The 71,096-nt window shown below is 47.0% G+C and overlaps 8 protein-coding genes across 8 annotated transcripts; 4 read left to right on the top strand and 4 right to left on the bottom strand.

Annotated features, from left to right (window-relative positions):
* Positions 1 to 3,180: 3,180 nt before the first annotated feature.
* On the top strand, positions 3,181 to 3,663 carry PtA15_3A319 (uncharacterized protein; the record flags this gene model as incomplete). The annotated part of the gene is made up of 1 exon (XM_053167275.1): positions 3,181 to 3,663. The coding sequence occupies one exon, from the start codon at positions 3,181 to 3,183 to the stop codon at positions 3,661 to 3,663; it is 483 nt and encodes a 160-aa protein (XP_053018508.1).
* Positions 3,664 to 11,540: 7,877 nt separating this feature from the next.
* Positions 11,541 to 12,326, bottom strand: PtA15_3A318 (uncharacterized protein; the record flags this gene model as incomplete). Its single annotated transcript, XM_053167274.1, has 3 exons — positions 11,541 to 11,813; positions 12,028 to 12,113; positions 12,194 to 12,326. The coding sequence occupies 3 exons, from the start codon at positions 12,324 to 12,326 to the stop codon at positions 11,541 to 11,543; spliced, it is 492 nt and encodes a 163-aa protein (XP_053018507.1).
* A 21,860-nt stretch (positions 12,327 to 34,186) lies between these two features.
* On the bottom strand, positions 34,187 to 38,443 carry PtA15_3A317 (uncharacterized protein; the record flags this gene model as incomplete). The annotated part of the gene is made up of 7 exons (XM_053167273.1): positions 34,187 to 34,815; positions 35,047 to 36,304; positions 36,366 to 37,172; positions 37,258 to 37,654; positions 37,725 to 37,882; positions 37,969 to 38,181; positions 38,300 to 38,443. 7 exons carry the CDS (start codon positions 38,441 to 38,443, stop codon positions 34,187 to 34,189), a joined length of 3,606 nt encoding a protein of 1,201 aa, XP_053018506.1.
* A 982-nt stretch (positions 38,444 to 39,425) lies between these two features.
* Positions 39,426 to 41,317, bottom strand: PtA15_3A316 (uncharacterized protein; the record flags this gene model as incomplete). Its single annotated transcript, XM_053167272.1, has 3 exons — positions 39,426 to 39,770; positions 39,844 to 40,380; positions 40,451 to 41,317. The coding sequence occupies 3 exons, from the start codon at positions 41,315 to 41,317 to the stop codon at positions 39,426 to 39,428; spliced, it is 1,749 nt and encodes a 582-aa protein (XP_053018505.1).
* Positions 41,318 to 41,695: 378 nt separating this feature from the next.
* On the bottom strand, positions 41,696 to 44,375 carry PtA15_3A315 (uncharacterized protein; the record flags this gene model as incomplete). The annotated part of the gene is made up of 5 exons (XM_053167271.1): positions 41,696 to 42,054; positions 42,122 to 42,973; positions 43,050 to 44,018; positions 44,086 to 44,265; positions 44,336 to 44,375. 5 exons carry the CDS (start codon positions 44,373 to 44,375, stop codon positions 41,696 to 41,698), a joined length of 2,400 nt encoding a protein of 799 aa, XP_053018504.1.
* A 1,471-nt stretch (positions 44,376 to 45,846) lies between these two features.
* PtA15_3A314 (uncharacterized protein) lies at positions 45,847 to 46,589 on the top strand (the record flags this gene model as incomplete). Its single annotated transcript, XM_053167270.1, has 2 exons — positions 45,847 to 46,075; positions 46,384 to 46,589. The coding sequence occupies 2 exons, from the start codon at positions 45,847 to 45,849 to the stop codon at positions 46,587 to 46,589; spliced, it is 435 nt and encodes a 144-aa protein (XP_053018503.1).
* Positions 46,590 to 56,419: 9,830 nt separating this feature from the next.
* On the top strand, positions 56,420 to 57,344 carry PtA15_3A313 (uncharacterized protein; the record flags this gene model as incomplete). Its single annotated transcript, XM_053167269.1, has 3 exons — positions 56,420 to 56,597; positions 56,663 to 56,791; positions 56,857 to 57,344. 3 exons carry the CDS (start codon positions 56,420 to 56,422, stop codon positions 57,342 to 57,344), a joined length of 795 nt encoding a protein of 264 aa, XP_053018502.1.
* A 1,770-nt stretch (positions 57,345 to 59,114) lies between these two features.
* PtA15_3A312 (uncharacterized protein) lies at positions 59,115 to 59,768 on the top strand (the record flags this gene model as incomplete). Its single annotated transcript, XM_053167268.1, has 1 exon — positions 59,115 to 59,768. The coding sequence occupies one exon, from the start codon at positions 59,115 to 59,117 to the stop codon at positions 59,766 to 59,768; it is 654 nt and encodes a 217-aa protein (XP_053018501.1).
* Positions 59,769 to 71,096: the final 11,328 nt, after the last annotated feature.

Raw genomic sequence — 71,096 nt, 5'->3', positions numbered from 1 at the left:
GTCCCTCCTGGTATTGCGGTCGTCGTATGCCGGGTCGTACCGGTTTCCTTTGTACCCCTGGGTGCGAGGGCATCGACCGGAACTTGGGCCGGAGCCGCAGTTATCCGGCGGGGAGTGGCCTCGTTGCTGTCCCTTCCCGGCCTGTTGGTGCTGGCTGGTGGTTGATTTCGCGGCCTGACTGCCTGTTGTCCCTTGTGTCTCCAGTTTCGAGCCGTCAGTGCCTGTGACAGGGTCCCAGGTCTTCTGAGGGCCGCCCTTGATGTATGGGTTCTCCGTGAAATCCGTTTCGTCAAATTTCCTGCAGCGCGCGATCATCTTCTGGGCGATGGTGTCGTTGAAGACGGAAATGTTGCTGATCGAGATGGATTTGTTCGGCATCTCAATCCGGTGGGCGAATGCATTGGTCCTCACGTTGATGTCGTAGCGGAGTCCAGTCATAAATCCGTGCTGCGTGACAAGCCGGTCGCAGTGTCTCTTGTGGAGGAGGAGCCACCCGGCGAATTTGGGGTAGTTCGCGATCTTGATTAAGGCGGCGTAGAAGCCTTGATGGTTTATCGACCATTCCGCGTATGTCTGCGTGTACTCGCAGGGGTAAGGATAGCCCGTGTACCAATCTTTGTCGACGTTGGTTTCGTCCGCTCGACTTCTCTTTTGAGAATAATGCAAGATTGCTTTGTCTTGCCAGACCTTGTTGAAGATGGTCAATGGGAGGGGGGCTCTGAGCTCGATGAGGTTGTTTTTGAAGAACGGTGTGAATCCAACATTGTGGCTCGCCGGCCTCGCGTTGTCGTCAAAAACTACGCCTTTGGGTGTCGCATCAGTTGTTCTTGCTTGACCTTCCTTGCCTGTCAAGTCGAGGGCTGGGGAGATGATCGCGACAGGGTCTCGACTGGCCAACAGCGTGGGGTGTGCATGTGTCGTTTTGACCGCACGTGAGATAGCTGCTGGTGGAATCTTGGGCTTGGTCAACCCCTCGCATATCGTAAAATAACGCTTGGCCAGCGCTGTATTGCCTGCGTCCTCCGCCGCAAAGGCTCGGTCGGTGAGCCGGTCGATCTTCTGCCTGATCGATTCCTCAATGCTGGGGCCCCCAGTGGTAGTGGGGTGCCCCGCTGTGTCGGCGTCAACCGGATTTGCAGCTGTGTAGGGTAAACAACAGCGCAAACTCAGTCTCGCATCATTCCTCTGGATCCTGGTGTCGGCTGGTTTCAATTACCGGTCCCGTCTTTGCGTGGGTCGTCGAACAGATCACTGCAGAGGCTCGCGAGTGCGTTACCTCCGCTCGAATGGGATTCCTCACGATTAGCCAATGGGCCTTCCTTTGGGGTTGGTTGTCCTGTTAGAGGCCTCGATTCGGGAGGGGCTTTCAATGACGACCTTGTCGTACGGTCGGTGGGGGCTGTGACCTTGGCCTTCTTCTGCTTCTGGGATTTCGAGGTCAAGGTCTTGGCGATCTCGCGTTGTATCAGTGGCTCGTCCAGGTCGGGGGTGTCTTCTGCGCTTGTTTGTGCCAGTCGTTTGACGTGGTCGGATGCTTCCTTTATCTGGTCCGTCATAGCGAGAGGTGTGACGAAAAATGGCAAAAAATTTCCTCCGGCTGCTTGACGGCGATCGTCCGGTGTTGAGCTTGAAGCACGGCGATCTGGAAAGCTGCCTGAGTTCCGGCCCGGGCCCTTCTGCCGGTGTATCCCTCCCCTGTGGGTGGGTTTACTGCGGCTGCACCTCTCCGCGCTTTGTGCGCCGCCTCAGCATCACCTCTGCCTCGGAGCGGGTGTTGCTGGTGGCAGGTTGGGAGTCATTGGGCGCGCCGCTCCATGGACTACGCCCCCATCCACTGCGCTCCTGAAAGCAACCATCAAATTGCCTTCTGGATTTCTTTACACATCTTACTTTGTCTTTCAAAATTCTTTCAAAATTTGTATTATACATCCTCAGTCACATTTAACATTTTCTTGTGAATCCTCATCAAATTCCCTGTTGGCTTTCTTTCCATAACTTGCATCATCTCTCAAACCACTTTCTCATTTTGTATTATACATCCTCATTCACATTGTCAATCATATGTGATTTCCGTTGAATTTCCTTTCAAATGACCTTCTCATCTTGCATCAGAGTCTACAAAACAGATTTTTGCCCCCAACAGTCATGGTTGTTCAACCCCTTGTTGGACATGGTTGTCCCAGGATAGGTCGCGGGACAGCGGCCAATCCGAGGTCTTGTTTGACTCGAGTCTGACTGAGTGCCTGGCCCGGAGTTCATGGGCTGGTTCTGGGCGGAACGGTCGCGGGCATGCTTCAAACCAGGCATGCGGGCATGCTTCAAACGAGGCATGGTTGTTCAAAGTTAAAACTGTTGTCGGACATGGTTTTCCGAGGAGAGTTGGGACCGGCGGCCGATCCGAAGTCTGGCCGACTCAGTTCGGAGTGTCTGCTTGCATAAACACACGGTACTGATCAGCGGGCCGAGCCCGGAGTTCATGCGCATGTTCTGGGCGGAAGGGTCGGGGGGCATGCCCTTCGAACCCGAGCAGGTTGTGGACGTATATACAGACTGCAGTATCTATGTACCGCGGCCTGTACTCGGCTTATTTATCTGACACGAGTGTCAGAATTTGTTTTTCGTTTTCGTTTTGGGTGGCACAACCAATGTCGGGCCAGGTCCACCGTATGCTTGTCTCAGCAACCTTCAGTTTCGGGTTTAGCCCGTTGGGTTGTTCTGTACCGGTAGATGTTGAAGCCGTTTGAGGTTGTGGCGAGTGACAGGCTTATATGTATGTAGGAATAATTCCCATGGAGTCGCCAATACCAATCTTCAGGAAACGCTCGGGTTCGAAGCTACGTTTGGTTGTTCCGTACCGCCACCGGTGGGTAGGCAATTTTTTCGGTTTGAAGCTAAGGCCGTTTGGCTGTCCCGGAACGGAGGGTGTACTTGTCTCAGACACCCCAGGGTTTCTCTATTGTTGAGGCTGCATCCCTGTTCTCTTCTCTGTTACTATTCATGGCGGCAGGATATAAAAACACCTGCCTGGGCCGCTGATATCCCTTTCTACATCAGCAAGACACCATCGCACCATCGCACACATCAGCACTCTACATATTTACATAGTACAACCCTTGAAGAAAGAAGAAGTCTTCCCCAGTCCAAAGCTACTCAACGGGCTCAACTTGCAAAATCTGACAGATGAAACTCTCAATTCTTTTCTATGGCCCCTTGATGGCTCTCATCTTATCTACCATGGTCGTCGCCCCGCGCATCCCGTCATGTCCTAATTTCGAAGTGTGTAAGCAAGAAAAGGGCGTTCTTCTAACACCTGAACAGGTCACGGACGAACTCAAGCTCTCAATGAAAGGCGCTTGTGGATACGTTGGACACGGCGGGAAATGTAGTTTTTTGGACAGGGAATTTGCGTATTACGGCTGCCCGATTTGCAAGGGCCTCGGCGGTTTAAACCGCGTGTACCGCCAAAACAAAAAATATAAAGGACAGTGTCACCAGGGCCACAAAATATTTGTCGATGCCGAAATTGACCTACAACCAAAATCTGTCCAAGCCCAAATTGACGTACCACCAAGCTTTGTGAATGCCCAAATTGACGTACCACCACCCGCTTATATAGACTTTTTCGCCTTGGAATCGGAGAAGCAAGCATCATCAAACCGTTAATTAACTGGGACGCATACTACAACGGCCCGCCCCGCAAAATATTTTTGGAATTACTGTTAGTTTGTTGCCAAGTTTTCTTGCGGACGGAACCAGATCTCATTGAACTGATAGCAGCAATGTCCACGCATATCCCCATCCACATTTCCCTTTCTTCAGCCCAATTTCCGACATTTTGAGCAGTCGACAAGCGTAATAGGGATCACTTCTTAGATAATAACACGAACCTCACATGCATTAAAATTTTGATGTTGTCAAAGCTCGCCCTAATTACTACCTAGAAAATTATCACACATTGAAGTAGCCTTAGCATGACCAGACCCGGGTTTTTCTATCCTGACTACTACCATCATTATGCCTTAAGTTCTCATGCTTTTCTTTAGGATTTCAAATGATCCAAAAATCAATCTTGTTGTTCCATCTCCTTTGCTGAAAGTCGTGCATTTATAACTTTCGGCAATCCAAAATCTTCAATGCGTGTAAGCTAAAATAAGAAGATGCGAGTACAATAAAGAAAAAAAATGCACAGAAACGTAATGTATATTATGTATATGTTGGGTATTAGGAACAAATAAGGAGGAAGAAAAGGGAGGGCTAAGACTACGAGTCTGGTAAAGCTTTAACGGTCGTCAATTGGACGGCCAACGCCAACACTAAGCACAAAGAGAGACATTTAATGAGAATCAGTCATTGGATTTGGTGCACGTCTTACTGTAGGATTATGGACCCAGACCCCCACCCGCAGCTACCCGCAAGGAAGCTCGCGCGGTTAACCCCAGACGCGCAGCATTCCGCAAGGAAGCTCGCAACCAGAATAAGCCCAGCTGCTAAGAAAGGTAAGCTGATTAAGCCCCTTTCGCAGTACAAAGCCCCAGACCACAAGCTGACAAACATCGCTTTGACGATCGCAGCCAAGGATCAACCAGCAAGAACCGCACAGGTCAAAGCCCAGCCAAACAAACAAGAAAGACCAACCTTGTACGTCCCAAGAGCTAGATCATAGAAGACTTAGAAATAAGGCTGACTAGATCTTACATTTTCTACTACAGAACTCTTGCGGATCGACTCGGACCCAGAAAGAAACAAGACTCACTCGTAAGACTATCGGAGGTGCAAGCACCCGGTAAGCAGAAGAAACAGATCCAATACAGAACAAAGAGACAGAAGAGAAACTGACTCAGAACGTTGCGCGCACAACAAACAGACTCACAGCAATACCACCCGTTCCGACAGGACAAGACCAAGCTGCTACGCTGATTGGTCCCTGTCTCGTCTTGTATCCAAGTTCAGACAGACCCCGATCTCACGATTGACGGTACCAGACCCAGAACCAAGCAACCGGACAGAAGGTCCCTAAGCAAGCATCCTCCAGTGTTGCTTTTAGGTAAACACTTCTGTCCGAACTCTTTCTTACTTAACTATTAGTTTGTAAATACAACTAGTTTAACGGAGAAATTATTATTTTAGTTGTTTGAATTCTTTTAGATTTACAGTCTCGAGCTGCTCTTGCAAATCACCTCAAATCACAACTGAAAGCAACACCGGATGGCCAACCCCAAAGATCCTAAGGCTCCCAGCACTCGAGCCAGCGTGGAGCGCGCATCTCAGTCAAGGAACACCGCGAACCGGAATGACGCCTATAGCCCGGACAAAGACCACGTAAACGTCCCGAAATTCGACGGTTCTAACTTCCCGCTGTGGGAGCGCAAAATTAAGATGCACCTGCGTCCACGGTATCTCGAATCCTACTTGGATGAGCCAATGTCAACTGACCCGGACGAAGACGAGCTCCAAGGCGCCTTGCGGACTTGCAGCATTCTGAGTGAAGCAATATCCAACGCAGTATTCACGAGCGTAATCAACGACGATAACGAACAAGACCCACACGCTATCTGGACTGACATCAAGACAATCTACGCGTCCGACTCACTCCTTTCAGTGTTCCAAGTCTGGAACAAGTGGCTAGATATTCAATACAACAAAGATATGAACAGCTACATTACGGAGATGGAGGAAAGTTTAGCTGAGTTCAGTTTGCTTGGTCTAAAAGTCCCGGACGTTTTAGTAGGCTGTGGAATCGTCGGAAAAATCACGAAGAGGCGACCATTGCTCATGCAGGCGCTGTTCGCCGATCTGAAAGCGCTGGCGAAGCCCAAAGAAATCATCGCTAAACTACGAGACATTGGAAGACATGAAACCGCGACAAAGAGGAAATATGTCGAGGATCCAGAACCCACCTCCACCGCTCTCGCCACCGGAACCAGTCGCCGACCTCCGAGGAAATCTAAAGGCCCCAAAGCAAGCGGATCAGGAAACTCAGACGTGCGATGCAGCAACGGCAAGCACAACCCAAGAGCAACGACTCACGTCGAGGCCGACTGTTGGACGATACATCCTCTATCGCGGCCGCAAGGCAGGCCGCTACAAGAAAAAGAGCGTCCGCAGAAGAAACAACGTAGTTCCTACCACGCTGAAGCGGACGATGATGACAACGAAGAAGAAGCTCAGCATGCCACCATAGCCAAACCGACCTTCACCTACAACATGACGACCCCAGAGAAACCGCTGTCCACGATCCTGGACTCGGGAGCAAGCAATCACATGCTCAACTCCCTCAGCTTCTTTGTACAGACCACCCCCGTCCACATAAGCATACTCACCGGCAGCGGTAAATCCGAGCTCGTCGCCATCGCTCGAGGAACGGCAGAGTTGCATCTCCCAACTGGAGAGATCCTAGTTCTGCCAGGAGCACTCTATGTGCCTAATCTAACTCGAAACCTGGTCTCGATGATACAGTTGATGGATCGACGGGTAATCATCGGCGAGCGAAGCGGCTATTTTGAGGTTAAAATAGACAACAACAAGCCATTCCAGGTTAACATTTCCAACGATCTCCTTGAGATCGCCAATGTCACCGCAGCCCCAACTTCCCCCACCGGTCTGGCCACGACGGCATCCACTGCTTTATCAGACTTTCAAAAGTGGCATAATCGATTAGGCCACGCTAGTTCCGGACGAATCGCGCAAGCCGTGTTGGAGAAACTCAATCTGACAAAAACGCATGCTTGCACCGCGTGCATGCAGGGCAAACTCACCCGGATACCGTGCAACGGAACCTTCAAATCTGTTGATGCCTCTCTCAGCGTTGTCCACGCCGATCTGGTCGGCCCCATCTCTCCCCCAACGAATGGAGGCGCCAGGTACTTCCTAACACTCGTGGACCAGTACACCGAATACATCCACACGGTAATACTAAAGGAAAAGAGTCAATCTTGTCAGGCGATAATTGACTTCCGAGTATTCTTCGAGAAGCAAACAGGTCACCAGATGAAGAAACTTATCTCTGACGGCGGTGGGGAGTTCGTGAACGGCACCTTAAGCGATCACCTCAAATCTCACGGGGTACAACACAACGTCGCGCCACCATACACCCCGCAGAACAACGGTATGGCCGAGCGCGCCAATAGGACCATAATCGACATGACGCGCTGCTTGATGATGCAAGCGAATTTAGCCCCGGAGTGGTGGGCCGAAGCGGTTCAAGCGGCCACCGCGACAACCAACTGCCTTCCGTCGCTTGGAAAGAGCAAGGCATGTCCTCTTGAACTGATGTTCAAGCTCAAGCCGAACATCTCGTTCTTCCGGCCATTTGGCTGTCGAGTCTGGATTGTGAAGCCAAAACAGAAGCGCGAGTCAAAATTTTCTTCCATATCCTGGGAAGGCGTCCTGCTTGGCTATGAAAATGACTACTCGTCATACCGGGTCTATCGCACTGAAGACAAAACCGTGGTCATCGCCAAGCACGTTCATTTCGACGAAACTACTTTTCCCGACTGTCCCGCTCTTAACAAGAGCTTCACGGCACTGGGTAGCAACAAACTCCCTAGCTTCAAGCCCGATGAGCCGCTACCATTCGCCGAGGAGGACTCCCTGGCAGCGGATGATAGAGAAGAATCAGCAGAAGAGGAGCAGGAAGCGGAATCTCGTGACTTCGCCAGAATCATCACCGATCTTCGGTCAAGCAGCCCGACGAGCAACGCATCACCTGAACCTAGTCATATCGGACCCGTTCCTGCTTGTCAGCAACAAGCCCGAGCAGGCGGCAGTCGTTTCGCTTGGACGACGGCTCCGCCGCCCAAGGAAATCTCAAGCGGAATCGACACAAGTAACATAATCACAGGGAAGCGCAACCGCCAGGCCTACTTGATTGAAATCGAGCTCGACCCAAAGAATCATCGTCAGGCCATGAATGGCAGGGACCGAGACAGCTGGACCGAAGCCGAGAAAAGGGAAATCGCTAACATGGTTAAGCACCAAGTGTGGATCGTCCGAGCGCGCATTGACTCTGACGAGCCCATCCCATCCACCTGGGCATACCGGAGAAAACTTGGCCCCTCGAATGAGGTCATAGAATTCAAGGCGCGCATTTGCGCACAAGGATTCCGCCAAATTCACGGCAGAAACTTCAACGTGATATATGCCCCGACCGGAAAAGCGGCTTTGTTGCGCCTGCTAATCTCCTTTGCAGTAAATAACGGCTTGAAGATACACCAATTGGACGTTCGTAGCGCCTTTCTCACCTGTCCGCTCGAGGACAAAGTAACTCTCTTGCCGCCGCCGGGATTCGAATGCCCGGCGAACTCTGTACTGCAGTTGAAGAAAGCCATCTACGGCTTGCGGCAGGCGCCTCTTGTATGGTACAAGCGCTTGACAACTTACCTCAAAGGTCTTGGTTTTCAAATCTCAGTTTCGGATCCTTGCGTCTTCTGGAGACCCGACCAGAAGGACAAGCCAGCCACATGGCTTTTTGCACACGTGGACGATATAGTGATAATCAGTCGACGCCCAGAGGTCTTCAAAGCCAAGATGGAAAGGGAATTTGATATCAAATACCCTGGGGAGGCCGAGTTTCTCTTAGGAATGAATATCGAGCGCTTTACCGACGGCCTTCAGATCAACCAAACCCAGTACATAGAAAGGAAGCTAGTTGAGTTCGGACTGGAGAACGAGCACCCCGCGAGCTGTCCCCTCAACCCTCGAGAACGCCTATCAAGAGCGACGGAGCAAGAAATGGCAGCCTTCAAGAAAATTGAAGTCAACTACCGCGGCCTAGTCGGCTCATTGAACTACCTGAGCATCCTGACGAGACCGGAAATATCATTCGCCGTCAGTCAGTTATCTCAGTATCTTGAGAATCCAGGCATCAGGCAGTACCAGGCCGCTGTCCAGGTTTTTCGCTATCTCTCCGGAACTCGACATGTCAGTCTAACATTCAAGAAAACCGAAGGCGCCAACCTGAAAGCGTTCGCAGATGCAGACTGGGGCAACTGCCTGGATACAAGGCGCTCGACCACTGGCTTTGTTGTCACCCACGGAACTCACTTACTCAACTGGAAATCCAGTAAACAGCCGACTGTTTCGCTATCTACCGCGGAAGCGGAGTACAAGGCACTGTCGGACCTGGGCAGGGATCTAGCCTGGTTCGCCAGCCTCATCAAGGAGATCAACTTACAGTCAACTGTTGAAAACATTGAGGTGGCGGTCGATAATAAAGGAGCCATTGATCTAGCGAATAGCGAGACGTCTCAAAATAGCTTCAGAACGAAGCACATGGACATTCGCCTACATTTTGTTCGGGAGCTGATTCTACTGCATCTCATCAAACTCCGGCACGTCAAGACGACCGCTAACGCCGCCGACTTTCTCACAAAGGCCCTTGGCCGGTCGGTAATCCGACGCTCTCTCGCTCTGATCGGGGTAATCCAAATCTCCGAAGTTGCTTCGAATCTCGCGACTCAAAGCATGCAAGGCTGTAGGATTATGGACCCAGACCCCCACCCGCAGCTACCCGCAAGGAAGCTCGCGCGGTTAACCCCAGACGCGCAGCATTCCGCAAGGAAGCTCGCAACCAGAATAAGCCCAGCTGCTAAGAAAGGTAAGCTGATTAAGCCCCTTTCGCAGTACAAAGCCCCAGACCACAAGCTGACAAACATCGCTTTGACGATCGCAGCCAAGGATCAACCAGCAAGAACCGCACAGGTCAAAGCCCAGCCAAACAAACAAGAAAGACCAACCTTGTACGTCCCAAGAGCTAGATCATAGAAGACTTAGAAATAAGGCTGACTAGATCTTACATTTTCTACTACAGAACTCTTGCGGATCGACTCGGACCCAGAAAGAAACAAGACTCACTCGTAAGACTATCGGAGGTGCAAGCACCCGGTAAGCAGAAGAAACAGATCCAATACAGAACAAAGAGACAGAAGAGAAACTGACTCAGAACGTTGCGCGCACAACAAACAGACTCACAGCAATACCACCCGTTCCGACAGGACAAGACCAAGCTGCTACGCTGATTGGTCCCTGTCTCGTCTTGTATCCAAGTTCAGACAGACCCCGATCTCACGATTGACGGTACCAGACCCAGAACCAAGCAACCGGACAGAAGGTCCCTAAGCAAGCATCCTCCAGTGTTGCTTTTAGGTAAACACTTCTGTCCGAACTCTTTCTTACTTAACTATTAGTTTGTAAATACAACTAGTTTAACGGAGAAATTATTATTTTAGTTGTTTGAATTCTTTTACTTACTACTTATAGTGGAGTGTAAGAGCCCGTTGAGGGGGGATCTTCACTGTATGGCTGGAGCGGGGGACTGGGGCTGGGACTGGGCAAGGCGAGGCCTTGTAGAACGGGTCTAGAACGAATGTTAGGATGGAGTGCAGGTCAGCTAGCTTGGGAGAGATGTCAGGTCCATCTCTACCGAGCTAGGAGGGGCAGGGGTGTGACGAGATAGATCAGATGGCATCCTGTGATCCTTCTCTTTAAACCCTCAAGGCGGGGGATTCACATGGAGAAAGAAGGAAGAGTGACTGAGCCACCTTCTTCTTCTTCCTCTTTCTCTTCCGATCATTCTTGTCATCATCGTCATCGGCCCATTATCATTGTCATCGTTGTTATGTTGTCTACTGTCTCGCCCAGACCGGCCCCGTGACTTGCCCTTGTTGAAGATGCTTCCGTCTTTAAAGGCGAGTTTGAAGTCGTGGGCAAACTTTGTGAAGTGGGAGGTGTAGGTGGCAAACATTGAACATGCGGCCCAGATCAGTAAGTGTTTGATGATCGAAAAGACAAGGGAGGAAGACGTGAGAAGTAATATACCTTTAACAATTTCGAGTTTGTCAATATGCATTCCTTCAAACAGGTATCCAAAAAGTCATGATGTTCTCTCAAGAGGCCGTTGATGGTGTCGACCTTATTAGCGAGCCTGAATTCCAACTCGCGGGATTTTTTCTTGAGCATCTCGAAGCAGATGAATTTAGAAAGCGGCTGGACAAATCTGAGCATCTGAGCCCGCAGGAGTTGAAGATCCAGGGTTTTCAGGACTTCAGTCGAGGGTGGGCTTTCGAAGAAGATTCTCAGGCTGTAGATTTGATGTGCTCGGTCGAGGAGATCGTAAGGGATGGCTTGAGGTGCTTGAGGTGGAGTAGGCCTGAAGAACAGTTGCTAGCGCAAGATTGTTTTCCGTGAGATCACCAACGAGAGTGGGAAGCGGAACGTCAAGTCGCAAGGTGTCAAGACCTGTATGAGATCACCACCAGTTCAGAAAATCAGCTTCTGTATTCTACCCTGCTGGGTAAAGACATAAACAAACTGTTCGATCCTTCTTTTCCCCCCTTCGGTTAACCTACCTGCTCCCCCCTCAGCAGCGGCGAGCTCATCCAATCCAGTACCGATTTTATCAAACGCCTCCACATTCGCCACGCTTCACTCATCGCCCTCCCCACCTCCACCGCTGATTCCACCCCCACCACTGCCGCTGCCAACAACCCGCCACGCTCAGAGTTGGCGCCGATGAGACCGGTGACGCCGACGATGCGGAGGAGTCAATCGGTCGAGCAGGTGGTGGCCATGGTCACTTTGACCTTCTCCTTGTAGGGGTCGCTGGAGCTCCAACTGCTCGGATTGCGAACGGCCAGACCGAACTCGTTTTGGAGCTGGGAGACGTCGACGTGTCTGAGTTTCTTGCCGAGCTCGGGGGAGGCCGAGTCGAGGGAGGTGGTGAAGCTATTTCCCTGGGAGAGGAAGAAGTGGTGCTTGAGCCGACTCAGAAGTCTTCCGATCTCATCAGCAACTTCGATCAAGAAGCGACCGATTTGCTGAGACATAAGCCCGGTCGACCAGTGCGTAGAACCACTCGCTGTTCATCGTGATCAGTCCGGCCGAGCCTTCCGTGCCGGGCGCTTGGTCGAGATCGACTTCAAACTCGTCCGGCCGCCCCCTTCACCCCACACTCCCGGATCACGTTGAAATACTTGCCCGCCAGCAGGATTTTCATCTCCGAAACCTCCAGGAAATGAAGCAGCACCGCACCCCGCCAGACGCCCTTCTCTCGCCACCACGAGGCTCTGCCCACCTGCCCGTGGCTGGTCGTCGGATGGCCATCGGCCCTTGCCGCACTAACGGCAGAGGTGCGGTTGCGTAGGACACTACTCGTCTATGAAGTCCTCATCAAGCGTTCCCCGGGTGATGGACTTACTCGCTTTGAAGATGAACCCATCGTAGGGATCGTCCTGGATGCCATCGGCGACCCATTGGATGAGCATCTTGTAGTATGACTGGGAAGCACAGGAGAGCTTCAGTGCTCTCGGATCGCCCTGCAACGAGCCCATCACTCGCTCCTCGAGAATTGCCAGCACCTCCCCTCCGGCCACCCCGCAACTCGTGCCTCCTCCTCCGCTGCTCTGGCCCACCCTTCGCACCCGGGTCGTCTTCCGCCGCCGATCCTAGTCGTATTCCTTCAACATCGCTTTTAACCCAGGGTCCTTCTCCCACTCGTCCTCCTGCGTTCCGTCCCCGCCATCCGATGAAGAATATAGCAAATGAGGAGAATATAGAAAAACTAGCTCGGTCATAAATGAATACAATAGCTTCAAGATGTGACTGTGACATATCGTGGGTGTAGAACCCAAACCTCTGGAGTGTAAAATCAGGACCCTGGAAACCCCCTATACATGGGCGGCATGTATTGTGTTTTGCTTAATGGTTGGACTTCGAGAGCGAAGTTGAGTGCTTTAGTTACACTACCAAGATGGATGAATTTGCGATGTTGTATATTGATCAATATAGCTAGCGTATATTGATCAATTTATATTGATCAATTTTTTATTATTATTCTTCTTGATACCTTTGTCTGTTTTCCATGTCTCTTTAATACCATTCTATAATCTCTCTCGTTCCCCTTGTGTTAGCTTCAAGCCACAGGAATTTTTTTTTTTTGCCTGATAACATTCATAAATTTCTACATACACCATTCAATATTTCTTCCTGAAAAAAGACATTGCAAGTTTTAGGATTGATCCAGGGTGGCTGAGGGGTCTCATTTTTTTTTCTTCTTTTTTTTTTACTTCAACAATTGATCGGTTCTCAGAAGTCTGCAAATTGACTTTTTTTTCAAAAAAGGAAAAACATTGACCTCTGACCTCTCTCATGATACCATCCTGCACACATTTTTAATTTGGTTGGTTGAACTTGCTCAAGATATTGCATATCATACTTGAAGTGCTACATGCATAGGAGGCCTTTTTGAAATTAGTTTACCATGGTTTAGCATATTTTTGTCAGGTTCTTTTTTTTATCTACTTTTGTTATCAACCACAGATTAATGAGGAATATTTCCACATAAAATTTCGTTGGACAATTTTTCTGAATATAAAACCCAGAAATAATGTTTTTGGGGTCACATCCATTATGCAGCAGCTGCAATCTGATCAGTTGGCAAATCTCACTACTTTGTTAGTTTCTTGGTACTTCTGCAACTATATCTCAACACAGCCTGGGAATTTTTCCATGAAATTGGTACCAAAATTTTTAAAAGCCCCCATAGATTCATTGTGTAACTTGAATGACCACAAAATCCCCAAATGTAGCTGCTACAATCTGATCAGTGGCCAAATATCACTAATTTGGTAGTTTCTTGGTGTTTCTGCCACTATATCTCAGCCCAGCGTGGGAGTTCTTCCATGATATTAGTACCAAAATAATCAAATTCCCCTGAAGATTAATTGTGTACCTTGAATGACCACAACACCCCCAAATGTAGCAGCTAGAATGTGATCAGTTGCAAAATATCACTAATTTGGTAGTTTCTGGTGTTTCTGCCACTATATCTCAGCGCAGCGTGGGATTTCTTCCATAATGTTGGTCTCAATATGATCTAATTCCCCTTGAAGATTCATTGAGTACCTGGAATGACCACAAAACCCCCATATGTAGCAGCCACAATGTGATCAGTTGCCAAATATCACCAATTTGGTAGGTTCTTGGTGTTTCTGCCACTATATCTCAGCGCAGCGTAGGAGTTCTTCCATGATATTGGTACCGAAATGGTCACATGCCCCTGAAGATTCATTGTGTACCTTGAATGACCACAAAACCCCCAAATGTAGCAGCTACAATGTGAATGGTTGCCAAATATCACTAATTTGGCAACTGATCACAGTGTGGCTGCTACATTTGGGGGTTTTGTGGTCATCAAAGGTAGTCAATGAATTTTTGAGGGCAGAGGGCATGTGATCATTTTGGTACCAATATCATGAAAGAACTCCCATTCTGCGCTGAGATATAGTAGCAGAAACACCAAGAAACTACTAATTTACAACATTTGCGAACTGATCACATTGTGGCTGCTATATTTGGGGGTTTTGTGGTCATCCAAGGTACACAATGAATCTTCAGGGCCATTTGATCATTTTGGTACCAATATCATGGAAGAACTCCCATGCTGGCCTGAGATATAGTGGCGGAAACACCAAGAAACTACCGAATTAGTGATATTTGGCAACTGATCACATTGTGGCTGCTACATTTGGGGGTTTTGTGGTCATCCAAGGTACACAATGAATCTTCAGGGCCATTTGATCATTTTGGTACCAATATCATGGAAGAACTCCCACGCTGTGCTGAGATATAGTGGCAGAAACATCAAGAAACTACCAAATTAGTGATATTCGTCAACTGATCACATTGTGGCTGCTACATTTGGGGGTTTTGTGGTCATCCAAGGTACACAATGAATCTTCAGGGCCATTTGATCATTGTTGTACCAACATCATGGAAGAACTCCCAAGCTGGCCTGAGATATAGTGGCAGAAACACCAAGAAACTACCAAATTAGTGATATTTGGCAACTGATCACATTGTGGCTGCTACAATTGGGGGTTTTGTGGTCATCCAAGATACTCAATAAATGTTTGGGGGCATGCGATCATTTTGGTACCAATATCATGGAAGAACTCCCATGCTGCACTGAGATATAGTGGCAGAAACACCAAGAAACTACCAAATTAGTGATATTTGGCAACTGAACACATTGTGGCTGCTACAATTGGGGGTTTTGTGGTCATCCAAGGTACCTAATGAATGCATGAGGGCATGTGATCATTTTGATACAAATATCATGGAAGAACTCCCACGCTGTGCTGAGATATAGTGGCCGAAACACCAAGAAACTACCAAATTAGTGATATTTGGCAACTGATCACATGGTGGCTGCTACATTTGGGGGTTTTGTGGTCATCCAAGATACTCAATAAATGGTTGAGGGCATGCAATCATTTTGGTACCAATATCATGGAAGAACTCCCATGCTGCACTGAGATATAGTGGCGGAAACACCAAGAAACTACCAAATTAGTGATATTTGGCAACTGATCACATGGTGGCTGCTACATTTGGGGGTTTTGTGGTCATCCAAGATACTCAATAAATGTTTGAGGGCATTTGATCATTTTGGTACCAATATCATGGAAGAACTCCCATGCTGCACTGAGATATAGTGGCGGAAACACCAAGAAACTACCAAATTAGAGATATTTGGCAACTGATCACATGGTGGCTGCTACATTTGGGGGTTTTGTGGTCATCCAAGAAACCCAATGAATGTTTGAGGGCATGTGATCATTTTGGTACCAATATCATGGAAGAACTCCCATGCTGCACTGAGATATAGTGGCGGAAACACCAAGAAACTACCAAATTAGTGATATTTGGCAACTGATCACATGGTGGCTGCTACATTTGGGGGTTTTGTGGTCATCCAAGATACTCAATAAATGTTTGAGGGCATTTGATCATTTTGGTACCAATATCATGGAAGAACTCCCATGCTGCACAGAGATATAGTGGCAGAAACACCAAGAAACTACCAAATTAGTGATATTTGGCAACTGATCACATTGTGGCTGCTACATTTGGGGGTTTTGTGGTCATCCAAGGTATCCAATGAATGCTTGAGGGCATGTGTTCATTTTGGTACCAATATCATGGAAGAACTCCCATGCTGCACTGAGATATAGTGGCCGAAACACCAAGAAACTACCAAATTAGTGATATTTGGCAACTGATCACATGGTGGCTGCTACATTTGGGGGTTTTGTGGTCATCCAGGATACTCAATAAATGTTTGAGGGCATGTGATTGTTTTGGTACCAATATCATGGAAGAACTCCCATGCTGCACTGAGATATAGTGGCGGAAACACCAAGAAACTACCAAATTAGAGATATTTGGCAACTGATCACATGGTGGCTGCTACATTTGGGGGTTTTGTGGTCATCCAAGAAACCCAATGAATGTTTGAGGGCATGTGATCATTTTGGTACCAATATCATGGAAGAACTCCCATGCTGCACTGAGATATAGTGGCAGAAACACCAAGAAACTACCAAATTAGTGATATTTGGCAACTGATCACATTGTGGCTGCTACATTTGGGGGTTTTGTGGTCATCCAAGGTACTCAATGAATTTTTGAGGGCATGTGATCATATTTGTCCCAATATCATGGAAGAAATCCCACGCTGCGTTGAGATATAGTGGCAGAAACACCAAGAAACTACCAAATTAGTGATATTTGTCAACTGATCACATTGTGGCTGCTACATTTGGGGGGTTTCGTGGTCATCCAAGGTACTCAATGAATGCCTGAGGGCATGTGATCATTTTGGTTCCAATATCATGGAAGAACTCCCATGCTGCACTGAGATATAGTCGGGAAACACCAAGAAACTACCAAATTAGTGATATTTGGCAACTGATCACATTGTGGCTGCTACATTTGGGGATTTTGTGGTCATCCAAGATACCCAATGAGTTTTTGAGGGCATGTGATCATATTGGTACCAATATCATGGAAGAACTCCCATGCTGCACTGAGATATGGTGGCAGAAACACCAAGAAACTACCAAATTAGTGATATTTGGCAACTGATCACATTGTGGCTGCTACATTTGGGGTTTTTGTGGTCATCCAAGGTACTCAATGAATGTTTGAGGGCATGGGATCATTTTGTTTCCAATATCATGGAAGAACTCCTATGCTGCGCTGAGATATAGTGGCAGAAACACCAAGAAACTACCAAATTGGTGATATTTGGCAACTGATCACATTGTGGCTGCTACATTTGGGGGTTTTGTGGTCATCCAAGGTACTCAATGAATTTTTGAGGGCATGTGATCATTTTGGTCCCAATATCATGGAAGAAATCCCACGCTGTGCTGAGATATAGTGGCAGAACCACCAAGAAACTACCAAATTAGTGATATTCATCAACTGATCACATTGTGGCTGCTACATTTGGGGGTTTTGTGGTCATTCAAGGGACACAATGAATCTTCAGGGGTGATTAATCATTTTGGTACCAATATCATGGAAGAAATCCCACGCTGTGCTGAGACATAGTGGCAGACACACCAAGAAACTACCAAATTAGTGATATTTGGCAACTGTTCACATTGTGGCTGCTACATTTGGGGGTTTTGTGGTCATCCAAGGTACATCATGAATCTTTGAGGGCATGTGATCATTTTGGTACGAATATCATGGAAGAACTCCCACGCTGTGCTGAGATATAGTGGCAGGCACATCAAGAAACTACCAAATTAGTGATATTTGTCAACTGATCACATTGTGGCTGCTACATTTGAGGGTTTTGTGGTCATCCGAGATACTCAATAAATGTTTGAGGGCATGTGATCATTTTGGTACCAATATCATGGAAGAAATCCCACGCTGTGCTGAGATATAGTGGCAGAAACACCAAGAAACTACCAAATTAGTGATATTCATCAACTGATCACATTGTGGCTGCTACATTTGGGGGTTTTGTGGTCATTCAAGGGACACAATGAATCTTCAGGGGTGATTAATCATTTTGGTACCAATATCATGGAAGAAATCCCACGCTGTGCTGAGACATAGTGGCAGACACACCAAGAAACTACCAAATTAGTGATATTTGGCAACTGATCACATTGTGGCTGCTACATTTGGGTGTTTTGTGGTCATCCAAGGTACCCAATGAATGTTTGAGGGCATCAGATCATTTTGGTACCAATATCATGGAAGAACTCCCACACTGTGCTGAGATATAGTGGCAGAAAAATCAAGAAACTACCAAATTAGTGATATTTGGCAACTGATCACATTGTGGCTGCTACATTTGGGGGTTTTGTGGTCATTCAAGGTACTCAATGAATCTTTGCGGGCATGTGATAATTTTGGTACCAATATCATGGAAGAACTCCCATGCTGCGCTGGATATAGTGGCAGAAACACCAAGAAACTACCAAATTAGTGATTTTTGGCAACTGATCACAGTGTGGCTGCTACATTTGGGGGTTTTGTGGTCATTCAAGGTTCACAATAAATCTTCAGGCGTGATTACCCATTTTGGTACCAATATCATGGAGGAACTCCCACGCTGTGCTGAGATATAGTGGCGGAAACACCAAGAAACTACCAAATTAATGATATTTGTCAACTGATCACATTGTGGCTGCTAAAACTTGGGGGTTTTGTGGTCATCCAAGGTACTCAATAAATGTTTGAGGGAATGTGACCATTTTTGTACCAATATCATGGAAGAAATTCACGCTATGCTGAGATATAGTGGGAGAAACATCAACAAACTACCAAATTAGTGATATTTGTCAACTGATCACATTGTGGCTGCTACATTTGGGGTTTTTGTGGTCATCCAAGGTACCCAATGAATGTTTGAGGGCATCAGATCATTTTGGTACCAATATCATGGAAGAACTCCCACACTGTGCTGAGATATAGTGGCAGAAACATCAAGAAACTACCAAATTAGTGATATTTGGCAACTGATCACATTGTGCCTGCTACATTTGGGGTTTTTGTGGTCATTCAAGGTACCCAATGAATCTTTGCGGGCATGTGATAATTTTGGTACCAATATCATGGAAGAACTCCCATGCTTGCGCTGGATATAGTGGCAGAAACACCAAGAAACTACCAAATTAGTGATATTTGGCAACTGATCACAGTGTGGCTGCTACATTTGGGGGTTTTGTGGTCATTCAAGGTTCACAATGAATCTTCAGGCGTGATTACCCATTTTGGTACCAATATCATGGAAGAACTCCCACGCTGTGCTGAGATATAGTGGCGGAAACACCAAGAAACTACCAAATTAATGATATTTGTCAACTGATCACATTGTGGCTGCTAAATTTGGGGGTTTTGTGGTCATCCAAGGTACTCAATGAATGTTTGAGGGCATGTGACCATTTTGGTACCAATATCATGGAAGAAATTCATGCTATGCTGAGATATAGTGGGAGAAACATCAAGAAACTACCAAATTAGTGATATTTGGCAACTGATCACATTGTGGCTGCTACATTTGGGGGTTTTGTGGTCATTCAAGGTACTCAATGAATCTTTGCGGGCATGTGATAATTTTGGTACCAATATCATGGAAGAACTCCCATGCTGCGCTGGATATAGTGGCAGAAACACCAAGAAACTACCAAATTAGTGATATTTGGCAACTGATCACAGTGTGGCTGCTACATTTGGGGGTTTTGTGGTCATTCAAGGTTCACAATGAATCTTCAGGCGTGATTACCCATTTTGGTACCAATATCATGGAGGAACTCCCACGCTGGGCCGAGATATAGTGGCAGAAACACCAAGAAACTACCAAATTAGTGATATTTGGCAACTGATCACATGGTGGCTGCTACATTTGGGGGTTTCGTGGTCATCCAAGGTACTCAATGAACCTTTGAGGGCATGTGATCATTTTGGTCCCAATATCATGGAAGAAATCCCACGCTGTGCTGAGATATAGTGGGAGAAACATCAAGAAACTACCAAATTAGTGATATTTGTCAAATGATCACATTGTGGCTGCTACATTTGGGGGTTTTGTGGTCATCGAAGGTACTCAATGAATGTTTGAGGGCATGTGACCATTTTGGTCCCAATATCATGGAAGAAATTCACGCTGTGCTGAGATATAGTGGGAGAAACATCAAGAAACTACCAAATTAGTGATATTTGTCAACTGATCACATTGTGGCTGCTACATTTGGGGGCTTTGTGGTCATCCAAGGTACTCAATGAATTTCTGAGGGCATGTGATCATTTTGGTCCCAATATCATGGAAGAAATCCCACACTGCGCTGAGATATAGTGGCAGAAACACCAAGAAACTACCAAATTAGTGATATTTGGCAACTAATCAGATGGTGGCTGCTACATTTGGGGGTTTTGTGGTCATTCAAGGTACACAATGAATCTTCAGGGGCATGTGATAATTTTGGTCCCAATATCATGGAAGAACTCCCACGCTGGGCTGAGATATAGTGGCAGAAAGGGCCAGAGCCACATTTGGGGGTTTTGTGGTCATTCTGTGAGCCTGAGTCTCTATAGTGACAGCAGGACACAAGAAATGGGGGGGCAATAGTTGGATTTCTTGGGATAAAGAAATTACAACTATAATAGAAAAAGAGAAAGAGAGAGAGAAACCAAGCAGGATAAGAAGGAAGAGAAGTACTAGGTTATTCTAGTGGGAATGCACGTCCACTGGCAATGCTACTCTTCAGAAGAGTGCTGCTAATCTGTGCAAGAAGTGCTACAGCTTCCTCTCAGGAGGGTATCTGGATTAGATAAGTCTTAATCCAGCCACAGTTTTTTAGACTTCTCTCTGGACAGTCAAGGTTCTTAATGGGAAACCTGAGGGACAGCCCTGAACCTAGATTTTGAGGCAAAGGCCTGATGATAAGAAGGGACAGCCCTGTGATCAAGATGGAGGCAAAGGCCTATAGATATGGAGGGACAGCCCTGTGATCAAGGAGGAAGCAAAGCAAGAAGAAAAGGCAGATCCCGCAAGACACAGAGTTGTACTTCTGAGATAAACAAGGTTCAGTGAAAGAGGTTACTTACTGTCAATATCCTAGGCGCCTGTGACGGTAGGTATCCTGGGAGTATAGTAGGCTCTTTGGTGGTGATCCTGGAGTTATCTGGGTGGTGGTTCTGGTGTGCTGAAGTCTGTGGATCCGCCTCAGGTAAGGGGGATTTTGACTACGAAAATTTTCACAGTTTGCTTATGTAATTTACATATGTACATGTGGTTTGGCGCGCCTAGTAGCGCTGACACGTCACAACTGCGCAAGGGCGCTACAACTCAGTAACTCAGGGAAGGAGTATAGTTACAATGAATTGGTAAGTTGTAACTAGGGTTAAAATTGCATGAGGAAACAGAATATGAAGTCAAAACAGGGATATCTCTTAAGATGAAAAAGATATAAAGTAATTTATATGTAACAAAGGTAGAACAGGCAGCTTTTAGGTCAGCTGTGATGACTCTAAGGCTGACACATTCAATGTACACAATGAATATTTGAGGACATTTGATTATTTTGGTAACAATATCATGGAAGAACTCCCATGCTGCACTGAGATATAGTGGCAGAAACACCAAGAAACTTCCAAATTAGTGATATTTGGCAACCAATCACATTGTGGCTGCAACATGTGGGGGTTTTGTGGTCATTCAAGGTACACAATGAACCTTTGTGGCCGTTTAATCATTTTGGTACCAACATAATGGAAGGACTCCCACGCTGCGCTGAGATATAGTGGCAAAAACACCAAGAAACTACCAAATTAGTGATATTTGGCAACTGATCACATTGTAGCTGCTACATTTGGGGGTTTTGTGGTCATTCAAGGTACACAATGAATCCTCAGGGGCATTTAATCATTTTGGTACCAATATCATGGAAGAAATCCCACGCTGTGCTGAGACATAGTGGCAGACACACCAAGAAACTACCAAATTAGTGATATTTGGCAACTGTTCACATTGTGGCTGCTACATTTGGGGGTTTTGTGGTCATTCAAGGTATAAAATGAATCTTCGGGGCATGTGATAATTTTGGTACCAATATAATGGAATAACTCCCATGCTGGGCTGAGATATAGTGGCAGAAACACCAAGAAACTACCAAATTAGTGATATTTGGCAACTGATCAGATTGTAGGGGCTACATTAGGAGGTTTCGTGGTCATTTAAGGTACACAATGAATCCATGGGGGCTATTCATCATTTGGATCGCAATATCGTGGAAGAATTCCCAGGCTGTGTTGAGATATAGTGGCAGCAACACCAAGAAACTACCAAATTAGTGACATTTGTCAACTGATCAGATTGTAGCTGCTACATTTGGGTTATGTGGTAATTTAAGGTACAAAAATGAATCCTTGGGGGCTATTGATCATTTTGATACCAATATGATGGAAGAACTCCCACGCTGTGTTGAGATATAGTGGCAGAAAGGGCCAGAAACTACCAAATTAGTGATATTTGGGAACTGATCACATTGTTGCTGCTGCATAATGGATGCGACCCCAAATAAATTATATTTTAAAATATTTCTTGGTTTTATATGCAGAAAAATTGTCCGATGAAATTTTCTGTGGAAGTATTCCTCATTAATCTGTGGTTGATAACAAAAGTAGATAAAAAAAGAATCTGACAAAAATATGCTAAACCATGGTAAACTAATTTCAAAAAGGCCTTCTATGCATGTAGCACTTCAAGTATGATATGCAATATCTTGAGCAAGTTCAACCAACCAAATTAAATATGTGTGCAGGATGGTATCATGAGAGAGGTCAGGGGTCAATGTTTTTCCTCTTTTGAAAAAAAGTCGATTTGGAGACTTCTGATAACATCAATTGTTGAAGTGAAAAAAAAAGAAAAAAGATTTGAGACCCTCAGCTACCCTGGATTAATCATAAAACTTGCAACGTCTTTTTTTCAGGAAGAATTGAGTGGTGTATGTAGAAATTTATGAATGTTATCAGGCAAAAGAAAAAAAAAAATCCTGTGGCTTGAAGCTAACACAGGCAGAAGGAGAGAGATTATAGAATAGTATCAAGGAGACATGGAAAACAGACAAAGGTATCAAGAGGAATAAAAAAAAAAAAAAACTGATCAATATTAATTGATCAATATACGCTATATTGATCAATATACGACATCGCAAATACCCATCTTGGTAGTGTTATGGGGTTGTCTGGCACAGCCCCAGTTTAATCTCCACCATTCTGCCATACGGAGCCCGCCTGTAGCTTTGTGAAAATGATCATGATGATCTTTATTTCACAATGCAAGGCAAAAAAAAAAAAGTGGAATTACGGAATGCCATGATTTGTGCACAGCAACAGGACCATCCGTCCAAGCATTCTACAAAACACAATATGTAAATTCCTGAATTTTGCCAAAATTCATACATTGGGGGGCACCGGGGAATGGTTTTTTTTTTGGCTGATTCAGAGCATTCGCATTTCTCGGGTTAAGTTGACGATTTTGGGCAACTTAACCCAAGCGGCAATCACATTTGTCCGGGCTAACCCCGGGTCAACAAGCCTCAGGTTTGATGTCAGGCTAAGGTCAGCTAAATTTAGCAAGCCTTAGCCTGAAATCTAGCCTCAGGCTAGGGCGTTCTGCAGTGCGACTCATTTCAGCGCACTTTAGCCTGATACTGACCGAACAAATGCGTTTGCCCACTTGAAGGCAACCTTGTCAGCTAACCTGCCCACAAACCCGGGCTTATTTAACCTGAAAACTTAGCGAACAAATGTGAATGCTCTCATACACCCGGGGAGTCCGTCCACGGGGAAATCACGCGGAATCCACGAGGACTCCACGTGGTAGCCGCGCGCGAGGTCGGACCAGCGGCTTTCGGTCCAGGGAATCACAGGATCACCACCGGGAGGATCACCCGTGGATTCCACGGCAGATTTCCGCACCGCGTGGAATCCCCGTGGATCCAAGCCGTCTCCACTCATTCTTTTTCTGCACACATTTCCAGGATGGCCCTTGCTACCGCCGCGGCAGCTTAAGGTCATCCCGTAGGCCCTAGTGGTCCCTACCTGCCGGTAGGTTTTCACCGGGGCCGGTGTCCGGGTCTCGGCGGAGAGCCACAAGTGTTGTGTGGCTTCACTACCAGCGGGGTATCACATCCTGTTCTAGGAAGGAGCCCCAGAGTGGGTAGCAAGCGACTTGAGGACTCTCCTCCTGAAGCAGAGAGGAAAGAATGGGACTGACTGCCCTGGCCGGAGTGGAGAAGGGGTTTGGGCTATACCCTCAACTCAGGGAGAAGCCTGAGCCTTTGCAAACCCCCACACTTCGACCGGATTCCTACCCAATAGACACCCATGGGAAAAGATTAGATCAACTGAATGGCATGATTCAATTGCTGCAGTCCAAAGCCGACAAGGCTGCAATAGTCTTGGACAACTCTTCAGGGGAATAAGGCCTGATGTAAAGCTTGTAACAGTGTGACTTCCACCGTCCCAAAGCGCAGATTGTCGCGATGTCCACGCCCAACGCGTTCCTGATTGAAGCCCCTCCTACTCGGAAAGAATGCCCTGATATTCCTTCCCGGCCTATCGCCTCCCAAGCGTGCGTTAGATGAGTCCGTACCGCGTTCTTGGTTAGGTTAATCCTGCCTGCGGCCGTTTGGAAGCCAAATAAGGATTCTTCCCGTGAGTCACCGTCGTCTAACCGTCTCCGAATTGCCTTCAGCGGACAGAGGCAATTCCCAGTCGCAGTAAGCCGCAGGTGTTGGACCTCCCGCGTGTCTGCGGTTTTGGCGAACCGCAATGATATGGTGGCCGTAGATTTGCCCACAAAAGTGACATCAGATTTCTTAATCCCCCCGTCCAAGGTCGGATTCCCGTACTTCAACAAGTATATCACTTCTCCAAGTCTTGCCAGCCCCCAAAAGGCTACTAAACACAGATCGATGAGGGCTGAGTCGAAATCGTCGCCGGCCGCAAGTGTGCCAACCAATGCCACGAGGTCGTATACCATCACTGCTTTCTTCTTTCTGTCTGTTATGCGCAGAGCGTCCCGTTTGGCCAAACTCTTCAGGATAAGCTTGATCCTTTTCTTGGAGACCTGGGGGTACGCGGCGTCGTGGTAGAGGTGCCAGGCCTTTAGCCCGTGTAAGTATTTCTCTAATGTAACCGAGCAGACTTCATGTGAATTGATTGTATCCTGTTTCTTCCCCGCCCAGAGGCAGAAATGGTAGATGTCGGCGGCCGTGGCTGGGAGTTCAAACCGTCTGGCTTCCGTTGTCTTCTTGAAAAACAGGAATTTTCTCACTGCTGAGTTGTAGCTGCGCAGTGTATTCAGCTCCCAGCCCTGCAATACCAAGATATCTAGCTCTGAGGGTTCCTTTAGGGTCTGGCCTGAAGACGTGAAGTCTTTGAACTTGAAAGGGGTTGATTCGACCATGGGAGCGAAGGGGACACAGAGCAAGAAAAACACGATGAATAGAGTAGAGGTGGAAACAAAAAGTTTTGTTCAAACTATGAAGACTACTTGGGACAACAGATGCGACAGATCAACCGGAATAGGGACAACCAACTGATGTTTCACGTTCTGACCGGAACGTATTCCTCTTGACAGGGCGTCCGCCTTATTGTCTTTAGATGTCACCCTTTTCGCTATTAAGTTGATGCCCTCCTTGATCAAGAGCTTCTGAATCATGATCCATTCCCCGTTTGAGGGAATGTCACGTGATTTTTTGTTATTGATTCCATTTTCAGTAGTGGTATTGTCTGTCCATACCACTAAAGACTTCCCCCGCTGGTTGCGCAACTGGAGAACCATGAGGAGGCCAAGGCGGATCGCAACCGTCTCCAGATACAAGATCCTTGTCACACCGTCTCCAGGGTTGTGGAGCCTAAATTGTGCCCAGTGTTTGCAAACGAGTACGCCAATCCCAAAAAAGTTGAGGCGTCCCCTACCCATCCAATATCTAGAGGTGGTCCATAATTTATTATTCTTGTATGTTCAAAGTTCTCGAGCGTTGACTTCCAAATGCCCAGGTCAGACAGCACATCCGGTGGTGTATCGCGCAAAGCTCTTCTGTATTGCCAGGACATAAGCCACCTGTACAGCGAGTTCAAGTGGCACCAGGACCCTGGAAACCCCCTATAAATGGGGGTAATGAAAATGTATGAATTTTTTGGCAAAAACCCAAAATGGTAGGCACAAAAAGGGTATGAATGGGCTTTTTTGGCCTCAATGGTAAGCACTTCAAGTGTATGAATTTTTTTTCTGGGTAAGGGAGGGTAGTAACTAAGATGTATGAAATTCCTGAGAGTGCAACAGAAAAGCCCCTTCCCCCCCTCAGCAGCCCCCCTTGTCTTAGGGCCTATACCATTGGCATAGGGCATCAAAAGTCAATTTTACCAATTTTATTTCCCTCAATACTTCTTAAAACTTAAGCTGAAAATCACCAGAAGGCATTCTTAAGCCCACAATTGAACCCTCCTATTGTTTTCTTTTTTTGCATAGAGGACAAGAAAAATGGAAACTTTGAAAAATTGAAGCAAGATTTTATTCTTCTGCGCCACCCCCCCCCCCCCCCCCCTTGGCAGCAATGGTAGGCATTAAAAATGTATGAAAAACTGAAAAATCCCCTGAGTGTAGGCATGAAACGTGTATGAATCAAGTCACAAAATGTATGAATTTTGGCGAAATTCTGGATATTACATTACCCCCATTTATAGGGGGTTTCCAGGGTCCTGTGGCACCGCAAGTGAGGCAGTATATAGGATACGTGGTTAAGCCGCCCAACAAGTATCTCCACGTCCTCGTAATCAAAATGCGCCCCCTTCTCAAGATAAGGCTGTATCTGGTTCAAGCGCTTCTCAATTTTGCCATCTGGTAGACAAACCGTCTTGTCGATACCGTTCCATACGAACCCAATGAACTTCTGTTTGTCGCCAAAGGGGGAGTACTTTGACTTGTTCGTCAGGACGCCTAGTTTTGTGGATTTCTCGACTACCTCTTCCATGGTAACGCCTCCTCCTTGAACCCTGACAAATAGGTTATCATCCACCCACCTAAAAATTGATACTAGGTCAAAGTGTTTCTCCATGATTTGCTTCCAGGCATCCGCAGGTCGGCCGAAAGATCCGCAACCTGCAACGCCACCAAAAGTAATTTGTGTATCGACGAGAAAATTACCATCAAAATCCTTCACGGTTAGATACTTCCACTGATCTCTCTTTGTTGGGATTTGCCTGTAGGCTTTTTCCCAATTGAATAGCGCCAGCTCCAGCGGCCGAGCTTCATCTGCAAAGAATTTTGACACGCAATTGAAATTGTCCCATGTCGTTTCGAAATCTGCCTTGTTGACAAAAGAATTCACAGAAGGTATTACGGGGTCATTTCTTGGGAAAGACAAGTCGTTAATTGGACGAATCGCCCCATCCCCGTTAACCACGGCGCCTAGAGGGTTTGACCTGAAGAAACCGAATGTCTCCATCATTTGCTTTTTTGTGAACGGACCAAGCATCCGTTGCGCCTTTAACTCTTTAGCAATGGATTCCTCTATCTTCGGCCTAGCCTTTTCTGACGAAGCGTGATTATCTGGAGTAAAGTACTCCAAACATCCTAACCTGTGCTCAGGAATCCCTTGATCAAAACCAAATTCAAAACCATGAAGGACATCTGCGTACTGAGGGAGCAAGTTGCTTTCAACCAGAGCTGCCCTCCATTTGGACAGGTCCATCTCGCATCTAACTGAGGTCGGTAAGACAGGCGCTTCTAACTCCTCTGTCATGCATGTATCAAATACGTTCCGCGAATCACATGTCAATTTGCTTAAACTGCCACATTACCCATGGAGAGAATTTGCACAAAACATGTATAAAAATACCAATAATTGGAACAAAACAAATGTCAGGATTGTGGATCAAATCCGCTACTCTTCACAAAAGAGAACAAAAAAGAAACCCGAGTGACCAAAGAAGCTCTTGTAACAACAAACGAGACATCTGAGTTGATAGAGAATAAGGGAAGAAAGCCCACTAATTCTCCTTGTCTTTAACCAAAGAGGAATTTTCCTTCTTCTTGAAACCTCTGGAAGATCCTTGATCTCGTTCTCTCCCAAAGCCGCCACGATCCCTATTATAACCACTTTGATGACCGCCATACTCGTGTCCTCTGATGGCTTGATTGTCTCCGTAGCCAAAATCACGCGGTTGTTTGTTAATATGCTCTTCTTGATGATAGTCGTGATAACCACCGTAATCTGAGTTGCGTCTATCTTGACCCCATCTTTCGCCAAATCCTCTACCGCGATGGCCGCCTCTACCATGTCCGGAGCTAGATTCATGCCTCAATTGTTCATCTCCTCCTTTTTGTAATTTAACTCGTTGTTTGCCCGTATTCGGATTGAAACCAAACTTCTTTGCGCCAATTGCGTAAGGATTATCGGTTTCATCATTCTCTCCGAGAGTTGAAGTAATCCTCCAAGCTTCTCTCTTGACATCGTCACGATACATGGAAATATCAACCGCAGAAATCTCGCCTGATGTAGCCGTAACTTGATACAAAAAAGCGTTCTGTTGCACGATCATGTCGTACCGAAAAGCTGTCATAAAACCCTCTTCCCCGACGATCTTATCCACCTTCTCTTTATGAACCAAGATCCACTCCGCAAACTCCTTGTAGCCATACATATCTCTGAAGGTGATATAGAAGTTTTGGTGATTCGTCGTCCATTTGCTGAATGACTGAGTCCATTCATTTGGATATTCGTAGCCGATGTAATTTCCATCTTTCTCATCTCCTCTAGTTCTTCTGTTAGTGTAATAGTGAATGGCATCTCGTTGCCAATTCTTGTCAAAAATGGTTAACGGGATAGGGCCACGGAATTCACGGATGTTACGATCAAAGTACGGTGTGAATCCCACATCAAAATGATTGGGCAAGGAACCCTTTATAAATACAATGGTCGTTTTGTCGACCGGTCTTTTAACCACATTCACTGCTGGATTGACGGCGTCGCTCAAAGAGGACCTCAGGATGTCCGGCTTATCCGGCGCTGACAAGGAAGTGTTATTGTCCATCTTCCCATAAAGTCTCAGAAAGAAGTCGGTTGATTTCTTGTCTCCATTCGCAAAGGCCTCTTGCGCACAATCCCAAATCTCTTGACGATCGGTTTTATCTTGATCTACCCTGCCTGGGACGGTACCCACGACTTCCATTGCTGTGTCCGCGACCTTGTCCTTGACTACAGCGGGTTCTATCAAAGTTACCTCTTCAGGTTCAACTATCAATGGCAGATTCGACAAGATCGACTTGTATCTGGATGCTGTATCCGCAATTTGACCCTCCTTCACAGGGTTGGGAATCTCTGGATGAAATTGGGCAACATACGATTCATATATTAGATATACAGATTCACTTCAAGCAAATTACGAGTGTTTTTTTTTTTTTTCGAGCAAATTACAAGTGTTTTTTTTTTTTTTTTTTTTGATAAAGCGCAACTCAGCGACTTTGAGAGCGACGACTAACCCTTAAAGCTGTCTTCACTGTCGGAATCGTGCGTCGTGTCTTTCCCTTTCATCATCGCGTCTTTCATCACCGCGTCATCTTTCACAGGAGGTAAAAATGAAATTCACAGGACGTCTATCAGCTAACCAGCAAATTAGGTTGCTGTCCAGATGAGGACCTGTCTAAATAGTTGTAAGGAGAACTAACTACTTAAGTTCTCCCTTACTCCTCCCCCAGTTGAACCCAGCTTGGCCGTCCTTCCCGTCTCATCGCCAGCTCCTGCAACCTCAGCTGCTCCCTGGATCGGATCTCCTGGCGCAACCTGAACGTCTTGTGACTTGTTGAGTCGCTTAGTCAATCGTTTCGCCATTTCTTCAACCATATCCTCTGTTTGAGTCTCGAATTATGCTTGTAGAATGTATAACTGAGTTCAAATGATGCTTGTGGAATGTGTAAGGAGTTCGCTTGATTACCTATTGAACTGAGCGTCTATTTACTGAAAAAAATTCACCAAAAAAATTGTCGCGCCGAGAGCCGACAAGTAGTGGAAAGAAGGTGGAGAGCGACAGGGATGAGTCTTTGTGCGGGGCTGCAAGAGTCTGAGGGAGCCAGATAATTAAGGTTCTTAGCCGGTGCATGAGCCCGGTCCTAAACCTAATTAATCTTTGTCTAGCCCCGACTCTCTAGACTCAGACTGGCCGCTCTCATTTGCGTGCTTGGACCTGGGCTACCTCCCCCTGCGGGTCCGGTCTCCGTCCATTCCCTGTGATCACGACGTGAAGATTGGGCCCATGGGTGGATCACGGGTCCTTCAACCGTGGACTCCCCGTGGATTCGCCGTGATACCCACGGGCGGGTCGAGCCCACAACAGGCAATCCGGACACCAGCTATATGTCAGCCTTGAGCGCATGAAGAAGATACTTCATGGCGCCAAAAGGCTACTTCACTAACCCCTGAGCAGAAGGTAACCACCTTACTGCGCCAGGGAAAGCGCCACAAAGAGAGCAAGCCAGAGCGCGAACTAGAGCGAGAACAAGGATGCGCTCAAAGAAATTAATACTATCCTTAAACTGGCTAAGAAATCAGGAAGTCCGCAAGGATTCACGGACCTCCAACTCAAAACAGGAAACTATTCCCTAATGAGGGATTAGTATCCTTAAAAACTGATAACATCTCGTATCTACGGCAATAAGTACCCATGCGCGTAGTACGCAAACCTAAGAATTTAAAAACCAAGGGATCTTACGACGAAGAGATCCCCAGATTATTGATAGACTTAGATTATTAAGATTCAATTGATCCACCAACCTACCAAGCCCAAGCGATTACGACTATAGGTTGTGATTGGGGCTTTTATATCCTCTCTCTCTCTCTCTCTCTCCGTTTTTCCCCATTCTCATTTATCTCTTATCCACCGAACTCTTCTCCTTTCACCAACCCTTTGCGCATTAGATTCTATCCGTTGTTCAACCTTATCCGCTTCTTACTTTTGTTATTTCTTACATTTAGCTTTGTTTTCTATTCATCAGTACGTCACTTTAGAGACTACCGCTGACACTATAAAAACTGGATTGTTTTGCAGCAATTCATGTTCATCTGGAGTACAGGGTAGCATATGCTGCATTCCATGGATTTAAAAAAGAAAAACAACAATAGATCCTATTTTACAACAGGAGAGAGAATAAAAATAGAGCCAAGAAAATAAGGCAATCATTGCCAAATCTCGACAATCACCACTAGTCCACCAGACTCCTGAAGAGGCATCAGTGAGCGCGACAATCAACCAATTGACACCGCAATGATGACCGCGGGTGGGAGTACCCGGCACAATCTCCGGCGTGCTTGGCGTCTGTCTTCTGCTATTCTCGCTTGTTGTCCGATGATTGCTGTCGTATTCGTCAGACAAAGAGTTCTTGGGACGAGAGGTGGCTCAGAGGCCAAGTAACCCTCGGACAACCTCCTGGCCAATCTTGTCGTGCAGAGCTGCTCTGAAAGCAGCGTTGTTTGAGAAGCTCGGCTTGTTTTCCAAGAGCTTGGTCTCTATCGCAATGAAGACCTAGTTGAGTAAAGCGGGAAACCGGGGCAGGAAGGGAAGAGAGAGGCATTGAAGGCAAAGGGAAGGATCATGCGGCGGCTGCGATCACAGGGGCGGGCTCGGTGGCCGCCTACGAGACCTCAGGCGTAGTGTTGGCAGGAATCTGCGGGGCGGCGTCGGAGACGGGCGCGGGCTGATGGTGCGGAAGAAAGCTGCTCAGCAACAGCGACTCTGGCAGAGGGGGATAGTGTGCTTACCTCAGCGGGGGCTGCCGATTCGGCCTCTTCTTCCTGTGTGGGCTCTTTCTTCTTCTCGCCGACTGCGCCGAACAAGCGGCCGCTGAACCGTTGGGCCAGCTTGGCCAAGTCCTGCACCAAAAGAAGCATGAAGAGATGAGTGGACAGCCCTGGGAGAGAGAGAGAGAGGAAGATGGATTGGCTGACTTTGGGGGACTTTTCCTTCTTCTCAACTTTTGCCTCCTCTGGTGTCTCCGCGGGAGCAGCAGCGGCCTTGGCCGGTGAGGCTTCGACAGCCTCGACGGCGGGCGCTTGAGGGGATGCAGGAGCAGCGTCCTGGGCAGGCAACGTCAGCGTGCAGTCTGATTGGACCCAACAGATGCGGGGGGGGGGGGGGGGGGGGGGAAACAAAACATACTTCTGCAGGTTGGGGGTCGGCGGTTGGCTCAGCAGCGACAGGGGCCTTGGGCTCGCTGGAACAAGTCCCTTGTTGCCCTGGGTCATCCAGAGTAATCAAGCCGGACCGGAAGTTTGAGCCGCGGCGGTTATCATCAAATTAGCCCTAATCTCCCGGTGAGCTGCATTCTTGTCGGTTCCACCAGCAATGCAGGGCCAGCCGTGGGTTCCCCGTTGTTGAGAACGATGAGGAATCCACGGCTGCCCCTGCAGGTTGTGTGCTCGTGGGCTCCACTGCAATCCCACAGGCGGCCGTGGAATCCTCGTCATTCTTGACGTGGAAATCCCAGGCGGGTGGAGACGACGGGCTTTCCCGTTGTCTCCACACATTTTCCACGGGAGGGTGGAGACGACGGGGGGAGCAGTGAATTCCATGTGGGGTTCACGTATCCAGTGATCCCTTTGTCTCCACAAACCGGCGGGCCAGGAAGCACCCACGCTGTGTACATTTTCATGCGAACGCTTGAGCTTAAATCCTACCAGGGGTCCCAAAAACCCCGATTTTAAGCGGGGATTTGTGGAATCTTGAAGTCTTGATGTTTGGAGGTCCTTGACGTTCTCCGGCGCGCCGCGCGCAAGAAAATCATGATTTTGCCGCGTATACTGATCTGTCCACCACATCGATGGCCAGTATTTACCGGCCATCTTGTTATGTAGGCAAATTGTATGACACAAGCAAGGGGTAAAAACGGATTCTACTTATCCCAAGTGCCCCACAGTGTGACGGCAAAGTAACAAAATCCCCTCGAAGTTGGTTGATTATGCTCTAGACTGAGCTACCGGTTGAGGAAATATGGACATCAGGTTGAATTGCCGGCCTGTGAGGAATGATCAAGGGATAGTCAAAGAAAGATGCAAGACTATAGGCTCATAACCTATTGAGACACACCGGTGAGAGTATCAATAGATTCCGTACAGAAACACCAACGGCCCGGGATTGTCCCAGGACGTGTAGTGTGGAATGTGCTGCGGCAAGTCTGTGAGATGTCTGTGACATGTATGTCACAACAGTATTTACTGGCCATCTTGTTATGTAGGTAAATTGTATGACACAAGTGACAGCCAAACACTTGAGTTATATTGCAGCATGTGAAATTCATGAGTGATGTGTATCACATGAGGTAAGTGCACAACATCACATAACATCATTGCTGCCAAAGTAGAGATAGTCATTTGGTACCTGCGGCGGGTACCTAGTACCGCTTGGCAAGTACCCCCTTGCACCCGCGCAGCGGTGCCGGGTGCGGTACTAGGTACTGGGTTTTGGCCGGAAAGCAGTGCGGTACCCGGGTACCGCCTATGTCAGCCAGCTGCTAGTCCAAACAGCGCAGCTAGTGGACAAAGCAGCTAGAGACAGATAGTCTCTGAGATATGTCACTAATAAGTGACGCGCCTCCCGCGCGCGTGAAGCAATACTGCGGAGCCGCAGTAAAGGATCTACAGATCAACATAAGTATAAGTAGAGGAATTCTCCGAAGCGGAGAGTTCCTCAGATTTAGATTTACCAAGCCCGCTACTTTGTAGTTTTTGACCTTACTCGAATACTGCGATTGGGGCCTTTGAATCAATCTCTTTTCCTTCTTATCCTTTCAACTTTCAACTCTTCGACTCGACCTCGCTGATAACGGGTAAGCTCGAGTCACCTCTCTCTTTCTTTCCTCACCAACACAGCAAAAATTTTCTAACTCCACCTGGGGGGAAATTTGGGGGGTTTTTCATTTTTTTTTTTTTGGGGGGGGGGGAAGCAGGGGTCAGCTCAGAAATGGGGTTTAGATCAGCAGGGGGGTCCATTGAAGCCTTTTGAATATTCAAATTCACCTTTCTTCTCTCATCTAAATTCTTTTTCTTATTTATCTAAATAATTCAACTTTTTCTCCTCTTATCTCAACTCATCTTTTCTCCCGTGTGTTCAACTCATCTTTTTTCCTGTGTATTCAACTCATCTTTTTTCCCCTCATCTTGTGTATACCTCGTGTATAGATATAATTAATATTACAAACTAATTACAATCTACTTACATTATAAATCTACTTACATTATAAATCTACTTACATTATAAAATAATATTCACATTATTCAACAAGGATAAATCAGGAATCTTGAGAAGGAAAGATCTGGAATCATCAGGTGGAGGTGGCGGATGAGATAGGTGGAGTATTGGGAACAGGATGAGTCAGACATTCAGTGGCGGATATCATAGGTAGAGGAGGATGGGAGGCAGGTGGCTGGACCAATGGACTGTGTGAGGATGGTTTGAGGGGTGTCATCATGGTTGCAGGTGGTGCAGGTTGCCGCGTGTCAGAGGGTGGAGGTGCAGGTGGCTGCTTGTCGGAGGGTGGAGGTGCAGGTGGTGCAGGTGGCCGCTCATCGCCGGGTGGAGCTGCAGCTGGCCGCTCATGGAAGGGTGGAGGTGCAGGAGGTGAGGTTGGCCGCTTGTGTGGAGGCGCAGGTGGTGCAGGCGGCTGCTCGTGGGAGGGTGGAGGTGCAGGTGGCAATGGTTTGACTGGTGCAGGTGGTGGTACAGGTGGCAATGATTCGACTTGCGCAGGTGGCACACTAGGTGGTTTAACTGGTGCAGGTGGAATAGTACTTGCTGGAGTTGCTGGCGGTGGTTCGACTGGTGCAGGGGGAGCAGTTGGGGGTGGAGTCACAGGTGTTGCGGGGGATGGCGCCGGCGCTTCCTTGGGTGTTGCCGGGATGGGAAGGAGCTGAGGATGAACCGGTGAATCTTGATTGTTTCCTAAGAATTCGGCTAGGATTTGGGGCGCAGCATTCAATAAAGATTCGGTGTCAGCGAAGCAAACTCTTGCGGTTTGATGTTTTCGAGGAATTGGAACCATTGGCCGAATGGCAAGGCAGGAGATGGCGTCGCACAGATCATCAACATTAGAATCTTGATGGGAAGGAACCAATGTGGGGGAAGTGGGTGGAGAAGGAAAAATGCTTTCATAGGCCTGCAATCGTGCCGTTCGAGTAGACTTACTTTCAGCCTTTTCAGCCCAAAGATGAGGCTGAGTCACCAAGGTGCGTTGTTTAAGAGCTGATTTGAGTGGTACTGTCGTCGGATCCCAGAAGGGGTTATTATTCATGGGCGCATTCATGGGCGCCACGGTTGGTTTGATGGAAGCTGCATGCGAGGAGTGGCCAAAAGAAGTGGGGTGGAGAGCCTGGCCAAAAGACTGACCAAACTGCGGCAGCGCTGACTGGCCGGAGAGACCAGGCTGAGGTGTTGGCGCTGACTGCCCGGATTGACTGTACAGTGGCGGAGGAGCTGGCTGGCCGACAAGACTATTCTGAAATGTCAGCGAGGGACGGAGAGGTGCCGGCGGTGTGGACTGGCCAAAGGTGATGGGTTGGCATGTTGGCGCTGATTGGCCAAATTGACTGAACGGTGGCGGCGGCGCTGACTGGCCAAAGATGCTGGGCTGAGGTGTCGACACTGACTGACCGGATCGACAGGGCGGTGGCGGAGGCACTGACAGGCCAAAGGTGCTTGTTCGCGCTCCGAATTGACTGGACGGTGGCGGCGGCGCTGACTGGCCAAAGATGCTAGGCTGAGGTGTCGACACTGACTGCCCGGATTGACAGGGCGGTGGCGCTGGCATAGACAGGCCAAAGGTGCTTGTTGGCGCTGATTGGCCAAAATGACTGGAAGGTGGCGGCGGCGCTGACTGGCCAAAGGTGCTAGGCTGAGTTGTCGGCCCTGAGTGCCCGGATTGACAGGGCGGTGGCGCTGGCACAGACAAGCCGAAGGTGCTAGGCTGAGATGTAGGCACTGACTGACCAACTCGTTTGGACTGGGCAAGGTGGCTAGACTGTATCGGCACTGTCTGGACAAAGTGGCCAGATCCTGTTGGTGTGCTAGATTGTGCCAGCGCTGACTGGCCGAATCGATTGGCTGGTGCCGGGACAGATTGGATCAACGGTGGCGGCGGCGCTGAAAAGGGGATAGGCTGAGGTGTTGGCGCAAATTCGCCTGATCCCCTGGGCGGCGGTGGCAGCGGCTTTTCCTGGGGGAGTGGTGGCGCTGTTTCCTGGGTACTCGAAGGACAAGTGAAGCTGAATGACTGGCCTTTCGAGCTTGCTGGCTGACCATTCGAGCTTGAATCTTTCTGCAAGGAAAATGTTGGTCCCTGTGACGTCAAGTAAGATTGCGTAATAGGGTTCCAGTACTGTGAATAGTCGAAAGGTGTCGGACCACTTGGCACCCGTGGCTTTGGGTCCCTTGCAGGTCGTGGGGTCTAAAGATCCAGGGATTAGTTTAACTGAAGCGGTCTGATGTAGATGCTTATTATCACTCACATAGCCAAATCCCTGAGGGGTCTCACTCACATATCCAAATCTCTGAGGGGTATAATCGAAATGTGTGGGCGAGGATTTTATCTCAGGAGGGTCCAACAACTGCTGGGGATATCCGTAGGACGGAGGATAGGTTGGGGCTGCATTAGCCTGGGGCTGGGTGGACTGGTAAGAGTAAGAAGTGGGGCGCTGGGTTACATTAGACTGGAATTGGTTGGCTTGAGTGAAATGTGTTGGCAAGGATGTGCTGGCAGGAAGGTCAAACGACTGCGGCGAATATCCGTAGGATGGGGCGTAAGTTGGCGCTACATTAGCCTGGGCTTGGGTGGCCTGATAGGAGTAAGAATCGCTAGGGCACTGGGTTTCGGCAGGAGTTGGACCAAAGGGAATTGAGGCGGGGGTGAAACACCATTCAGAAGGTTGCGGCTGAGGTTGATTGCCGTGGTGATCAAGGCCTGGGGTTGCGTACATTGGATGTCCTCCTGAGAACCGAACGTACCTCCGGCGTTTGGGACATGGGTCATAGGGATTTTGAGCTGGTGATGGCGGGATAGGAAGATCTTGCTGTTGATGATCACGATCTGGCGGGAGCAGTAGGAAGGGGGAGATCGTGGGACGAGCATAACTATTTGGGTCCTTGAGTCCCTCTTCAACGTAGCAAAGGTCATTGGGGGCGGCCTGATAATGGTCTGGAGGCGGGTGATCAAATGACGCAGGTAGTTGCCTGGAACGGGTGTGATAACGGGGTCCATCTTTGTAACGCACTTCGACGTCTGCTTGGATATCTTCAATGCGCTCCTTGTTGGTCTTCTTTTTGACCATTTTTTGGGGATGGAAAAAGGCATAAGAGTTCTGTTCTTAGATAGTTGGATGAAGGAAAAAGAAGCTTGCTTACCTTTCTAACGGTGAGAGCTGATTTCAACGGTTGTTTCGCGGTTTTCTTGTGGCTCTGGCTCCGAGTTACCTTACGCATATCGCGCTTCGGGATGGGCTTATTGTGTCCTCGATCAGCCTCATTGGATCGATTGTCCTGATCAGACTTGGTGTTGCTGGTCTGAGAGCCGGACGGGTCGTGGGACGCTCGGTTGTCCCGATCAGATTCGGTGTTGCTGGTCTGGGAGCCGGACGGGTCTTGGGACGATTCATCAGATAGTGAGGATTCTGTAGGCAAGGAGTCTTTGGATTTGGATTCGTCTTGGGAGGAGCACTCATCACAAGACTTAGGCTTGTGTTTTGTCCGTTTGTTCGCAGATTGAACCCGTGGTTTTTTTTTCTGACGTTGAGAATGGCCTCTTCGGGGGGACGGCAATCAATTTCGAGAGGGGGCTCGGCGGGGAGAAGGGGAAGTGGCTAAGGATTTACGCTTCGATGGTCTTGCCGGAGAGCGTCCGCGAGTAGAGGCTGTGGGGGAAGGCGAGATTGACAGAGGGATGCGCTTGGCTGACCTGTTTGTTTTTGAAGGAGTTCTTGCCGGTGATCGAGACCTCCCACAAACAGCAACAGCCCTTCTTGCCGGTGATCTAGACCTTCCACGAGCAGCCCTGGCCCGTGATTGAGTTCTTGCCGGTGGTCTAGCGCTCCTCAATGGCGAACAAGCACTCCTTACCGGTGATTGAGTTGGCCTTGGCGGTGATTGAGCTGTCCGGACCGGTGATTGAGCAGCCTTGGCCGGTGATCGGGTGTTCCTTGCCGGGCGAGCTTTTCTTGCAGGTGGGGCGTTCTTGTGATCGGGTGATTTTGCTGGCAAGGTCTCCACTGAGGAGAGAGACGAGCGGGAGTTTGGGGTTGGTGATACAGGGGCCCGCTCTGCTTGACGATTCTCTGGAGGCAGGATAGAGTGTGAGGAATATTAATAAAAAGTGCAAAATTTACTTATAATTGTCGAACTTACTGAGGACTTTCAATTATTGGTGGGCAATTTTAGGTAGATCTTCGACCTTGAGACTTTTTGGTAGTTTATGATCGGGGTTGACATCCCAAATGAACTGCGAGAGGCCATCTTTGTGATTTCTGGGATCGTCAGGATTAAATTCAGTTGAGGCAATTTTGACAGGCGGTTGACGCTTCTTTGGTTTGGGCATTGTGATGGAAAACGCAATCGGGAAAATGAGAGGATGGGTGGAAGTCTACAGCTCAGAGGGGAAAGATAAGACGAAGGGAAAGGGGAAAGATAGGAAGATAAGCCCAATGCTCCGATGCTCGAGTGATGCTACTTACCAAAGAGAACCCCATTGAAAAAAACCCCTTTCGTTTTGCCATGTATGTATTATCGCCGATATATCCGATGATTCCTTTTGCTAGGTATATCACCACCAATTGCTGTGCTGGGTTGTTTGGCGGCAACCAGATGTTGTCACAATCATGCAAGGGGTTCGATCATGCATGAATGGAGGGCCTGTTATGTGGCGCAGCGCTTTTTTCAATCTACATGCCCCACCGATGGTGACCAAAGTTGAGGAGGCGCTCAAGGCCCCTCAAGGGGCCTGGCAGGCGGATCGGCGCAGCTGCTTTTTTCAATCAATCTACCCTACGGTGACCAGAAGTTGGGGAGGTGCTCAAGGCCCCTCATGATCAAGGGGCCTGGCAGGCAGATCAGCACCGATCACCCGTTGCGCGGTTCCCCGATCAGCTAGCTGACAGGTAGATCCGGGTGGATACCCGTTGGCACTGTTGAGTGAGCCCGAATAAGATATAATTTCACTCATGAGGCGCAGGGCACACACCCGGGTGGGCCAATAAGATTGTATGGAAAGAAAATAAGGAAATAAGCGGGCTGGAAAAACAACTATGTACAAAGAAAGTAATATGAACAGGCGAAAGTGGAAAAAGTGGAAAACAACTATGTACAAAGAAAAGAATATGAACAGGCAAAAGTGGAATAGGAGAAAAGAAACTATTTACAATGCAGAGGAAATAAGTATTTACAATAAGAGTTGTATATGTGATGAAAACAACAATAGATCACCAGGACATGTTATTTCATCTTGTTCAAGGCATTAAGAGCGCCTGTCAACGATCTTGCGTCCATCTTCAAAGCATTCAATACGGGCAGTCGCTGGGACATCACCCAACCATTGTCAAAGACATCGGTCGATAGGCATGATGGGGGGGTGAGCGGTTGCTTATCTGGGGGTGAGGTGGCCGGATTCGTTGATGGGAGGTGTTGCCAAAATCACGACAACCAGACTTCCTCTTCGACTCAATGATTTCATCGATTGTGTTGACAGCTTTCGTGATCCTGTGATGGCGCCAAGGTAAATGGCTGACCAAGACTCGCTTTTCCCTCTCATTGGAACCACCAGGAAGATCTGGTTCAGTTTCAGCGTCGCTAGTACAGGCATCAATCACAGGAATGAGGGGGACCAGTTGTGCTCTTTGGGCGAGGAATGCAATGCGGGTATCACGCAGCTGCAAAAGGCGCAGGGAGTGATAATGAGTGAAGATAATGATCAAGAAGATAATGATCAATGAAGCTGCTTACTCGTTTGGTACGTGCTTGTCGACGTTTGCCCACAGCCCTTTTGTCTAGCCTTTGGGGATCCCAACCCGCTTCGCAATAAGTTCGGTGCAATTGCTTGGCATGATTCATGATTGTCTGGTGAATTTTTTGCTCCGAACAATTCTCAAGATCAATATCAGGGTACTCTTGCGCCTTAACCAACTTGATAAATATACTATGTGCAAGGTCCCAGAGAAACAAGTTGTCGGCATCATGAGGACCCCGGCTCAAGTCAGGCCGGAATGAGATTACACCACACCGAAACATAGAGCGCCACATAATCTTCAGCGTGGTCGCAGATGCTTTCCTATGGCCAGGACCCTTAGGGTATGGAAACCCGGGGTCCCCGCCATCGTCACCGGAATAATTGCTGGAGTGGCTCACGCTCTCATCATCCGGAAAGTCGTTCTCCGGATCCCGCTTCCAGTTGGCCTTCTCACGTTCGGTGGCTGGTGGTGGGAACTGGTTCAAAGCCATGGTCTTACCAAATAGGGTCTTGACATGTAGGCGGACTCGAGACTGGATGTAAGATGAGTAATTATTAATAAATCATCGTAAATATTGTAGGTTGGAAAAATATGGTACTTACTAAGAGGGTCAGGTCTTTTTGTCCCGAAGGGGGGATTATAGGCTTGCTGATTGTTGGCCTCGTCGAAACCATACTGTTATTGTTTGCCTCAAGTTGATCGGCAAGGCGACCTGTTACTCGTGTAAATTCAGACAATACATCTGGGCCAACCCCAACGCATGAACAACCAGCTACGGGACCGGTTCGGCTCTGAGATGGTCCAGCTACAGGACCGGTTGTGGGGAAATCGTGGTCGGGAATGTGATTGTGGCAGGGCTGAGAAAATGGTGGAGGCGACATGCCCTGAGGCAAGGAATTCCTCCAGCCAACAACACCTCTCACTGATGGATGTGGATTGGGTACAAACACGTCTTCGTCATGAAATGAAGGTCGGATCACAAGACTTTTGCGCCGAACTCGGTGTTGTCCTTGTCTTTGCCGGAGAACTTGCGCATTAGTAGGCACGCGGCCTAGAGCTGGGGCACCTCTTGGTTTTTTACGGCGACTTTCGGGGCTGGGAGAAATATCATCTTGCTTCCTTTTGGTCCGAGGGGCCGCAGGCGAATAGGCATCTGAATGAGGAGGCTGAGACAGCTGAAATGAAGAGTGAGAAACTGGGCCGTCGTAATCAGGAGAAGAACGAGCTGCATGATAAGACCGAGCTGCATGATGTTCACGGCTGAATGAGGTGGACGCTTCATCCTGGGGCTCGGCTCTTTGTTTCCCCTTCTTGGAGGCCCTGAGGTGTGACCGGTTGCTTGTTTCTGGAAGGTCAAAATGTGCAACCTGCTCTTCATCGTGCAAGGAAGGGTGCGGTGTATAACTGTTTCTTCGAGCTGGCGGAGTTCTACCACGACGGGAGGTGGAGGGCTGGAGATGAGTAGGCATTTCGGGGGAAGAAATATTGTCGGGACCAGGGCGAGTTCTTTTTGCTTGTGAAGAGTTTGGGGAAAGATCATCTGGCCTTCTCTTCCTGGAAGTGTCTGGAAGAACAGCAACAAAGTTGATACTTTGGCCTTGTTGAGTGGAAGCGGATGGAAGACGCTGCCGGCGGCTTTTTTTGATTGGTTGACTTCGTCTCTTGGAGGTCTGTGTTGAAGGACCACTGATCTTTTTGGCTCTCTTTTGTCGGCCATTGCCAGCGGAAGAGTTCAACTGTCTTCTTGTCGAACGGGTTGAAGCGGTTGAAGGGGCACCGGAACGGGTTGAAGCGGTTGAAGGGGCACCGATCGATGTAGGGGATGACACATCAGACACCGATGATGGTCAATAGTTGGAGGAAGAGGCAGCCAAAGACGGGGAGAAGTTGGAGGAAGAGGCAGCCAAAGACGGGGAGATGGAGGCAGGTGCCAGTTCCGGCGTGTAGACAAACCCAACCTCCTCGTCATCAATACTGTCCTGCACCTCCACTCTGAATCGCACTCGCCGACTTCGGGGTTTACTGGAGGAAGGGTCGCTAACAGCGCTCGCAGGCGATTTGGGGCGTTTAGGCGACCTTCCTGAGTGACTGCAACGGAGGAGGTTGTAGCTCCCTACCAGCCGTGACATCCGACTAGCTTCAGTGTACCGTACATTGTGCCGATCTAAATACGCTTGAATCTCTGTCCGAGACAGCTCCGATGGTTCTATATAAAGTTAGAGGATGATTGTTAACAAGAGCCAATGAAGCCAAGTCAATAACCAAGAACTTACCTGGCCAGTGCAGGGGGGGTTCAGATTTGCGCTTGCGAGATGAGGCTGGAGGCCTGGAAGCCGCTGGATCTCCGTGAGGGGTGCGGGGGCTGGGCAGGCCTGCTTGTGGCGAGCCATCTGAGACAACTTCTTGTGTTGATTCATCTGGTACAACGAGTTCTTGGGTCGAGTCGGGTTCCACTGCAGTGTGTGCTTCTATTGATGCTTCGAAGCCGCTGCCTGATGAGACTGAAGACCTCGCCAATTCAGAGTTACGATGGGCAGGCGATGATGATTGCTGGGATACTTCACGATGGGTTGGCATGTCAGTATTGTCCGCGATTGAAGACCCCACGTATGCGTCTGACTCGCTGTTTGCTGGGACTGATGAGACTGGTTCTGAATCTCGTCGCTCGGGCTCACCGCTGGTCGTGCCATCCAGATGGCCAATTGACGAATGTAGAGAAGGGGAGTCTAAAGCCACATGCTGGGACTGAGGCGCATATTCCTGAAGAGATTGCTGGGAATTTGCGGATGAGGGGGATTGGCTAGTTCTGCTGGAGTGTGTTCCCTTGTTGCTTGTATTGTCGACTTCAGGTGTTGGAGGCTCGGAACTGGCACGAGGACTGGCACGAGGTATTCGTCGAGTGGGGAAGAGTTCTGTGTGGTAGGAATCTTCAGGCAGCGGAGGCTCAGAAACGGGGACAGTGGATCTTTGAGGTCGTCCGAGCAAATTCGCAGGGGTGGGCTCAAAACTTTCCCCCCGGATTATCTGGCTATCGTCCGAAGCGGCGACTGAGTTTTCTCTGGGACAAACGCCGGCGCCGTTACGATGGCAGTCAGCTGCAAGCCATTCGACCTCACCAACGTGAACTGTGGAAATGCATTCATAAACACATGAGAAATATGTCTAACAGATAATAAAAGAATTAGCCAACAAAATGCGTACTGCAGTAATCATAATCACTGTCATCTGAGTCACTCCCGTCGCTGCCGTCAATTCCATCATGAGCAAAGTCTGAGTCATCAGAGTCTGAGTCATAAAGATTGTTCAAGTCGTGCGGGCTGGCTGCCATCGGGGACCGGCGGAGGGAGTATGCGCCTGAGGATCTTGACGTGGCAGAAGTTCGAGATGTGGAGCTGCGGGCATAGGATCTGGTTGTTTGAGCTGAGGATGACGCGACGGAAGTTGGAGATGTGGAAGTTGTCTGCTGCTCGCCAACTTCAGATCCAGCGGAAGTTGTCGAAGTAGCTAGGGAGCGTGATTCTCTGGCTGCCCTCAGCCGAGGGGATTGGCGGGGGGGGGATCCTCCTGAGGATCTTGACGCTCGAGATAATGAGCGGCCCCTTGACGTGTGAGATAAGGAGCGACCCTCGGATGTTCCAGAAGTTTGAGATGACCGCCGGGCCCGAGTTATTCGAGATGCCACAGGGGTCTGCGGGGTCTGCTGCACTTCGTGAGATGCTTGACGAGTATACGGCGAGTAGCGTGCCGAGTCCCTGGCTTGAATCTTGGCACGTTTGCTTCGTGCCACATGGGATGGGGGGGGCAACGTTGAGAGATCCTGAGAGCTTTGTTGGTTTGTGTTTTCGAAGGGCAGCGGGGGGGATGAGGTGGTCACCGGGGGTGCGGAGGAAGAGCTTGGGAGGAGATCGTGATTGACATTGCGTGCGGAGGATGAAGTTGGGGGGAGATCTTGGTTGGTATTGGACTTATGCTTCTTGGGTGGCGGACGAGTAGGTCGTGGTCGCTTGCAAGGAATCACAACGGCGGTGGAGGCTCTTTGGCTTGGATCAAGGCGCTCGGCAAGTGAGTTGTAGAGCTTGAGCAGGTGCCCACGACTGGCTTGAGCAGGGTAGTCTACTTCGTACAGAGCCAGAAAGATTTTCAACTTGGGAACTACAAGTTGCTCGGGAGCTGCAAAGTGTGATGGCGTCAAAAATCAATTCTATCCTATCCCACCCAACTTAGGATGGTTACTCACCTGGCAATGGGGGCTGAAACGTGTCTTGCTCGAGCCAACACTCCAAAGATTCGGGAGATTCACAGGCTGCAACCCTCACGTAGCGCTGAAACAGAAGTGTGCGACGCTCGGTTTGATCAAAAACTATCTTGAAGGCCAACAAAACCTCCCGCAGCTCGGCCATGTTGAGCTGATTGGGGTCTAAGAATAGAGCAGAGGATCGTGAGTGCTCAAATTGGGACTCCTGATATATAATAAACACGCTACTTACCTTTCCATATTGGCTCATGGGTATTTGGCGGGCGCTTCATAATTATCTAGATAAAGAACGATGAGGATGGAAGAAGAATTAAACAGTGGTGAGAATCCCAGCTTCTCAGCGCTTCAAGACGATTATTAATTTATGTTCTCTGATGACAGATGGACAATTACAGCTTCAAGCTGGAAAGTGTGGGGCACGGGGGAAGATAACGGTGAGGGTGAAGATGGCGACGGGCAAGGGGGAAGATAGCACTAGGGGACAGCAACAAAAATATCAAGAGGAGGTTTTTCTTACCTTCCTAAGAAAACCCGTAGGTCAGAGCAGCGAGCGGAAACGCTGAATCGGGCACCAAAGTTGAAAGGGAGACATTGTTTGCTCCATAGATCCACATCGCCTGGGTCCTCCGTTGTCAAGTTCTGCTTGGCGGCCGTGGTCGGCGGCTGGATCGTGGGCTTGTGGTGGTGCCCGCTCGACAACTGAAAGTAAAGGGAGTGGGGAATTGGTGAGAAAAAGGACGTACCAGTGTTGCAACTTGTGGTAGATTGCGGGACTTGCTTTCAAAAACAAAAAAGGGAGTGGTGGTTGCGCAATTGAAGACTGCCGCGGACGTTTTCATGAGTTGGTGGCCGGTCAAAAACCAAAAAGGGAGTGGTGGTTCCACGATCAAAGACTGCCGCGGACGTTTTCATGAGTTGGTGGCCGGTCAAAAACCAAAAAGGGAGTGGTGGTTCCACAATCGAAGACTGCCGCGGACGTTTTCATGAGTTGGTGGCCGGTCAAAAACCACAAAGGGAGTGGTGGTTCCACGATCGAAGACTGCCGCGGAGGTTTGCATGATTGGAGGCTGCCGTGGAGAGAGGGGTGCCTGGTTCAAAACAAAAGCTACATATTTAAATAATAAGAAAAGTTTGTACTGACCAGAGTTTGGCTTGGCAGCTTGCTTGTGGTGGAATGAGGGACTTGCTCGGTTGCCGGTCAAAAGGGTAATGGAAGTGATAAGGTCGTTGAACCAACAAGATTTACATGTAGATGTGATGTCATTAGTGATCGGCTGCGGCTGATATGTATCATAAACATGCACGTATCATAAACATGCACATATTGTGTTTTGTTTAATGGTTGGACTTCGAGAGCGAAGTTGAGTCTAGTTGAGTGCTTTAGTTATGGGGTTGTCTGGCACAGCCCCAGTTTAATCTCCACCATTCTGCCATACGGAGCCCGCCTGTAGCTTTGTGAATCCAAGCATTCTACAAAACACAATATGTATATGCATACAAGCCTCCGTGTCTGCCGTGATTGTGACCAACAAATACAAATATTTGCCCTTGAGATATTTGAGGGTGACCTAGAAATTGCCGTTCCCTTTCATAGCGAGATGGGTGGTGAACTCACTCGGAGTTTTCATGGTTCAGAATGCTCTGGGTTCTCTTGGGTATAGAAAAGAAAACCTCCGGACAAGCCTACGCTCCGGACAAGCCTACCAAGCCATCTCATCCTCATCAAGCGTAATGTTCCAAAAAATGTTCCAACCAATCAACTTCGAAATATTGAGAGCCATCATCTTAATAGGCCCAGTCACCAAGCTCACTCCTATCAAACTAGTCCGATTGTTTCCTCCGGCAACTGTTGAGGAAATGATTGATGATCTGCAGGTCCGGTACAATCACCTCATCCAGCAACGTCCCGAGTCCAACCCAACCGAAGTCTGTGAAGTAAAATACATGCCTACAGTTATGATTCGTGCGGATGGTAAGCATGGTGACATGTGTATCCAGATGTATCTATTTAGATTTAAACTCATGCTTTGAATTTTCTGTTTGCCCGCCAACTCTCTCTCAGGTTCGATGAATGACGGGCTCATACCGCTGACCAAAGAAAATTATTCAATCCTGCTCGAAGCGCTTCAGCAAACTATGCAGGTTGTAGGGGTGACATTGATTCACTTGCCTCCGCTTCACTTGCCTCCAGCTGCAGTTAAATATCTCTATTTATATTAAATAATACAAATACATATTCTAACAATCATCATACATATCATGATGATTACATACATGCAGGCCAAGACGAGGTTGCATTGGATCCGAACGAACAAGAGACCTTCATGAAGAAACTTTACGAGATGGGAATGAGGCACGCGGCGACTTTTCCAGGATCCGGCAAGAACCAATTTGCGCAGACGTCCCGCCGGACTGGGCACACCCGAGTTATCGAGTTTGAATGGCGCAGAGAACTAGACGGCCGTATTTTTGCTAAAAATGACTAAGCGAAATACATGATGAATGTTTGGGCCGGATACAATCGATTTCGTAACTGATTAAATATTTACATAAATAGTAGAACTTATACAAATACTTCGAATCTATATGTAGTGTTTGTATGTGTTATCTTTGCATTTGGATGTAAATGCAAATCATGCGTCGTATCTCCCAATCCTTGTCTGTCCCCTCACCCTGGCAGGCCGCGGCGGCGGAACAGCTTTTTCTCAGTGACCTGCCGGGTGATCCCCCTGATGTATCCGGGTGCCTGACCTGTGATGGCCTGCCGGGTGATCTTCCCGCTGTGGCAGGTGCTTGTGCCTGACATGTGTATCTGTACCGTACCGGGTGCCTGTGCGGCTGCCTGACATACGTATATAATGTCCCTTGGGGACATTGGCTTGCGATACCAGCAGTGATTATGTGATACATATGTGATATTCCGATCTTGAATGATCAATCGATGATGTCATCCTGTGTACGTACATATGTAGTAAATATGTAACGCAGATGTGCAGATGTACAGATTCAATGTCTGTCCTCAAGTTTCAAGTTTCAACGATCCACCACCCCTCCCCCATCAACCTCTACCGCTCCTTCATCGCCCTCTTCCACCATCTACGTGAGCCTGTGTCTCTTATGTGACAGCAGGACACAAGAAAAATGGGTGGGCACTGTTTGGATTTCTTGGGATAAAGAAATAACAAACAGTAAGAGAGAAAGAGAGAGAAAGAAAGAGATGATCTGAGAGATGATAATCAAGGTTCTTTTGACCTGTAGGTGGGAACTAACATCCACTAGCAATGCTACTGCTTAAGGGAGTGCTGCCAAGCTGTGCCAGAGATTGCAACAGCCTCTTCTCACAATGGAAACGTGGAAGGTATCTGAATTAGACAAGTCTAATCAGCCACAATTTTTGAGACTTCTCTGTGGATAGTCAAGGTTCTTTAAAGGGAAACCTATGTGGTTTGTTACTGACAAAAACCACAGAAAAAGAAGGATATGAAGTGATTTGATCCTTGAGAGTAGATGTATAGAGGTATATGTACCTGTGATCAAAGAGGAGAGAAACAAACAAGAGAGGAGAGAAAGCAGTCAAAGAGACAGAGAGGAACTCCTCTGAGATAATCAAGGTTCAATGAAAAGGGTACTAACTGTCAATATTCCTGTTGGTGATACTGGGAGTGTAGTGGCCTTGTTCTGGTGATCCTGGGTTGTCTGGAGGTGTGGTTCTGGTCTGCTGAAGTCTGTAGATCGTCCTCAGGCAAGGGAGATCCTGACTTCGAAAATTTTCACAGTTTGCTTATGTAATTACATATGTACATGTGGTTTGGCGCGCCTGGTAGCGCTGACACGTCACAACTGCGCATGCGCGCCACAACTCAAGAACTCAGGGAAGGAGTAGAGTTACAGAGAATTGGTAAGTTGTAACTAGGGTTAAAATTGCATGAGGAAACAGAATATGAAGTAAAAACAAGGATATCTCTTAAGATGAAAAAGATATGAAGTAATTCACATATATGTAAAAAGTAGAAAAAGGCAGACTTTAGGTCAGCTGTGTTGACTCTAAGGCTGACATTCCCTACCACCAAAAAGGTTGGATTTCTGTAGGAAATTAAACCATAGGGGTAGACCTCTTCTCACTTCTGAACTTCCTGAGAAGGATAGCAGAGTCTGGAATGTCCTTCTCTAGGAGCCATTCATCATGATCAGCACTCATGCCTTTGTATCTAGCTAAGTACATCATCACATCCCTGTTTTCTACTCTCAATCTTTTCTCTCTGAGAATCTTCTGTATGACTTTACTCTGGGGGGTCTTCTCCATGGGGGGAATGACAACTTTAACCTTCTGTCTTAGGGGAAACTTATCTGGATTGGGGTCTTTCCATGGCTTCACTAGGCTGACAGGGAATGTAGGATGTTTTCTGCTGAACTCTTCAGTCAGTATTACCTCTACAGCATTTTTTCCATGTAAAGCTTTCACCAGGAATGGTCCAGCAAAGGAGTCTCTCATCTTCTTGGGGCCAGACAAGTTGTTGAAGTTTGCTGTGGATATCAGGACTTTGTCACCAACTTGGAATGATGGTTCTTTATGAGTCTTGTCCCATCTCTCTTTGTTGTAAGAGGTAGCTTCTGTTATGCATTGTTCAGCATGTTTCCTTGCTTTCTCAAAGATCTTTCCATAGGCAAGGGCAGTAGGATGAATGTCTACAGAGTCTTGTTTCAAGAAATTTCTAGGAAGATTTGGGATCCAGCCTTTCTCCAGGATGGCAAGAGGTTTCCCAGTGGTTGAATGTATACTGGTGCAGTAGGCTAGCTCAAGAATTGGTAGAAGTGAGACCCAGTCATGGGTGTATCCATCATTGTCTTTGAATTCCAGTCCATAGGCACAAAATCTCCTGATCATATCCTCAAGTGTCTGGATCATTCTCTCAGCTAGACCATCAGTCTGGGGGTGGTAAGCAGTAGAAAAGGAGAGTTTTGTTCCTAGCATGCTGTGCAAGCCAGTCCAGAATTCAGATGTGAATTTGGGATCTCTGTCAGAGATGATGATTCTGGGGATGCCAGTTCTAGGCATTACTCTGTTCCAAAACAGTATGGCAGTGTCCATGGCAGAATCATCTTTGAAGCATGGCACAAATATGGGGGTCTTGGAGTATCTGTCTACTATCACCAGGCAAGCATTGAAACTAGCAGCTCCTCCAGGAGACAAGGAAGTTACCCAATCCATGTTAATCACATCCCATGGCTTTGAAGGTTCCTCAATTTTCATGAGCAGTCCAAATCTCTTGCCTGTGGCTTTATTGGCTTTCTGGCATCTATCACAGGAAGAGCAATATTCACCTGTGTCTTGTCTCCAATTAGCCCACCATGCAGTGTCAGCTACTTTCTCTAAAGTCCTATCCTCAGAAAGATGACCAGAGTAGACACTGTCGTGGCATTCATGTAAGATGGTGTTGATGCTTTCTTTGTCAGCTAGGACTAGGACAGAATTATGTTTTTCTCTGAAGTAGATGAGGCCATCAAATATAGAGAACCTTCCTTCATCATATAGCTTTCTCCAAGGATCTTGTAGAGAGTTTTTCAGCTGGGCATCTTTAGCATCTTTCAACAAAAGCTCAGACAAGATAACAGTGTTTTTATCTTGTTGGTAACCTTCTCTTACAGAGTCAAAGAACTCATTCTTGAAAGTGGAGACATGGATGCCCATGATGGGGAACCTATCATCATCTTTGTCTTCTGGGTCATAAGCAGGGTTACTAGGATCATTTGGCAAAGCCCATCTGCTAAGTCCATCTGCATTCTTGTGAATGTTCCCATCTCTGTGGATTATGGTCATATTGCCTCTGTATTCCTGGATAGCAATCTGCCACCTGAGAATGTGTCTATTGGGCGTCTTCATGTTCAGCAAGGATCTCAAAGCTGTGCAGTCAGTTACAACATGAAAAACACTACCATCCAAGTAGTAATGGAGTTTTTCTAAGGCCCATACTAGACACAAGCATTCAAGTTGACTAGCACCATATCTAGTTTCACTGTCCTTCAATTGTCTGGATATGAAAACAATGGGTCCTTCTTTCCTTACTCCATCAATGATTTGAACTTGGTGTAAAGCAGCACCTAGACCAGTCATGCTAGCATCTACATAGAGTGTGAAAGGATGGGCCCAGTCAGGGAACAATAGTAAGGGAGCTGTAGTCAGTTTCTCTGTCAACAAGTTTTAGGCCACTATCCTGTGATGAGTCATCTCATATATGACATCTATCCTGGTAAGCTCAGTAAGAGGCTTTGCTATCTCTTCAAACTTCTCAATTTGTTGTCTGTAGTAACCAGAAAAACCAAGAAAAGATTGCATTTCTTTCCTACTACTGGGCACAGGCTTTTGGAGGACAGCAGCCACTTTATTCTGATCTATTCCTATAGCAATTCCAGAAACAAGATGGCCTAGAGCTTTGATTTGATCAAATCCAAAGTTACACTTCTTCAGGGATATTTTCATATTCATATTGATGACAACTTTAAGTATCCTGTCTATCCTAGTGAGGTGTTCTTCCCAAGTATTGGACATAATGATGATATCATCAATGTAGATAATGACCCACTTCTCATCAATTTCTTTTCTGAACTCAATGTCCATCATCCTCTGGAAATGGGAGGGGGCATTCTTGATTCCAAAGGGCATTCTCAGATATTCATAGATTCCTTTGTGCATAATAATCCTGAGCAGGTGTCTGGAATCTTCTGCAATGACATTCTGGTGAAAACCTTTGAGTACATCCATGCTAGTCAGAAATTTAGCTTTGGCTAGGTTGTTCAGAGTCTCACTGATTTTGGGAATGGGATATCTGTCTGAAGCAGTGTAGGAGTTTAAAGCTCTGAAATCTCCTACCATCCTGGACTTCCCATTATGCCAGGCAATGATTACAGGAGTGGTGATCTCAACTACTTCATTATGGCCAACCTTTCTTAAAACATTCAGTTTTACCAGTTCTTCAATATGTTGCTCAAGAGCTTCTCTGCTTTTGGGGCTGGCAGGATAAGGTGGTCTTCTGAGAAGAGGAGGATAAGGCCTTTCAGTTGTCAGCTTGAGGTGAACTTCATGGCCTTTAATGGCACCAAGGGGCTGGTTGGTGTTGGAGAAGGCAATTTTGTTATTGTAGAGGACTTCAAACAGCTTCTCTTTCTGCTCAATGGTCAGTTTATCACTGAATTTGGCTTCACAGAGTTCCTCCACAATAAATTGCTGCAGTTGGGGATGGGACTTCTTTACAGCAGAAATTTCATTGGAAGGACTCATTCTCTCCAGATGATGAGATTTAAAACTGAATTTCTTCCTCTTGTTCTCATTGCCAATGGTAAAGAATCTCTCTTTACTGTTTGTGATATCAAAACCATACAGAGACATGTAATCATTTCCAAGTATAAGGTAATTTATTCTTGCATTTTTCATAACTACAAATTCTGCTAGAATTCTTACTGAACCTTTAGTGTGAGGAAAAATCAAATCCATTTCTATTATGCCCATTGGCTGCAATTGGTAACTACAGCTGTGGAATTTAGCATGGTTAATTGGCATGAGTTTGTTTTCCCATTCTGGTATTATGGAATCTAGCAATCTGTTGCTGATGATTGAACAAGAAGCTCCACTATCAAGAAGACATGAGTGTTCTTTGGATTCAATGAGGACAGTAGTGAGATTTGCTTTCCCAGTGAGATGAACTTTTCCTCTATCAGGTTTACATTTCATCAGTCTAGCATCCTCTACATGGGAAGACTGGCATGATTTGTCCCAGGTCTGAGGTTGATGAGTCTCAGCTTGGATTTCAGCAATGGAGAAGTCTTGGTTTATCTCACACTCTACAGCATGTGCTCCAAAATCAAAGTCAACTAGGGGATCATAATTAGCACCATTTCCATTGTCCATAGCAAGGATCATGTGGTTGGTTCTATGATTCTCTTCTTCTTCATCTAGCTCTGATCCAGACTTTTGTGGCTCACCTTGATCTTCTCCATTGTCACTTTTGGGATCATCATCATCATCCATTCCTACATTGTTGATCCTGTTCTTCTTCTTAGGGCATTCCCTGGAGAAGTGGCCAGTTTGTTTGCAGAAATGACATATAAGTTTGTCCTTTTCAGGGGCAGAGGCTGGATTTCTTCTTGCAGAGGATTCATTTGGCTTATCAGCTTTCTCAGGCACAGGATTATTTCTCCACTGAGATCTGTTTGGAGCATTATAATTGTTTGTCACAGGCTTGTTCCTTTTCATGACTCTGTCTATGACTTCTTCAGCAATTATAACCATGTCCTCAAAGCTCATTTCAGTAGCATCTCTCTTGTATCTGCTTTTAACAGCATGCTCAAGATTTGGAGGGCATTGCTTTAAGATCTTCTCACAAATGAGATACTCACTGAGCTCAGGTTGATAAGCTTTCAGTCTTTCTCTTTGAGTACCAAACCATTTATGGATTTTTCTCCCATCATAAGCAAAGTGATCACTTTCAAACTCTTGTTGCATTTTCCATTTCCAGTTCTCAGTACCAAACTTATTTCTGATGGCATTCTTCCACCAGGCCCAAGACCTGTTCCCATACTTGTCTCTGATGCCAAGATACCAATTTCTTGCTGTGTCAGTCAGCAATATTGTCAATCTACTGATTATCATGTTGTCAAGCATCAAGTAATCTCTAACAAGGATGTCTGTGTTCTTAATCCAAAGCTCATGATTGTAGGGCAATTCACCTGAGAACTTATCCCATTCACTGTTCTTTGGTATGCTCTTCCACAGCTCTCTCCTCATGTCAAAGTCAATTGATCCATGATCAATGTAAGGGAATTCATCATTGGCAGTTGGAATATTTTCATTACTAGCTAACTTGGAGAAATTGGCTCTAGCAGATTGGTGGGATTCAGGTAGAGGAGTATTGTCCATGGCAGGTGGAGGTCTATGAGAATCATACTGGAAAGGATTTCTCAGATTGTTCTGATTGTGATTATTCTCACTCTGCACATTGAGCAATGGGTTATTGTAATTGAGATGGGGAGGACAATCTCTACTATCATTAACCAAGTTCTCTAACTTGGTATTTGTTTGATGTACCACAGAAGAAATGTCACTGAATCTTCTCTTGGTTTGCTCAAATCTGTTATGACCATTAGTTTGAAGGTCACTCATTTGGTTTTCTAGAGAAGAAAGTTTGTGATACATTTTATCTTCCATATCATCCAAGTTCTTACCAAGGGTGTCCATATTGGAGTGGCATTGAGATTCATTCACTAGAATAAGGTCTTGCACTCCTTCCAATTTATCTTGGACACTTTCCATTTTCTCCTCAATGAGTTTTCTCAATTGCTCAAACTCATTGGTGCTCCCAGATGGTCTTTCTTTGGCACATTCTCTCATTTGGTTCAGAAATTGATCAAGCATTTGGGGCATAAATTCTTCTCTGAAGATGTCAATAATTGAAACATTTAAGACTTGTTTGAAATTCTGCACACATGATTCTAACAATGTACCAGGGATAGTTTCAATAGTTCCTGAAAGTTCAGATAAGAATTTGGAGAATAAAGCTTGTAATTTTTCTTCCAATAACAAGGGACCATTGTGAGACAATTCAGAGTTAAGATTGTTGAGAAAAAATTCACGGCTTGAAGGGCTAGAAAGATTGTCAAAGTCTAAACTCAAACCCATTGGGGAAGCAGAACTTATTGAGCTCTTCCTCTTCCCCTCCCACGCCGGTATCCTCTCGCTGATCCTCGAGAAGCTCTCATGAGGTACGCTCCTATTTGGAGGACTCTTTGAGTGTTGTCCCTCGGACGCCTCCAATTCCTCCCCGATCCTCTCCAGTTTTGAGAAGGATTGTGGCGCTGCGGATGCGCGTATGGTGCTCCTGCTGCTTGATATTGGGGTGTATGTGGCTGGTAATGTTCGCCAGGGCGTTGATAGGGAGTGTGCCTCGTGACTTGGCTCCCATCTAGCGGTGTGGAAACTGGGAGTCTCGTGACCTGCTGATGTGGGTGCGGCGGTGGCGGCGGCGGCGGAGGAACTAAGGTGCTGCTGTTGTGCGCTTGATTGCGGCTCTGAGTCTGCGCAGGTGGCGGCGGCGGCGGCTGGAACCCTTGATTGTACTGAGGGGTATGACCCTGGTACTCTGCTCCTTGCGTTCGGTGTCGAAAACTCGGTGGCTCTGGGGTCGGCGTCGCCATCATAGGTTGATGGTGCGGGTGCGGCGCTATGGCTAGGGACTGGTTGCTCTGCGAAGGTGGAGCGGCTGTATTCTGAGGCTTGTAGTTGGTGCCTCGGTGGTATAAAGTGCGCTCGAGTTCGTTCAGCTCGATTCGAGGGATCCAGTCCTGACAAAGACGGATAGTCTCGTCTCTCCCGGCTATCTCCTCGATCATGTCTTGCGTTGTGGCCGCTTGCGTGAGGAACATTCTCACGGATCTCCAGTTCTGCGCCTCCCGAGCTCGGACGAAGAGATCGAATTGATCGTTGAAAAGGTTCACTAGGCCTGTCAACTCTGGATCTTTGGGTATAATTTCCATCGGGCCTGAAGAATCCACCGCCTGAGGGTTCTGAATGGGCAGAAGTAGGGCTAAGTCCGGTGGCGCCTCCGGTCGTAAACCCTCTGGGTTGGTAGGCAGGGAGGTTGGTTGACTGCCGGCTAAATTCATCGGCTCCCGCTCCACTGGTCGCAGTACTGGAGTCAATCTGTTGGAGGCCAGTGCCAGGGACGTCTCCCTCGGATTGTACAACGCCGGGGGTATTCCTGTGTCCGGTGGCAGCGGTTCCTCTTGTGGGAAACTGAGGAGGTTTAGGGTCTCTAGAAGTGGCTATGGGTGTCCACGTGGAGCTGCTGATCAAGCTCCCTTCCTTGGGTTCGGCGACTCGGCGATTTTCGCTGGTTTCGGAGTCTGCGCTCTCCTACGGGAGTGGTTCAAAAATTGCGAAACCGGTCGGAAAAGATTCCTGACAATCTGAAATATGATTGTACTAGTCCTTGGCTTACTTCAAGCTGATCTTCTTCCTCGGAATTAGGAGGAATGGACGATAAATCAGACAAAGGCAAGGCTTTTTCGGCTTGGTTTTTGCGGTTCTTCACTTTTGCAAGCGCAGCGCAGGTGTAAAAAATTTTTAGAGAGGTTAAGGAAGATTTCAATTAGTTGGAAATCAAGTTGAGAAGAATTTTGGACGGATTTGAGCGTCAATAAGAGTAATTTTTTTTTTTTTCAAGTTTTTACGTTATTTTATGAGATTTTTTTGGTTAATTTATTCAGGATGATCAGTCCTTTGATTTTATGAAGTCTAGACGTATGAAAAAGGGATTAATTTCCCGATGAGGCCCCCAATTGTGAGCCTGTGTCTCTTATGTGACAGCAGGACACAAGAAAAATGGGTGGGCACTGTTTGGATTTCTTGGGATAAAGAAATAACAAACAGTAAGAGAGAAAGAGAGAGAAAGAAAGAGATGATCTGAGAGATGATAATCAAGGTTCTTTTGACCTGTAGGTGGGAACTAACATCCACTAGCAATGCTACTCCTTAAGGGAGTGCTGCCAAGCTGTGCCAGAGATTGCAACAGCCTCTTCTCACAATGGAAACGTGGAAGGTATCTGAATTAGACAAGTCTAATCAGCCACAATTTTTGAGACTTCTCTGTGGATAGTCAAGGTTCTTTAAAGGGAAACCTATGTGGTTTGTTACTGACAAAAACCACAGAAAAAGAAGGATATGAAGTGATTTGATCCTTGAGAGTAGATGTATAGAGGTATATGTACCTGTGATCAAAGAGGAGAGAAACAAACAAGAGAGGAGAGAAAGCAGTCAAAGAGACAGAGAGGAACTCCTCTGAGATAATCAAGGTTCAATGAAAAGGGTACTAACTGTCAATATTCCTGTTGGTGATACTGGGAGTGTAGTGGCCTTGTTCTGGTGATCCTGGGTTGTCTGGAGGTGTGGTTCTGGTCTGCTGAAGTCTGTAGATCGTCCTCAGGCAAGGGAGATCCTGACTTCGAAAATTTTCACAGTTTGCTTATGTAATTACATATGTACATGTGGTTTGGCGCGCCTGGTAGCGCTGACACGTCACAACTGCGCATGCGCGCCACAACTCAAGAACTCAGGGAAGGAGTAGAGTTACAGAGAATTGGTAAGTTGTAACTAGGGTTAAAATTGCATGAGGAAACAGAATATGAAGTAAAAACAAGGATATCTCTTAAGATGAAAAAGATATGAAGTAATTCACATATATGTAAAAAGTAGAAAAAGGCAGACTTTAGGTCAGCTGTGTTGACTCTAAGGCTGACAATCTACAACCCTGATCCGGTCAACCTCTTGATGTCTGAGACGAGATTGACCCCTGTCATCTGCCGTTGCTCTAGCGCCCGGTGCAATCAACAACGCTTCCGGGACAAGGATGGGAACTGGCAACCCGGCGCGATTGTTTCTGTAACAACTCGAGTAAACCATCTTGCGGTTGACACTCAAATTGCAGCACGGTTTTGTGGAGTCCAGCGTAAGTTTTTTCCCTTCTGCTAACATTGAACCAGCCAACATTAGCTCACAGCTTGGCAGCTCTAGATTCCAACGATGACAATGATGAATCCAATAGCGTATCTGAAATTGAAATCAATCGACTGGCCCTCTCCTCCCAGCCCTTGGATGTTGATAGATCTAACGCCCTCAATAGATCCAGCGTCTATGATTGTGGTTTGTCTCCTATTCTTGCCCTACATTTCAACAAAAGCTAACATTGTTCTTCTTTCATACAACAGGTCCTTACCACCGATTGAGCCTCAGACATTCCGAACCGGCAGTCTTGTACATGTCACTTATGACTGCACAGATCTCAGTATTTGGTCATACGTCATCGAAAACGTCGACTTGGCTTATGAAATCAGGAAAGGGATTGGTGACTCTTACAGCATCGGGTGGACTCGGCGAATCAAAATATAAACCACTCAATTTACGCCAAGAAAATACGCTTGACACCCTGCCTTACGATATCCGAACTATTGTCAAGTGGTTCAAGCTCGATCCCAAACTAGTAAAGGTTGTGTGCTGCCGAAGCTGCTTTGCAATGTACCCCATGCAACCCAAACCCACCGCCGACAAGAATGACCAGAATGCCGTCCAGCATGTTGCCCCAAAAGTCCCCAAAGGTCCGTTGCACTGCATCAACATGGTCTTTCCTAACGAAGCGGACGCCGACGCGAAGGCTTTGTTGGAAGCTGCCAGCCCCTGTGAAACAGATTTGTATTGACTCGCCAAAAACGACTACCGGCCACTCAAGACCTATGCATATCAAAGCCTCTACGACTGGATTGCTAGACTTTTATCTCGCCCTGGAATTGAAGAGGCCTTGGAAACCGTGGCCACTCTTGCCCAAGATCCCTTTGACCCTACCCACGAAGCAACTGACATCTAGCATTTGAAGACGTGGAAACAGTTCATGGGACCGGATGGAACCCAGTACACCAAGAACTCTGACAACCTCACGTTCGGTATTTTCCTAGACGGCATCAATCCATACGGGAACAAGCAAGCAGGGAAGCGCGCCAGTATCACATTCATGATCATGGTCTGCTATTCTCTCCCCCTTGATGTGCGCTACCAACCGGAAAATGTGTTTGTGATAGGAATCACCCCTGGGCCACATGAGCCGTCGCTCGAGGAGACCAATTGGATTCTACGACCCATTTTAGAACAGCTGAAGGTACTCTGGAACACCGGGCTGGTCCTCTCTCAAACATATCTGCAACCTCAAGGACGCCGCATCCGTGCCGCCATCCTCCCATTCTTTGCTGATTTGCCAGCTCTTCGTCGCGCTCTCGGATTTCCTGGTCCCACATCAACTCTCATGTGTTCTTACTGCCTCTTGACGAAGGATCAAATAACGAACCTCAAGCAGGAAACCTGGCCTCGCCGAAACCTAGCCGATCACAAAAAATGGGCAATCCGATCACGAGACGCTAAGAATCTCAGCACACGGCAACAGATCTTAAACGATCACGGTGTCAGATACTCCGTCCTACTTGAGCTGCCGTACTGGGATATCCTCAACTATCATGTTGTCGATTCAATGCACAACCTCCTTTTGGGGCTATTGCGTTGGCATTGCCAACGCTTCTGGTGCATGTCCAACGTTGCTGATGAAGCTGAACCAAAACAGGCCCCAGACTACGAGTTCCTTGGTCTATGGGCTGATGTTATTAATCCAGCTCTTTCCGACCTTCGTCCTCCATCTCCAAGCTCAACCGCAAGCAGCGAAGACTCTGACGTGCCAGGCATACCATTCAACCGCATGGAGTTCCGGTCCATCGAATCAACCAACGACAACTCTTTCTCGCCATTTATCGAAACCGAAGGATGGGGTACTGGACCCTGGACTACACCCAGCGAAGGAAAAATTATTTTTGATAAGGATACGCTGGCGTTCATCAACAAGCTTCTGCCACGGATCCGGATCCCGACATGGATCCAGCGAGCACTGCCTGTCTTAGGCAAAGCTTCATTTGGCAGCCTCAAAGCCAATGAATGGCGCAACCTATTCACTATCCAGCTACCATTACTCCTCCCCGTTCATTGGGCATCTGGAGGAGCAGTTGCTTGCTCTCTGTTCCGTAATTTTGCACATCTTGTCTCGATGGTCAACCTAGGACTCAAGAGATCTATGACTCCCGAAAGAGTACAGAAGTATCGACACCACACTTTCAAATATCTCGACAGTTGCCTTCTCCTGTTTCCCGAAGAGACTTTAGCTCCTAACCACCACATGGCAATCCATCTTGCCGATTGCCTGGACAAGTTTGGGCCATCAAGAGCTTGGTGGTCTTTTTCGATGGAGAGGCTCATGGGTAAGATTTTAAAGGCTGCTCATAACAACCGTATTGGTTTGTTGTTCCTTTCCTAGCTCGATTTGTTGATTTGTAAGCTGTAGCTGACTTCTTTCCTTTGGGAATGTACAGGCCAGGTTGAGATAACGTTTCTCAATAACTTCTGCCGCCTTGGCAATCTACAGGCGCTACTGTCTATGCCTGAGAAGTTTCCAGAGCAGCTAAGGCCTTTCCTCGCGCAGCTGCAAGCCTTCCAGGCTCCAATCCGTGTCGAGGCTGAAACAATTCCCAAACATCGCCAAGCATCTCTTGACTCGACTCAGCTAAGAATCCTGATCAAAAGACTCAACCAGCTTTTCCCTTGTCCCACCGGAGCGCCGTGGATCCCGTCAGACGAATGGGCCAAGAAGAGAAAAGCCGATGCTTCAAAGTTCCTCTCGGTGACTCCTCGCATTGAAAAGCTATCAAGTTGCTTGATCAACGAGGTTTGTTTCTCCACCTTTCGAGATAATCCAAGTAACAGTGTGATTTCCCTACGAGCTGGTTGTGCGCCCCAGTACGGAATGATTGAAGACATAGTTGTGCATCGGCGAATCTTGGGAAATGGAAACAGCACAGCCGACACTTGGCTGGTGATTCAGCCTCTATTACCATGCAACTTCTCTAATCCATTTGCCGGGATGATACCGAACTTTGAACTACAAGTCGAGCTCAGGATCCCTGATCAGACAAACTATATCATCCATACACAGGAGGTTCTTGCTCACTGCGCGTGGATTAAGTACAAGCCCTGTGAAATCTTACCAAGTATTAAGAATGTGTGTATTGCATTAGTATCTCTTGACCGTTGAGAATTGATTATATTCATTGATTATATTTAAGTTAGTACCTGTGGACAATTGAGAATTGATTTTATTCATTGACAAATAATCATGAGCGTGAAAAATAAAATAAATGAGAAGAGAATGATGATCCTAAGAAATGAAATGAATAAAAGAATGATGAGCCTGAGAAGTAGAAATGAAATGGAGCCTGAAAAATGAGAAGTAGAAATTAATGGAGCCTGAAAAATGAAATGAATGAGAATAAGGAAGATGAAAAGAATTTGAATTTGAATTTGAATATTCAAAATGCTGCAATGGACCCCCCTGCTGAGCTAAACCCCTTTGCTGAGCTGACCCCTGCTTCCCCCCCCCCAAAAAAAAAAAAATTGAAAAACCCCCCAAATTTCCCCCCAGGTGGAGTTAGAAAATGTTTGCTGTGCAATCCTCCTGAGGAGCGCCTCTAGCCTCTGGTTGACAGAAGTCAACAGCCCCTCCTAAGGAGGCGTGGTTATATCCTCCCGCAGAGGCGGTCGAGTAGAGCTCCGACCTCTGAGTCGTGATTGCTAGATCCTCTTGTTTTATTCAGAGCTGCGTCACTAAAGAGACGCGCCCTGACAGCCTACAAGTACCTCCCACCCCCCGGGGGATTGAGAGCCTGGACTTGGTCAGCTTGGCAAAGGCCTCCCAGCAAGCTGGGAGGATTCTTATTGGCGTATCCAGCTTGCCAAGGGGACTCCTCCCACGGAGCTGGATACATATATTAGGGGGATTCAAAGTTGGCCATGCAAAACTTGCATGCACTTTTTCAAGTTGGTGTTCATGGCTTTTGTTGAACACCAAATTTGAACAAAAAAATTCAAGCAGGCTTAGGAGATGTAGTACAGTGTGGCTTGCATGCACTTTTGCAACTCAGTTTTCAAGATTGAACTTGAAAGCCAACTTGAAAAAGTGCATGCAAGTTGCATCTGGCCAACTTTGAAACCCCTTATTGTATCCAGCTCGCAGATGCCAAAGAACCTCTTGATGAGCTGGAGAGGAGTCCCCTCGCCAAGCTGGATACATATGTATCCAGCTCGCCAAGAGGAATATTCCAAGGGAGCTGGATGTGTCCAGCTCGCCGTGAGACCTCCCTAGCCAAGCTGGATATTGTGTATCCATCTTGGTGATGGATGAGTCATCTTGGCAAGCTGGATACATATTATGTATCCAGCTTGGCAAGGGATGTCCACCCGGCGAGCTGGATGCATATCCAGCTCGCTGGGTGGACTTGCCTCTTTGACCGGAGCCATTCCTCCAGTCAGAGAGGTGTACATGCCTCCAATTGGATGGGTCAATTCCTCCAGTCAGAGGTGTGTATTCCTCCTCAACCGGAGGGACTCCTCCGGTCAAAGAGGAGAGCCAGTGCTTGCCGGGAGGAGTCCCTCCTGGCAAACAGTGGCCTTTTTGCCCGCCAGCTTGTCGCAAAGGAGGGCAAAAAACTGGATGGAGCAAGCAGGACAGCAGGACGCTGCCACACCAAAAAATATCACGGGTGGTACCCGCGGTACCCGTGGTACCTCCCAGGCGGTGCCGGGTGCGGTACTAGGTACCTGAAATTGGCTGAAAAGCGGTGCGGTACCCAGGTACCGCTTCGGACCCGGGTCCCAAATGACTATCTCTATGCCAAACAGGCCCTAAGATTTCATTACATTAGATTCTGTACCTATGTGTGTGCATGAGAAAGACATGTGCAAGAAAATAAAAAAATCATTTTTTTATCTATTTACCTAAGAGCAAGTGTTTTGTCAGTGGTGATGATACCAAGAGGATATCTCTTCTAGCTACAAAGGCTGGTGAGAAGAAAGCTGGTAATCTATTCTTATAAGGCGGGATATATGTATAATAAAAGAGGAGGGGCCTAAATGGTAATTTAGGGGTATTTTGTTGAAGGTAACTTGGGTGACACAAGACTAAGAGAAGTTTGACGAGATGTCAAGGACAAAAGTCCTAGCACAATGAGTCAAAGTATAATCATCATTCAGTGAGGATCACAGTGAGGGGAAACAACTAGACTATATACATGTACAATATAGGCTAAGTTGTGGGTGTATAGATTAGAAGCATACTGCATAAGGGAATGCTAATGCACTATCTCAACATATTTAAGTGCCCTCCTTGAGATTCAGGACCTGCAGCGCAGTGGTGTTGGAAATTCCTGACACAGCGGGGGCCTGTATAATAGGTGTTGGTTTGCTGGAGTAACCCCTTTGGAAATCTAGGAAGATTCTGGATGATAGCGGAGGGAAAAGGAACTCACTATGATATATTTCCCTTATTTGTCCAATTTTTTGGAATAAGACGCATTGGAAGGGAGTGCCAGAATAGAGACAATACAGAGGTTGAACATCAGCAGAAATCAGGGACTGGAACTGTGTATTGCTTATTCCATGAGTAGATCAAAAACAAAGGTATTGGTTCAGGTGTTGGTTTTTATGAAGATGGAGTCACAAAGTGGCTCTATAGAGGATTCATCTAGCACTTGAGTTGACTTGTTTAGCTTAGTTTCTCTTTACTATGGTAAATCTGCGCCGGAGGAGCTCATCTTTGAATTTGACAGCAGGATAAGCTCTTTGGACTAATTACAATTTCTCCTGTCAACTTGACAGGAGAAATTGTAGATGAGTGCTTAATTATGATTTCTCCTGTCATGGATGAGCAACTATTTCTTAGTCACGATTCTTGCCATGTTGGTTTTTTTTAGCTAGGGGAGATTCTTTAACTTAATATATGATTCTTAAGTACGCATTCAGCGCATAAGTGCGCAGTTCAGTGCTGCGCATAAGCGCGTACTTTAGTGCCTTTCAAGTTCTTCTCATCCAAAACTTTTCACTGCTGTGCATAAGTGTGTATTTTAGTGCCTTTCAAGTTCTTCTCATCCAAAACCTTTCAGTGCTGTGCATACGCGCACCATTTGGCAAGGGATGCAATCCTTTTTCTTACTTTATACTTAGATTTTTTTTCTTGAGGTATGACACACATGTGCAATTGTGACGTGGCAGCGCTACCAGGCGCGCCAACCACTTGTACATATGTAATTATGTAAGCAAACTCTGAAATTTTTTTAAGTCAGGATCCCCCTTGCCTGAGGAGGATCTACAGATTTCAGCACACCAGAACCACACCCCAGGTAACCCAGGATCACCACCAAAGAGATTACCACACTCCCAGTATACCTACTGTCACAGGCGCCTATTATATTGACAGCAAGTAAACTCTTTCTCTGAACCTTGCTTATCCAGAGTGAAAATCTGTTGCTCTTGACTCTCCATCCCCTGTTTCTTCAAACTCTTTTGATCATCAAAGATCAAAATGTTATCTCTGGTTAAGACCTATAAAACCAGAGCAGAGTAGTAACCCTCCTTCTGAATCCCACCAACGTTTCCTTGTTGTGAGTGGAGGCTGTTGCACTCTCTTGGCCTGGAAAAGCTGGCATCCAAATTTTCCAGGTTGAGAATAGCCCAGATGATATTTAAAGACTCAAAGTCTAGGCCTGATCTTCTCTCTTCTCTCTCTCTCTGTTTGTATTTATTTATCCCAAGAAATCCAGAAAGTTCCCCCATTTTTTTCCTTTTGTCCTGATGTCACATAAGAGACACAGGCTCACAGATGGTAGGCATTTGGTGGAGGGGAAATGGAAATGTAGAATAAGAGCTGTGTATGCCCTCCGGGGTGATTGGTTGAGAAAGGGAGCTGAGAAATTGTGTAGTGTTGGGGGTGATGATTTTCTGACGGCTGGAATTGCGGGTCAGAGATGTTTGTGTTGAAAAGGAGCCGGGGATGTGATCAAAACCAGGAAGCTGGAGGAGATTGTTGTGCAGGGTACACGCGCGCGCTACAACAACCAAAACAAAGAAAAGACGACACAACACCGCACAAGACAGAAACAAACTACCAACCCTCCTCATTCAAAACCCTGTCCAACGCGTGCAAAATTAAAATTCAAAGACCCGCGTGTAAAGAAACAAAAGATGAGAGAGAGAAAGAAGGGAGAAGAAAGGGACAGAAATTGGAAAGGGAAGAGAGCCTGAAACGTCTTGAGGATGCGGCACACGCCACGCTGTTGAATCTTGTCTTGGTGTGAACTGGAACCTTGAAGTCTTGACATCCTCTGGCGCGCCGCGCGCAATGAATTCCTGATTTAGCCGCGTGTACCAAGCTGTCCACCACACTGGGGACTGGAATTTTCCACGAAATTTTGCCTGTTGTGTTGGTTGCACCTGCATGCATCATTTTGATGTGATCAGTTTTTTCAAACCTGCTATGTTGCAGCTTGCATTGCGGCAAAGGTTTGCTTTTCTTACCTATTCCCTCAGCTTTTTTAGGTCCCAGTATCCTTCTCAATTTATGATACTGATAGCAACAGTGGGCCGCTACACTACACTATGCTACAGGGCCGCTATGTAACGTGTAGTGGCATTTTTTTTTTTTTTTGAGCAAAAACTTGCAGCGTTAGCCGGGTTTTACGCTGCTCAACTAGACACGTAGAATAGCTTTTTGTTTCTGCATTAACGCTAAAAAAAGTGTTGGCGCAGAAAAAACATTGCTACACTAACTGTTAGTGTTGTGAATTGACCGCTAACAGATTTTTGCCCCCCCAGTAGCGTAGCACATTGATTTCTAACAGAATTTTGCCCCCTGGTAGTGTCACAGAATAAATTCGCCGCTATTCCAGGGCCAGAAAAAGAAAAAAACTGGGCTGTTTCTGCCCATTTTTATGTCCAGGAGGTGTTAGAAAAGAAAAAAGCTGCGCTAAGATTTAGCGTAGCTTTATTATATGCTCAGGCTACCCACAAAAAAATGTAGCGTTAGCGGCTGATAAAAAAAAAGCACTAACGCTATGCTGGTGCTTTTTTGTGCTTTTCTTCTTTTTGATTAGCGTTAGTGGGATAGATACTTCCGGCCGCTAACAGTAACTTTTTCAAAGTGTAGCTAAAAAGGCTAACATTACGCTACGCTACAGCTACTGTTAGCATAGCTGGCCCACCGTTGCTGATAGGGTCAGCCTTGATGCACACCAGAGAAATACCAGTACATGCACACCATTTTTGGTGTGCATTAGTGTGAACTTCAAAAACTTGGAGTGCACACCCATGCACTCCAAAAAAATCAAGTGCACACCCATGTACTCTAAAAAATTGGAGTGCACACTCATGCACTCCAAAAGATTGGAGTGCACACTCATGCACTCCAAAAGATTGGAGTGCACACTCATGCACTCCAAAAGATTGGAGTGACTCATGCACTCCAAAGGATTGGAGTGACTCATGCACTCCAAAAGATTGGAGTGACTCATGCACTCCAAAAGATTGGAGTGCACACTCATGCACTCCAGAAGATTGGAGTGCACACTCATCATGTCAGCCTTAGAGTCATCACAGCTGACCTAAAAGCTGCCTCTTTTCTACTTATTACATATGAAATTACTTCATATCTTTTTCATATTAAGAGATATCATTGTTTTGACTTCATCTTCTGTTTCCTCAGACAATTTTAACCCTAGTTACAACTTATCAATTCATTGTAACTATACTCCTTCCCTGAGTTACTGAGTTGTGGCGCGCTTGCGCAGTTGTGACGTGTCAGCGCTACCAGGCGCGCCAAACCACATGTACATATGTAATTACATAAGCAAACTGTGAAAATTTTCGAAGTCAGGATCTCCCTTGCCTGAGGACGATCTACAGACTTCAGCAGACCAGAACCACACCCCAGATAACCCCAGGATCACCACCAAAGAGTTTACAACACTCCCAGTATACCTACCGTCACAGGCGCCTAGGATATTGACAGTAAGTAACCTCTTTCACTGAACCTTGTTTATCTCAGAGGTACAACTCTGTGTCTTGCTTGATCTTCTCTTTCTGCTGGCCTTTGCCTATCTTTTGATCACAGGGCTGTCCCTCCAAATCTATTGGCCTTTGCCTCAATCTTGATCACAGGGCTGTCCCTTATTATCATTTGGCCTTTGCCTCAAAATCTAGGTTCAGGGCTGTCCCTCAGGTTTCCCTTTAAGAACCTTGACTATCCAGAAGGAAGCTAAAAAATTGTGGCTGGATTAAACTTATATAATCCAGATACCCTCCTGAGAGGAAGCTGTGGCACTTTTTAGCACAGATTAGCAGCACTCTTCAGAAGAGTAGCATTGCCAGTGGACGTGCATTCCCACTAGAATAACCTAGTACTCCTCCTTTTCCTTATCCTGTTTGGTTTCTCTCTCTCTTTCTCTTTTTCTCTTATAGTTGTAGTTTCTTTATCCCAAGAAATCCAACTATTGCCCCCCTATTTCTTGTGTCCTGTTGTCACTATAGAGACTCAGGCCCACACATCAAAATTATTCAGTCCTTCCTTCTGAGTTGGCAGGCTGGCGCCCCTCGCGCGAAGCGCGAGCCTCCAAAGGAGGGACTTGGGAGTAAGCCGGGAAATTTGGTGTGAGTGCTGAGGACCGCCTCAACCCATTTGGCTGGTGTCAAACTTCAACACCACACCAACATAGCATCCTGTGAGCCAAATGGGCCGCCCAGGTGCCGAATTGAAGCCCTGCATCTGGCCTTCAAACCTACATAGGTCACATATTTTTATCTTGAACGGTCTTGAAGTTACAAAGCTTTTAAAATCATGCTTCCAAGATTCTGGCAATGATTATACACTTCTGCATCTTTAGTAAGTGCATGGAAGCAGTATTTTCTGCTTGTAATTAAATGAAAATGCATATTTTTGAACAAGTTCACTTCTCAATTCATGATCAATGCATAATATTTATATTGGTATGCTTGATGTACAGGAGTTGGAAAAAAACCTTGATTTGTTGGAGCAAGCTCAGCAGTGAATTTGCAAGGGTGTCCAGCGACCAGCTGGGGGGATCAAAAGCTGATTAGTGGATGTCTGCCTGCGCAAGAAGCTAGCCTACAAGGCTGCACCACTCATGTCCCTATTGAGCAAAAAATGGGTGTGAGATATATGGATCAAAGGAAAAATCATGGGGGTTGGTTGGGCCCCAGGCTTGTCAGCTCTCACGGCAAAATCGGTGGCTTGGGGGCAAGCCTCTCTGTGAGACAGAGACCCTGCGGGGCTCTCCTCCAGAGAGGCTTGGTTAAGCTCGCACACTCATGCACTCCAAAAGATTGGAGTGCACACTCATGCAATCCAAAAGATTGGAGTGCACACTCATGCACTCCAAAAGATTGGAGTACACACCCATGCACTCCAAAAAACATGTGCGCACACTCATGCACTACCTGATTGGTAGTGGATTTCTCTTTAGTCCCACCAATGGTGGGCTTCTACTATAGCATAGAAATTCTATGCTACCCTACACTTGGGGGCAACTCTGTGTTATCCAAGCTGTGCTAACAGCAGCCATTTTCCCTGTAGTGTTAAATCGCCGCTACTGCTACACTACAGAGGTTCTAGCAGCAAAAAAGGCCAAACCCCACTCCAAAGAGCTTTAAAAAAAGTGAAGAAGGAGTTTTGGGTCAGCCTAAATGCACTGCAAACTTTTACTTCATGCACTCCACATTTTTGGCTTTGCGGGTCCAGCACTCCAAAAAAGTTGGAGTGCCTTGATTTTGTACTCCCAAAATGTCAGCCTTAGAGTCAACACAGCTGACCTAAAGTCTGCCTTTTTCTACTTTTTACATATGAATTACTTCATATCTTTTTCATCTTAAGAGATATCCTTGTTTTTACTTCATATTCTGTTTCCTCATGCAATTTTAACCCTAGTTACAACTTACCAATTCTCTGTAACTCTACTCCTTCCCTGAGTTCTTGAGTTGTGGCGCGCATGCGCAGTTGTGACGTGTCAGCGCTACCAGGCGCGCCAAACCACATGTACATATGTAATTACATAAGCAAACTGTGAAAATTTTCGAAGTCAGGATCTCCCTTGCCTGAGGAGGATCTACAGACTTCAGCAGACCAGAACCACACCTCCAGACAACCCAGGATCACCAGAACAAGGCCACTACACTCCCAGTATCACCAACAGGAATATTGACAGTTAGTACCCTTTTCATTGAACCTTGATTATCTCAGAGGAGTTCCTCTCTGTCTCTTTGACTGCTTTCTCTCCTCTCTTGTTTGTTTCTCTCCTCTTTGATCACAGGTACATATACCTCTATACATCTACTCTCAAGGATCAAATCACTTCATATCCTTCTTTTTCTGTGGTTTTTGTCAGGAACAAACCACATAGGTTTCCCTTTAAAGAACCTTGACTATCCACAGAGAAGTCTAAAAAATTGTGGCTGATTAGACTTGTCTAATTCAGATACCTTCCACGTTTCCATTGTGAGAAGAGGCTGTTGCAATCTCTGGCACAGCTTGGCAGCACTCCCTTAAGGAGTAGCATTGCTAGTGGATGTTAGTTCCCACCTACAGGTCAAAAGAACCTTGATTATCATCTCTCAGATCATCTCTTTCTTTCTCTCTCTTTCTCTCTTACTGTTTGTTATTTCTTTATCCCAAGAAATCCAAACAGTGCCCACCCATTTTTCTTGTGTCCTGCTGTCACATAAGAGACACAGGCTCACAATTGGGGGCCTCATTGGGAAATTAATCCCTTTTTCATACGTCTAGACTTCATAAAATCAAAGGACTGATCATCCTGAATAAATTAACCAAAAAAATCTCATAAAATAACGTAAAAACTTGAAAAAAAAAAAAATTACTCTTATTGACGCTCAAATCCGTCCAAAATTCTTCTCAACTTGATTTCCAACTAATTGAAATCTTCCTTAACCTCTCTAAAATTTTTTTACACCTGCGCTGCGCTTGCAAAAGTGAAGAACCGCAAAAACCAAGCCGAAAAAGCCTTGCCTTTGTCTGATTTATCGTCCATTCCTCCTAATTCCGAGGAAGAAGATCAGCTTGAAGTAAGCCAAGGACTAGTACAATCATATTTCAGATTGTCAGGAATCTTTTCCGACCGGTTTCGCAATTTTTGAACCACTCCCGTAGGAGAGCGCAGACTCCGAAACCAGCGAAAATCGCCGAGTCGCCGAACCCAAGGAAGGGAGCTTGATCAGCAGCTCCACGTGGACACCCATAGCCACTTCTAGAGACCCTAAACCTCCTCAGTTTCCCACAAGAGGAACCGCTGCCACCGGACACAGGAATACCCCCGGCGTTGTACAATCCGAGGGAGACGTCCCTGGCACTGGCCTCCAACAGATTGACTCCAGTACCGCGACCAGTGGAGCGGGAGCCGATGAATTTAGCCGGCAGTCAACCAACCTCCCTGCCTACCAACCCAGAGGGTTTACGACCGGAGGCGCCACCGGACTTAGCCCTACTTCTGCCCATTCAGAACCCTCAGGCGGTGGATTCTTCAGGCCCGATGGAAATTATACCCAAAGATCCAGAGTTGACAGGCCTAGTGAACCTTTTCAACGATCAATTCGATCTCTTCGTCCGAGCTCGGGAGGCGCAGAACTGGAGATCCGTGAGAATGTTCCTCACGCAAGCGGCCACAACGCAAGACATGATCGAGGAGATAGCCGGGAGAGACGAGACTATCCGTCTTTGTCAGGACTGGATCCCTCGAATCGAGCTGAACGAACTCGAGCGCACTTTATACCACCGAGGCACCAACTACGAGCCTCAGAATACAGCCGCTCCACCTTCGCAGAGCAACCAGTCCCTAGCCATAGCGCCGCACCCGCACCATCAACCTATGATGGCGACGCCGACCCCAGAGCCACCGAGTTTTCGACACCGAACGCAAGGAGCAGAGTACCAGGGTCATACCCCTCAGTACAATCAAGGGTTCCAGCCGCCGCCGCCGCCACCTGCGCAGACTCAGAGCCGCAATCAAGCGCACAACAGCAGCACCTTAGTTCCTCCGCCGCCGCCGCCACCGCCGCACCCACATCAGCAGGTCACGAGACTCCCAGTTTCCACACCGCTAGATGGGAGCCAAGTCACGAGGCACACTCCCTATCAACGCCCTGGCGAACATTACCAGCCACATACACCCCAATATCAAGCAGCAGGAGCACCATACGCGCATCCACAGCGCCACAATCCTTCTCAAAACTGGAGAGGATCGGGGAGGAATTGGAGGCGTCCGAGGGACAACACTCAAAGAGTCCTCCAAATAGGAGCGTACCTCATGAGAGCTTCTCGAGGATCAGCGAGAGGATACCGGCGTGGGAGGGGAAGAGGAAGAGCTCAATAAGTTCTGCTTCCCCAATGGGTTTGGGTTTAGACTTTGACAATCTTTCTAGCCCTTCAAGCCGTGAATTTTTTCTCAACAATCTTAACTCTGAATTGTCTCACAATGGTCCCTTGTTATTGGAAGAAAAATTACAAGCTTTATTCTCCAAATTCTTATCTGAACTTTCAGGAACTATTGAAACTATCCCTGGTACATTGTTAGAATCATGTGTGCAGAATTTCAAACAAGTCTTAAATGTTTCAATTATTGACATCTTCAGAGAAGAATTTATGCCCCAAATGCTTGATCAATTTCTGAACCAAATGAGAGAATGTGCCAAAGAAAGACCATCTGGGAGCACCAATGAGTTTGAGCAATTGAGAAAACTCATTGAGGAGAAAATGGAAAGTGTCCAAGATAAATTGGAAGGAGTGCAAGACCTTATTCTAGTGAATGAATCTCAATGCCACTCCAATATGGACACCCTTGGTAAGAACTTGGATGATATGGAAGATAAAATGTATCACAAACTTTCTTCTCTAGAAAACCAAATGAGTGACCTTCAAACTAATGGTCATAACAGATTTGAGCAAACCAAGAGAAGATTCAGTGACATTTCTTCTGTGGTACATCAAACAAATACCAAGTTAGAGAACTTGGTTAATGATAGTAGAGATTGTCCTCCCCATCTCAATTACAATAACCCATTGCTCAATGTGCAGAGTGAGAATAATCACAATCAGAACAATCTGAGAAATCCTTTCCAGTATGATTCTCATAGACCTCCACCTGCCATGGACAATACTCCTCTACCTGAATCCCACCAATCTGCTAGAGCCAATTTCTCCAAGTTAGCTAGTAATGAAAATATTCCAACTGCCAATGATGAATTCCCTTACATTGATCATGGATCAATTGACTTTGACATGAGGAGAGAGCTGTGGAAGAGCATACCAAAGAACAGTGAATGGGATAAGTTCTCAGGTGAATTGCCCTACAATCATGAGCTTTGGATTAAGAACACAGACATCCTTGTTAGAGATTACTTGATGCTTGACAACATGATAATCAGTAGATTGACAATATTGCTGACTGACACAGCAAGAAATTGGTATCTTGGCATCAGAGACAAGTATGGGAACAGGTCTTGGGCCTGGTGG

This window comes from Puccinia triticina, chromosome 3A (genome assembly GCF_026914185.1).
Source record: "Puccinia triticina chromosome 3A, complete sequence".
NCBI classification, from domain to species: domain Eukaryota; kingdom Fungi; phylum Basidiomycota; class Pucciniomycetes; order Pucciniales; family Pucciniaceae; genus Puccinia; species Puccinia triticina.
This window is presented reverse-complemented; position numbering and strand designations above follow the sequence as displayed.